Source organism: Oryctolagus cuniculus, chromosome X (assembly GCF_051225735.1).
Source record: "Oryctolagus cuniculus isolate XC-2025 breed Fujian yellow rabbit chromosome X, ASM5122573v1, whole genome shotgun sequence".
In the NCBI taxonomy this organism is placed as follows: Eukaryota; Metazoa; Chordata; class Mammalia; order Lagomorpha; family Leporidae; genus Oryctolagus; species Oryctolagus cuniculus.
Window position 1 is genome coordinate 105094818 of NC_142888.1, and position 72089 is coordinate 105166906.

A 72089-nucleotide genomic window follows, 5' to 3' on the forward strand; every position below is an offset into this window, starting at 1 on the left:
GACAAAAGTGCCCATCCCAACCTTCTGAGTTTCTAGTTTTATCATAAGAATAGAAAGAAGTCACCTATCCCACCCTTCTGATGGCTCTTTTGTTTTATCCTGAGCAAGCCAGAGGGGGCAAACAAGATTACAAACCTGGCCTTTTGATGGGTTTTGTTCCCGCCTTCTAACTGATTGTTAGGTGATTGTTAGTTTTTCACGAAAATTGTGCTTAAAATACCCTACTTCCACCAGCCTCTGGGTTCTGCCTCTCTTGGAGCCCCCTCCAGGCTGCTTCAGCAGGAGGTTTCTGACTTAAATCTTGCTTTTCTCTCTGCTTTGTCTGTGTGGAAATTCTTTCACCTGAGACAAAGAACCAAAGTCATCCATTAAGGTCATCGCAACCCTTCAGGACTAACATGATTATTTCATTACATTTTAAAAAAGAAAGTTTTGAAGTGTAAACTAAAACTCACTCTTTTTAGGTATCCTGTTTTATGGTCTTTGAAAAGAGCATAAAGTTATATTATTGTGGGCTAGGCTGCCTCTTGCTTTTACTTAGAGAAGAATTCTAAGCATAGGATCAAACATGGCAAGCAGCACGGTAAGGTTAATTTAGATAGTGAGAAGAATACACAGGCACATGAGGGCATCATTTAGGGAGAGGGGGCCAGGAAAGGTAAAGGGGGAATTTCATACCCTGCTCTGCTTGTCCTGGGTCCATAAAGTGAGGAGAGAGAAAAGGGACTCCCTCTCCATTCACTAGGCTTTTCATTAGCTTCAAAAAGTGTAGTTGTTACATAGTACTGCCCCCAGGTTCCAGGTAAGGTGAGGTACATCTTAGGGAGCGATCAACTGATTGATGATAGGATTACATGGGGGTGGGGTAGGTGTGGTCTTCAGCTCATGAACTTAGTCTATCTCCATGACTTTTCCCACTTCAATATCACCTCCCCTGGAGTCAATATATAGAATATTTTCACCACCCCAAAGAGTTCTCTCTACTAGTTTGTAGTCAATCCTCCCCTCCTTACTTAGACACCATCCCTAAACCCTGACCAGAACAGCTTTGCCACAAAGTATGCTATTTCTGTGTCCCTGATCTCTTTCAAAAGGTATACATCTTTTTGGAATTCAGATTTCTTTGCCCCACTTCTCTAGTTTTTCCTGTGAAATCAACTCAAATGATTTAAGATTATCTGACAGGTTCTTATCTTTACTGTATTAACAGTGCTTCCACTATATTCATCCAACATGGAAATGCTTTATACATCCTTCATGGAAAGTGAACAATAGTGCCTTTTGGACATGTATTTCCATATTGGATAGATGTATCAGAAATAATTCTAATAGGTAATTTCATCTTGGAAAAGAAACATTAATCAATACAATCCACCTATTTAAGGTTTATTTATTTATTTGAAAGGCATAGATAGAGAAGGAAAGAGAAAGAGCTCTTCTGTCTGCTGGTTCACTCCCCAAATGGCCACAATGGCCAAGGTTAGGCCAGGCCGAAGCCAGAAGCTAGGAGCTTCTTCCATGTCTCTCATGTGGGTCCAGGAGCCATCCTCTGCTCTTTCGCAGGCACATTAGCAGGGAGCTGGATCAGAAGTGGAACAGCCTATACTCTAACTGGTGCCTATATGGGATGCTGGCACTGCAGGCAGAGGCTTAACTTTCTACACCACAGCACAGGCCCCAAGCCATTTATTTTGTATGTCTTATTGTGAGGAGTCAGAGGAGTCAATAGGCAGTTAGGTTGGTCCCCGTGGAAAATGAGGAAAGGGGAGTCCTTCTAAGAGGGTGCAAAATGCTTGCTTCTCCCAAGTGTTATCTTTAGCAAGGTTAAGGTGTCAAATTTCATTGCATGTTTCTCTGCAAAAGCTGTCTTCATCAAGACAAAAGTGCCCATCCCACCCTTCTGAGTCTCTAATTTTATCTTGAGAATGAAAAGAAGTCACCGATGCCAGCCTTTTAATGACTTTTTGTCTTATCATGAGCAAGCTAGATAGGACAAGCAAGATCACCAATCTGGCCTTTTGATGAATTTTGTCCCTGCCTTCTAACTAATTGTTAGCTGATTGCTAGTTTTTCCCCAAGATTGTGCTTAAAAAACCCCACTTCCAGCAGCCTCTGTGGTCTGCTTCTCTTAGAGCCCCCCTCCAGGCCCTTTAGCAAGTGGTTTCTGACTTAAATAAACCTTGCTTTTCTCTCTGTCTTGTCCGTGTGGAAACTCTTTTACAGGAGACAAAGAACTGAGATCTTCTTCCTTTGCTGCCATTTCACCTGTAACACTGTTTCTGTTGTGACTTCCAATTCTTTTTCTCTTTATATATTGTATGTTTGGCATGTTGTTTCAGGTTTAAAAAGCACTGTAGGAAAACACTAAATTTCCTTAAGGACTTTAAGCTTGAAAAGAGGACGTTGGAACTCCTTTAGGGATTAGCATCTGGCTTAGTGCTTAAACTGCCCATAGTCCATGCTGAAGTGCTTCGGTTTGATTCCTAGGTACACTTCCTGATTCCTGATTCAATCTTCCTGGCACTACAGACCCTGAAAGGCAGCAGTGATGACAATTCTCTCTCTCTCTCTCTCTCTTACTCGCTCTCACTCTCACTCTCTCCATCTCCCAAATAAGTAAATACATAAAAATCTGTTGAAAAACTCTTTAAACTTTCCAGTTTGCCTACGGGATTTTCAAAGAGAGAGAGAGAGGAGAGGTAGCAGTAATTGTAGCCACAATGTCTGTTCAAAAGTTGTATTTTAAAGATATTTTTCTAGAATCCATCTTTGCAGGAGTTTAATCTCTGTGGAAATTCATGAACATGTTTCTTTTATGCCCCCTTAATGCTCATTTTAAAATTTGCAGTGGATATGTTCTACTCCTTAGAAGAATATTCGACTTTCCTTTTTTATAGTCAATAGAGCCTGGTTAATTTATCACCATATTTAACTGTAACAAAAGTGCTAAGAAAATTACCACATTAAAATACTGTTCCTCTGTGATGAAATCTATTGTGAGAACTTGTTTGTAAACTCCATTAACTTGAGTTATCAAGAAAAGGAACTTAAAAAGATATTTCCTTCAGCAAATGATAGAATGCTTTGGTCCTCTTTTATATTCATCCCTATGTCATTAATCAAGACTGTGTCAACCCTTTCCAAACATAAATGATCTGGATATTTTCTGAATATTTCATAGATTCTTCACAATCATTATCAGTATTAAGTACTTAAAATACATTTTAACTATATAATCTCTGGCTTGATTCTGTTATCACTTCATTACAAACTAAAGTTAAAAAATAAAATTTGCATAAACCTATTTTAAATCATATTAAATGGAAAGAATAAATATGTACTCTTCTGGAAATATGATATCCTAAAGAGTAAAAATAGATAATAAATTCAGATGCTTTCATAATTTCTTCATTCTCTAGTGGAATTTTAAAAATCATCCCCTATCAGAATACCTTTAATTTCCATAATGTCTACCTTGAAAATTTTTTAATATTTTCATCTTTAAATATATGCAATATCAAAAAATTTATGTTTTGCTGTAAAATATCAAATACTAGCTAGCATATGATGGTGTTATAGGACCATTCTTTCATTTCTACTTATTTAAACATATTCTTACTGTTGCCTAACAAGGTTTACAATGTGGTTTGGCTAAACTCTTATTTAACTCAGGATTTACAAATTAGCATGGTTTTCTGAAGTATAATACATTTCATGGCTGTGACAGTTGCACAGATAACTCCTCATAAGGCCTCACTGCTGTCATCTCTAAAAGGAGAATTCAGGGCTTGAAGACTTCATCTAAAGACTTAAATGTGTGATTTTCTCTACAAAATAAAAAAGAATTCATTGGTTTGCTAATTCTTCTATATTGACATGTAAACATTTTTTATTTTTTTTCATGATGCATGTTAAGAACAACTGTGAGAAGCTTACACACCACTATTTTGCTTTCTAATTTTCAAGAAACTTCGAGTGAAACATGTTGAATTGAGGCTAGTAGCATTCCCTGGGGAAATGGGGAAACTTACATGACACTTTTTTGATTACTTCATGCAAAGAAAATGTTTCTTAGCTCTGTAAGAGGCACACATAGGATTTTTTTTCCCAATATGGATTTTGATTGTGCTCTATCTGATGAAAAGAGAAAAGTAATTTTCTCTTCAGAGATTTGCACATTTAATAGGCCAAGTAATAAAAGAACTACCATGCTCAGAATTTCCACTGCTTGAGATGTTGAAAAATTAAATTAGCACTAAATAATCTTAGAAAGAAGGAATACAAATACTCACCCAGCTGAACCCATCTGGATCTTCTGATGTTACTATACAAACTTCAAACTATGGGACTTGGTGGGACCCAGAGACGACTTCCTGCTTGTAAACCTGTGGAAAAGAGCAGATATTTTCAATGGTGAGGATTTTGTTTCTGGTTGAAAGAATGCTTTGAACACATGGGTACAAAAATGAAAGCAGGAGAGTGCCAGTTGGAGTGGACAAATTGTCCATGGCAAAGTTCTTTTTGAAAATGCCTATATCATTAGATGCCTTCCCTTTTAGATATAAGGCATAGCTAAGTTACTTACTAGTTTAATTCCCCCTCATCTCATTGTAATTTTCTATCTGTACATCAATAAGGATGCAATTTGATGCATTTGATGTGTTAGCATTGTACAGGCTAAAAAAAAAAAATCATTGTAGCAGAAGACAGGGATCCTGCACACCATACCGTGTTTTTATCTAAGCTCAAGCTGGAAAGATCATTTACCATGTAGTCTGTTACTTTTTTTTTGAAGATTTATTTTATTTATTGAAAGGCAGAGTTAAAGAGAGAGAGAGAGAGGGAGAGATAGATATATAGTGAAAGATCTTCCATCTTCTGGTTCACTCCCCAAATGTCCAAAATGGCCTAGGCTGAGCTGATCCAAGGTAGAGGTCAGGAGCTTCCTCCAGGTCTCCCACTTAGGTGCAGAGGCCCATTCACTTGGGCCATCTTCTGCTGCCTTCCAAGGTGCATTAGCAGGGAGCTGTATCAAAAGTGGAGCAGACAGGACTTGAACTGGTACCCATATTGGATGTGGCATTGCAGTCAGTGGTTTTACCTGGTATGTTACAACACCAACCCTAGTCTGTTCAAATTACAAATGGTGACAGATTGCCTTAGTAGTCTTAATAACTGATTGTTTATTTTTGAAGCTCATAGGAAATAATTCTTTTTAAATTTATTTTGACAATAATTGCATGTATTTTTAGTATACATCATCCTGTTTTTAAAAACGCATATATTGTGGAATGTAGAAAGCATGATAACTAAATCCAAGCAGGTTGGCTAAGGTATCTTCCTTAAGAATGGAAGAAATAAGGGGCCTTTGTCGAGGCGTACTACTACCTTCAAGGCCAGCATCCCATGTTTGTGCTAGTTCTAGTTGTTCCACTTCCAATCCAGCTCCCTGCTAATGCACCTGGGAAAGCACTGGAAGATGACCCAAGTGTCTGGGCCCCTGAACTCATGTGGGAGACCAAGATAAAACTTCTGGCTCATGGCTTCAGTCTGACTCAGCCCTGGCAGTTGAAGCTACTTGGGGAGTGAACCAGTGGGTGGAAGATATCTCTCTGTAACTCTGACTTTCAAATGAATACATAAATCTTTTTAAAAAAATAAAGAATGGAACAAATAAGGGCCAGGGTTATGGCATGATGGGTTAGGTTGCCACTTGCAATGGCAGCATCTGGTATCACATTGCCTGAATCCCTGTTACTGTGCTTCTGATCCAGCTTCCTGCTAATGCACAGTGCTTTTAACAGTACCATTGAGAAGTGTAGTCACTAACTGAGCTGTAAAGTTTTTAATCATTAGCAATAGCAATACTGTTTTATGGCATTATTTGGGGGCATATTTTGCAGTCTAATAGATGCTAAGCTTGATTCTCCTGTCTTCCTAGAATTCCTTTGATTTTCAAATATTCGTAAAATACTTTCTCTGCTTAAATAAATCAGAAGCAGTTTCTGTTGACTAAAGCCCAGAACTCTGATGGATACTCTAATCAAGAAATAGTCATCTTCTCTTGCTTCATACTTATATAGTTAATGAGAAAAATTATTATTATACAGTTTCATAAATATAGAAAGCTTAGTTGTGCTTCATAATATAAACATTAATTTTTATCTCTGCATTTAGTAATCCTTTGCAGTCTTTTTTTTAGAAATGATAATTTGGGGCTGGTGCTGTGTCGTAGCAGGTAAAGCTGATGTAGTGTAGCAGGTAAAACCTCTGCCTACACTGCCAGCATCTCATATGGGCATCGGTTCATGTCCCGGCTGCTCCACTTCCAATCCAGTTCTCTGCTATGGCTTGGGAAAACAGTAGAAGATGGCCAAGACCTTGGGCCCCTGCACCCATGTGGGAGACCCGGAAGAAGCTCCTGGCTCCTGGCTTTGGATCAGTGCAGCTCTGGCCATTGTGGCCAATTGGGAAGTGAACCAGCGGATGGAAGACCTCTCTTTCTGCCTCTCCTTCTCGCTGTGTAAATATTACTTTCAAATAAATGAATAAATCTATAAAAAAGAAAGAAATGACAAATTGCCAAATAAATCTTTTTAAAAAAGAAATGATAAATTGCTCTAGCACTAAATATCATAGCCTACAAATATTGAAAGCCATACCATTAGGGAAAGTTTTGTACTTAATGCTGATAATAACATGGGAATATGTTAAGCCTCTTTAGATGTCTGGCAAGGAATATTTATATTCATTTTCATTCTCTCTCTCTCTCTCTCTCTCAACTTCTCTCTCTCTCTCTCCCCACTACCGAACATTTCAGATTTTCTATTTCTCATCATGTAAACACTAAATAATTCTCTAATCTCTCAAAGGAGTTATACTGAATCCTAGTACTTCCAGAGAACACAGTATAAAAAGGATAGATAGAAAGATAGGTATAGATATAGATAGATGATAGAAATATCCGGGTAAATTATTGAATGTCTCTGAAAATGAATAATTTGTAACTACATAATCCCTATAGCAACCTCTCAAGTAGTGGTATAATTATGAAAACAAGTTTTTGTTATTCTTCTGAAAATTACCTTGAAATTTTATTTCCTTGGTTATTTCAGTATTAATGTAAGATATATTCTCTGAAATTTGAGAGTTCAAAATGCTTATGAAAATGTATTATTAAAAAGCCATGTACAAGTTTCAAAATTGTTTACACCAAAATAATTTACCTTTTATTTCCATTTTCCATGAACTTTTTGAAGTTTCCCCTATCTATTTTTATTTTCTTAAGATTTATTTATTTATTTGAAAGGCAGAAATACAGATAGAGAAGGAGACAGAAAGATCGTCCATCTGCTGGTTCACTCCCCAAATGGCTGCAAAATGGGCCTGGGCCAGGCTAAACCCAGGAGCCAGGAGATTTTTCTGGGTCTCCCACATGTGTGCAGGGTCCAAGCAGTTGGACTATCTTCAGCTGCTTTTCCAGGCACATTAGCAGGGAGCTGGATCAGAAGTGGAACAGCTGGGACTCAAACCAGCACCCATATGGGATGCTGGCACTGCAGGCAGAGGCTTAACCTTCTACATCACAGCACTGGCCCCATGTCCTCCTATTTAAATGAATTCTACTATACTGTTAACTGTAGGAACAATTTTGAACAGCAGATCTCTAGAACTTATTAATTTTGTATAATTGAAACTTTTTATCAATTAAATGGAGACTCCTTATTCCCCATTCTCTAGATCCTGGCAACACTCATTCTACTGTGTTCTATGAGATTATCTATTTCAGATATTGCATATAAATGAAACCATGCAGTATTTGTCCTTCTGTGGTTGTATAATTTCACTTACAGTAGTGTTTTCCAGGGTTGTCCATGTTTTCACACATGGCAGAATTTCTTTGTTTTGTAAGGTTGACTAAAATTCCATTTATGTATATACCATAGTTTCCTTAAGCGTCCATAGACATTTAAAATTTTCCCATATCCTGGAGATTGTGAATAATACTTCAACAAACATGAGAATACAGATATCCATTCATTTTAGTTGTCTGTGTTTTTGTGTCATATCCAAGAAAGCATTTACTAGGACAGTATCACATAGTTTTTACTTATGTTTTTTCTAGTTGTTTTAATTTCAGGTTCTGTATTTAAATCTTTAACTCATTCTGCATTGATTACTATGTATGATGTAAGATAGGTGCAAATTCCTTTATTTTTAAGTTTCATTTTATCTTTTGTAGAATGATACATATTATCTGTACATATTTATGAAGTATAACATGATCTTTTGATTCATGTATACATTGGGTAATCAGGATAATTAACATATCCATCATCTTAAACTTATATCTTTTCCTTATGGTGAGTATAATAAAATAGCTCACCCAAACATTACAAAGAACATCAGATCTTATTCCTCCTACTTAAATGGAACATGATATTGATTGACAAACCTCTCCGCTTACCCCCTCCTTTCTACTCTCACCAGTGTGTTAATCACTATTCTGCTCTCAACTTCTGTTAGATCAAATTTTTAAGTTTTCACATATCTGTGAGATCATGCAATGTTTTCATTTCCCTGTCTTATTTCACTTAACATAATGTTCTCCAGTTCCATAAATATTATCGTAAAGGAACTCATGCTTTTTTATGACTGGTGGTTTTCATTCTGTATACATACCATATTTTCCTTATGTATTTGTCTCTTGATGGACATTTAGGTTGATTCCTTACCCTTGTTATTGTGAATGATCCTGCAATAAACACAAGAGTGCATGTTCCTATAGGACAGGTTAACTTTATTGCCTTGGGTACACAGCCAGTAGTAGGAATTGTGGGTCATATAAATAGTTATATTTTTAGTATTTTGAAGGATATTCATACTGTTTTCCACAATTGTTGTACTCATTTAAATTCCTACCAACAGCGTGTAAGGACTCTCCTTTCTCCTTCTTTATTCTCACAAACATTTAAATTTTTTGAACATATCCATTCTAAATGAGGTGAGATGGAATCTCATTGTGATTTTAACTTGCAATTTCCTGATGGTTAGTGATGTTGACAATATTTTCATATATCTGTTGTTCATTTCTGTGTCATCTTCTGAGAAATACCTATTCAAATTTTTAAGTCATTTTAATTGGATTATTTCTTTTTTTTTGTCTTTTTGTTTTGTTTTGTGCTGTTATTGAGTTGAATGCTTCATAAATTCTGGATTTTAACTCATTGTCACACTCTTATAGTTTGCAAATATATTCTCCTAGTCTATAGGTTGTCTCTTTGCTCTGTAGATTGTTCTTCAGAGCTTTTATTCAGTTTTCCAAATACCATTTGTTGAAAAGACTATCTTTCCTCCTTTGTATTCTTGATGCTTTTGTGGACATTTAGTTGACTGTATACATAAGGGCTTATTTCTGGATTATTCAGTCTTCTATTCTGTTAGTTTATAGGTGTGACGCAAAATCTATACTTTTGTAGTTATTATAACTACATAATATTTTGAAATCAGAAAATGTAATGCCTCCATCTTTGATCTTGATAATCTCTTATGTTTCCATTTGAATTTTAGAACTGTTTAAGATTTATGTAAAAACTGTCATTGAGATTTTCAGAGATTGCAGTGAAGTCATAGTTCTTCAGACAGTGTAAACATTTTAATGATATTGAGTCTTTCTTTTGTGAACACAGGATTTCTCCATTTATTCCTGCCCTCTATAATTTGTTCATCAATGTTTTGTGATTTTCAATATACAAGAATTTCATTTCCTTAGTTTATTCCTTGTTTTTTTTATTATTTCATTTGTTATTATAAATTTGATTATGTGGTTAATTTATTTTTCTGTAGAGATCCTCATTATTGTGCAGAAACAAAATTTTTTATGTTGTTTCATTATCCTTCAACTTTACTAAATTCATCCATAGATTCTCAGGTGTTTTTGAAGTGTCTTTATGGTTTTCTTTATGCAAAAATCATGTCATGTACAGAAAGAGATAATTTTACTTCTTTCTTTTTAATTTCTGTGCCTTTCATTTCTTTATCTTGTCTAACTGCTCCATCTGGGTCTTCCAGTACTATGATGCAAGGAAGTGTCAAGAGTGGAAAAATTCATAAATTAGGGGAAATACACAACACATTCTTTAAATGCATAGGTAAAAGGGAAAACCAATCAAATGGGAAATTAAAAACTATTTCAAGACAAATGAAAATAAAGTATTCCAGAATTTGTATAATGCAACAAAGCCAGTAATAATCTGAAGTTTATATCGATAAATGTTGTCATTAAACAAAAGAAGCATCTCAAATAAACATTTAATTTTGTATCACAATGAGTTATAAAAAGAGCAAACTAAGCACAAAGATGCCGACTGGAAGAAAATATTGATGTTTAGAGCAGAAATAAACAAATTAGGGAATAATAACATAATAGAAAAAATCTAGGAATCTAAGCATTTTTAAAAGATAAAATTTACAAAACTGTAGCCTGACTAAACAAAAAAGAGAGAAATCTTAAGAAAATAAAGTCATAAAAGGGAAGACGCGATAACTGATACCACAAAAATACAAAGGATCATGAGACTACTCTGAATTTATGTGACAAGAAATTGGGTGAGGCAGAAAACAATGTACAAATTATGACATACATAACCTACCAAGACCGAGTTGTAATAAATAGAAAACATAAACAGACCAGAAACAAATCACTAGACTGGATTAGTAATCAGAGACCTCCCAAAAGAGCTCAGCACTAGATTACTTCACTGTGGAATTCTATTAACACTTAAAGAAGGATGGGTGCCAATTGTTCTCAAACTCTTACAAAATAGTACAGTGCATGGTAATTTGGAACATTTCGTACTCAACTGTGATTTTAAAAAATGTGATTGATTAATTTTATTTAGAGATGTTGCTATTTAGAAGTATCAATTTTCTTTTTCTAGAATATATTTATTTAATTGAAAGAAAGAGTTAGAGAGAGAGAAAGAGAGATTGATTTTCCATCCTCTGGTTCAGTCCCCAAATGACCACAATGGCTAGGGCTTCGTCAGACTGAAGCCCAGAGCTTGAAATTCCATCTGCATCTCCCACATGAGTGCAGGGGCCCAAGGATTTGGGCCATCTTCTGCTGCTTTCCAGTTGCATTCGAATAGTACTGTATCAGAAATAGAGCACCCAGGACTCCAACTGGAATTCACATGGTATGCTGGTGTTGCCAGTAGCAGCTTAACCCACTGCATCATAACGCTGGCCCCTAAAGTAACAATTATCCAAACACAAGCCAATACAAATCTACATTGTTTGACCCATAAGTATTCGGTCAATTTTAGGCCAAATTTATTGTATTCCTTAAGACTTATACCCTCCTACAAACCACCATCTGCTTGTTTGAATTGTGACATTTATTATCTAATATAGATAATCCTGTTTATTTGTTGTAATTCCCAACAAATTATAGGTATTTGATTATAAGTACTATGTCTGCCTTATTCACCATTACATCTTTTTGCATAAGAAAGTACAGGAGTCAACACATTAATCTTAATGAAGTGATAAAAACAATTAGCATTATACTTTTCTGCTGAGTGAGGATTCTCAAGTTTAGGATTGGACAAAAAGGTTAAAGAATTTTAGGCATAAAGTTGACATTTTTTAATATGACAAGATATAATAAGCTGTCTTTCAGATAATGAGGAACAATGTAACTTTTTAAGAACAAAAACTCTACTAAGTTATGATAGCATTTATGCCATGAATTATTCTGATGGCTGTGATATATATTATGTGTGATCAAGAAAAATGAAGTAGCAATTACATTTATGCTAATAGGTATCTCATGAAACAGAAGATAATTCTGGTAAGTTACTGGCAAAGGCAATGAAGGGGAGTGATTAGTAAGAGGATGAAGGTTTGAGTAGGTTTAGAAAATTCTGAAAATACAAAGTTTAAAGCATAATAAACACAACACAAATAGATTTTAAATGATAGTCCATAAGTTTATATTCAATTTCGTATCAAAAGAAGCATAAAATTAAATTGGGTAACTATAGGTTGGGGAGTAATCTGATGAGCATTTGATAGAGCCTAAAGATATCCAGGATAGACACAATCAAGAGATTATCGAAGGCCCAACTGTTAATATTTACAAAAGTATAGGAAATATTAGTAAATTTTCTATAATGTGGCCATGAAAAAGACCTTTTCTCAGGCATTTAATTAAACTTACTTTGAAAATTACTTTCTGCTTCTCAACAACCAAATTTGGCCACTGTGAATAAACTATCCTTACTCTAGCATCTGTGAAGGAGAGAGTTTCTATGTGACTGGAGAAATGTTCATAGATAAAATAGTTAATGTATGTGTTTATTAAAAATAAAACTCAATGAATGCTGGTTATTTTCACTTAACCGTTTTCCCTGAATCCCCTATTTCTTTCTTTTTCTTTTCTTTTCTTTTCTTTTCTTTTCTTTTCTTTTCTTTTCTTTTCTTTTCTTTTCTTTTCTTTTCTTTTTGACAGGCAGAGTTAGACAGTGAGAGAGAGAGAGACAGACAGAAAGGTCTTCCTTTTACTGTTGGTTCATCCCCCAAGTGGCCACTGCGGCCTGTGCGCTGTGCCGATCCGAAGGCAGGAGCCAGGTGCTTCCTCCTGGTCTCCCATGGGGGTGCAGGACCCAAGGACTTGGGCCATCCTCCACTGCACTCCCGGGCCACAGCAGAGAGCTGGCCTGGAAGAGGGGCAACAGGGACAGAATCTGGCACCCCAACCAGGACTAGAACCCGGGGTTGCCAGCTCCACAGGCGGAGGATTAGCCTAGTGAGCTGCGGCCCCGTCCTAAATCCCCTATTTCTAAAGACTACTATTTCTCTTGACATTTAGAGGCAAGGGAAAAGACAAGGTAACATTTTGGGATTCCTTCTTGTGCCATAATTTAATGCCATATAAATCCAAGTGTGTGTGTGTGCCAACAAACCTAAATATCACTTCTGGAATTCATAAAGTGGTGTAGGAAAACACTCTATGTATTGGAATCTTGCCCCAAATAATTTTGAATGTATTGAGGTCTATTCAGAAATTTTCTGTCAAAATAAATCATAAACATAATTTCTATTATATTACCAGCTAGTCTAGATCAAACTTCATATTTGCAGATTACTTAAAGTTTCTCCTGGTACATTTATTAAATAATTCAGTTGAAATGATCTGTACCAGTTGCTGACATTTAATGATTGAAAATAATTTCACAAATCAAATTCTTTTTTAGGTAATTGATTTCTTTACTTTATTGTATAATATCAAATATCACATATTTAATTTTAAATAATTCAGTATTATTCACTCCTTTCTGGTCAAAGTGTCCAAATCATTTTGAAGACAGAGTAAAAAATAAAAATTCAGACATTTGCATAGAAACAGATTCAAAATAGACATCCCATTTTTGGCAGAAAAGTAAGAAAGCAGCATATGTCATAGCATGAATAAACAAAATCTATAGAGTTGATTCGGATCTCTGCCAAGAAATATCTTAGGTGATAACATCTGTAATATATTTCTTTTTTCTTTTGAGATTTATTTTATTTATTTGAAAGGCAGAGTGATAGAGAGAGGAGAAAGAGAGAGACAGAGATCTCCCATCTGCTGTTCACTCCTCAAAATGGCTACAACAGGCAGATCTTGGCCAGGCTGAAGCCAGAAACCAAGATTGCCGTCTGTGTCTCCCAAGTGGGTGACAGGAGCTCAAGCACTTGCGCCGTCTTTCACTGCTTTCCCAGGCATATTTGCAGAGGGGTGGATCAGAAGCAAAACAGCAGGAACTCAAAATAGCGATTAGATATGGGTTGCCTGCGTCTTGTGTGGACTTACCCTGCTGTGTCACTCATCAGCCCTTGCAATGTATTTCTGGTATGGGACAGAGTTCCAAAGAAGGTTGTCAGCTAATCTAAGTGCTTCCTAGTCTTGTAAATCCAGGTGGAGTAAACATTACCACTAGCAGTAAACTAGGAAACACATTCATACTGAAAAGGTATTGGGGGGGCTGGCAGCAAGTTAAGGCCCTGGCCTGAGGCACTGGCATCCCATATGGGTGCCGGTTCTGGTCCCGACTGCTCCTCTTCCAATCCAGCTCTCTGCTATGACCTGGGAAAGCAGTGGAAGATGGCTCAAGTCCTTGGGCCCCTGTACCCACGTGGGAGATCCAGAAGAAGCTCCTGGCTCCTGGCTTCGGATTGGCACGGTTCCGGCCATTGTGGCCATCTGGGGAGTAAACCAGCGGATGGAAGATTCCCTCTGTCTCTACCTCTCTCTCTAACCCTGTCTTTCAAATAAATAAAATGATTTTTTTTAAAAAAGGGCACTGGGTCCGGCACTGTGGTGCAGCAGGTTAATGCCCTGGCCTGAAGCACCAGCATCCCATGTGGGTGCTGGTTTGAGACCCGGCTGCTATAGCCTGGGAAAGCAGGCGAAGGTGGCCCAAGTCCTTGAGCCCCTGCACCAGCGTGGGAGACCCAGAAGAAGCTCCTGGCTCTTGGCTTCAGATCAGCACAGCTCCTGCTGTTGTGGCCAATTGGGGAGTGAACCATCAGATGGAAGACCTCTCTCTCTCTCTCTCTCTCTCTCTCTCTCTCTCTCTGCCTTTCCTCTCTCTGTGTAATTCTGACTTTCAAATAAATAAATAAATCTTTAAAAAAAGAAAATAAATCTTTAAAAAAAGAAATTCCAGAGGCAGAGAGGTAGAAAGAGGGAGACAGAGAGAGCACTCCCCTCTGCTGACTCACTCCTCAAACATCTACAATGGCCAATGATGAGCCTAGACCAAAGCTGGGAGCTAGGAAACAGAAACTTAGTCAACATGGGTGGCAGGACCCCTACTGTATAATCCATCACTGTTGCCTCCCTGAGTTTGCATTAGCAAGAGGCTAGAGTCAGGAGTGAAAACTGAGTGCTAAACCCAGGTAGCCTAATATAGGATGTGGGCATTTTAACCACTAGGCTAAACTCAGACGCTATCTTTTAACATGATGTCAAAAACTACAATTGGATGCTCTGCTATAAAATTCAAGTCTTACTATCATTAAAAAAAAAAAAGGAGAAAACTTGGCTGGTGAAGTCATTACTGCTGAGAATTCTGGAATACAACAGAAATACTAAAATTTCTAGCTATGCTATCTTTCCAGATATCAAATTTATTCACAAAAAGTACATAGCAATGAGGAGGTGAACAGCCCAAAAAGGATAACAACATGCCTTTAGTAATTTATGCGTGACTGTGACCTCATCAATACAGCATGGGTAGCAGTCTTAATACCAAATAAAACAAAATTCAATGCAAAATACAAAGAAAGAATATGGCTACCGTCTTATTTAGTGATATATGTTGCAGTTTGCATGACATTTGACAAATGGCTTCATATCCAGGAATGAGGTAATAGCAGATATTCAGAGGTACGCTTAGGGATTTGCTGGCTTGACCTGAAGGAATTTAAGTTGAAATGGGAGATGAAGGAAAATGACGCTCAGATAAAATTGCAAGTAATATCATGAAAATATTCAGTCGTAATTTGAACATAATGAATAACATGGGCAGAATATCCATACAACTTCAGATGAGGAATTGAGTTTAAAGAATTAAAAAAAAAATTTAGAAAGAACTAGTATTAAGGAAAATTAGCTTTCCATTTGCCATGAAGTAGATCTAAGTTCCAAAGATATCACTGAAGTTAGTAACACTCAGTATAGGACTGAAATTTTGCTGAGGAAGGGAAATTTTATTTACTAAATACAGACTTGTTAGAGAAGTATTTTTTAATTTCCTTTTTAAAGAGTAATTTGAGGTTTTCATTTATTCATTTAATTTATTTGAAATGCAGTGACAGAGAGGAAAGGACATGCAGAGAGATATATATTTTCCATCAACTGGTTCACTCTTCAAAAGGTCATTTTGACTGGGGCTTGGCCATAATCCTGGAACCAGAAACATCATTTAGGTCTTCCACATGGATGACAGGTGCGCAAGTACTTGAGCCGTCTTCCACTGATTTCCCAGTGCATTAGCAGGGAGCTGGATAGAAGCATAGCAGGGCTGGCTCTGTGGTGCAGCCTGTTAAAGCCCCATCCTGTAGTGCTGCATCCCATATGGGCACCAGTTCGAGTCCTGGCTGCTCCACTTTCGATCCAGCTTTCTGCTGTTGCCTGGGAAAGCAGTAGATTGCCCAAGTCCTTGGGCCCTTTCATGCACATGGGAGGTGCAGAGGAGGCTCCTGGCTCCTGGCTTCAGATCAGCTCAGCTCTGGCCTCTGCAGCCATTTGGGGAGTGAACCAGCAGAATGAAAGACCTCTCTCTCTTTCACTCTGCCTCTCTCTCTAACTCTGTCTTTCAAATAAATAAAATAATTCTTAAAAAAAAAAAGAAGCATAGCAGCCAGCACTTGAGCAGTACTCCTATATGGGATGCCAGCATCCCAGGCAGCAGTTCACTGCCCCACAATGCCAGCAGCATGGCATACAATCCTTGATTACACAGGTAAAAATAGGTGATAGGGTTCTGACACAAAAAAGTGACATGACAGCAAGATAGAGAATTATGGACTATTTCACAATGAGGAAATCTGTCGGATCTTAGTGAGGCAAATCTCTTAGCCTGCCTGATGGAATAGGGTGAGGAGGGAAAACCTGATGATGTGTTTTTCAAGATGACAGTACTCAGTGCTTTTCTTAGTCCTCCACTTTTAGTTCCCTTCAGCCTCGGAGTCTTAAATAAGTCTTTTGTCTTAGGCCCTGTTACAGGCCTCCCCTCATCACTACCAAATTCCTTTATTGAAGTCCTAACTCTCTGTACCTCAGTATGTGACTGAATTTGTAAACACATACTTCAAAGACATAATAAGATAAAATGAGGTCACACTGGGGATCTTCTAATCCAGTCGGACAGATGTCTTTATAAGAAAAGATTTGGCACAGACAGTCACAGAAAGAAGACAGTGAAGACATTGGTGGAAAATGACCAACTACTCAGGCAGCTGGATTACTTTACTAAGGCTGCCTTAACAAAATACCACAGAGACGTGGTTTAAATAACAAGAATTTATTTTCTCACAATTCTGAGGACTTGAATTATAAGATCCAGATGTTTGCAGATTTGACTTCTGAAGTCTCTCTCCCCAGCTTGCAGATGTGCACATGAACTTTTCTCTGTATGTGCACATCTCTTGATTTTGTGTGTCCTAATCTTTTGTTATTAAAATAACCTTAATGGCAGGCACTGTTGTGCAAACTCACATGAGGAGTAATGGCCCACAAAATTCCCAATACTCTCCTATTTCTCAAAGATGCATCCACCCCTCCACACATGGGACAGCATAGATCCCACTCAACAAACAATGTATCTTGCAGTTCCCTGTGGTGGTGTTACCTATAAAGGCATTGACTCATGATTTTTCCTTAAAACAAAGCAAAAAGTGGCAGGCAAGCATTGTGGCACAGCATGTAGTTTTTGCTACTGCACTTCTGACCCAACTACTTGCTAATGTACATCTGGGAGGCAGCATATGATGATTCAAATACAAGGGTTCCCGTCATCCACGTGGGAGACCTGGAAAGAGTTCCAGGCTATTGGCTATGGTCTGGCCCAGCCCAGGCTTTTGCAGGTATTTGGGGAGTAAACTAAAGGATGGAAGATAGAGCTCTCTTCTCCCTGTCACTCTGCCTTTATGTAGATGAAAGCAAATAAACTTTTTTTTTTAAATCAAAACTTCATTGTGGTTTTGATTTGCATTTCCCTGATGGCTAGTGATCCTGAACATTTTTTCATGTGTCTGTTGGCCATTTGGATTTCTCCTTTTGAAAAATGTCTATTGAGGTCCATGGCCCCTCTCTTAAGTGGGTTGTTTATTTTGTTGTTGTGGAGTTTCTTGATCTCTTTGTAGATTCTGGTTATTAATCCTTTATCTGTTGCATAGTTTGCAAATATTTTTTCCCATTCTGTTGGTTGCCTCTTCACTTTCCTGAATGTTTCTTTTGCAGTAGAGAATCTTCTCAATTTGAGGCGATCCCAATTGTTAATTTTGGCTTTGACTGCCTGTGGCTCCGGGGTCTTTTCCAAGAAGTCCTTGCTTGTACCTATATCTTGCAGGTTTTCTCCAATGTTCTCTAATAATTTGATGGTGTCAGGTCGTAGATTCAAATCTTTAATCCACGTTGAGTGGATTTTTGTGTAAGGTGTAAGGTGGGAGTCTTGCTTCATGCTTCTGCACGGGGAAATCCCATTTTCCCAGCACCATTTATTGAATAGACTGTCCTTACTCCAGAAATTGGTTTTAGATCCTTGATCTAATATAAGTTTGCAGTAGATGTTTGGGTTGATTTCTGGAGTTTCTATTCTGTTCCATTGGTCTATCCATCTGTTTCTGTACCAGTACCATGCTGTTTTGATTACAACTGCCCTGTAGTATGTCCTGAAATCTGGTATTGTGATGCCTGCGGCTTTGTTTTTATTGTACAAGATTGCTTTAGCTATTCGAGGTCTCCTGTGTCTCCATATGCATTTCAGCATCATTTTTTCCAGATCTGAGAAGAATGTCTTCAGTATTTTGATTGGTATTGCATTGAATGTATAAATTGCTTTTGGGAGAATGGGCATTTTGATGATATTGATTCTTCCAAACCATGAGCATGGAAGATTTTTTCTATTTTTTGGTATCCTCTTCTATTTCTTTCTTTAAGATTTTGTAATTCAGCTAGCGCCGCGGCTCAAAAGGCTAATCCTCCACCTAGCGGCACCGGCATACCGGGTTCTAGTCCCAGTCGAGGCACCGGAATCTTTCCTGGTTGCCCCTCTTCCAGGCCAGATCTCTGCTGTGGCCTGGGAAGGCAGTGGAGGATGGCTCAAGTGCTTGGGCCCTGCACCACACGGGAGACCAGGAGAAGCACCTGGCTCCTGGCTTCGGATCAGCGCAGTGCGCCGGCCGCAGCGCGCCAGCTGTGGCGGCCATTGGAGGGTGAACCAACAGCAAAAGGAAGACCTTTCTCTCAGTCTCTCTCTCTCTCTATCAACTCTGCCTGTCAAAAAAAAAAAAAAAAAGAATTTGTAATTCACAATGTAGAGATCTTTAACGTCCTTGGTTAAGTTTATTCCTAGGTATTTGATTATTTTTGTAGCTATTGTGAATGGGATTGGTCTTAGAAGTTCTTTCTCAGCCGTGGCATGCCTGTGTATACAAAGGCTGTTGATTTTTGTGCATTGACTTTATATCCCGCTACTTTGCCAAACTCTTATATGAGTTCCAATAGTCTCTTAGTAGAGTTCTTTGGATCCCCTAAATAAAGAATCATATCCTTTGTAAAGAGGGATAGTTTGACTTCTTCCTTCCCAATTTGTATCTCTTTAATTTCTTTTTCTTGCCTAATGGCTCTGGTTAAAGCTTTCAGGACTATATTGAATAGCAGTGGTGAGAGTGGGCATCCCTGTCTGGTACCAGATCTCAGTGGAAATGCTTCCAACTTTTCCCCATTCAATAGGATGTTGGCTGTGGGTTTTTCATAAATTGCTTCAATTGTATTGAGGAATATTCCTTACATACCCAGTTTGCTTAGAGTTTTCATCATGAAAGGGTATTGAATTTTATCGAATGCTTTCTCTGCATCTATTGAGATAATCATATGGTTTTTCTTCTGCAGTCTGTTAATGTGGTACATCACATTGATTGATTTTTGAAAGCTGAACCATCTCTGCATACCAGGGATAAATCCCACTTGGTCTGGGTGGATGATCTTTCTGATGTGTTGTTGCATTTTATTGGCCAGAATTTTTTTATGGATTTTTGCATCTATGTTCATCAGCGATATTGGTCTGTAATTCTCTTTCAATGCTGCATCTTTTGCTGGCTTAGGAATTAAGGTGATGCTGGCTTCATAGGAAGAATTTGGGAAGATTCTTTCTGTTTCAATTGTTCTGAATAGTTTGAGAAGAATTGGAGTTATTTCTTCTTTAAATGTCTGGTAGAATTCAGCAGTGAATTCATCCAGTCCTGGGCTTTTATTTGTTGGGTGTGACTTTATTACTGATTCAATTTCTGTCTCAGTTATGTTTAGGTTTTCCATGTCTTCATGGTTCAATTTAGGTAGGTGGCATGTGTCCAGGAATATATCCATTTCTGATAGGTTTCCTATTTGCAGGCATACAACTCTTTGTAGTAATTTCTGATGATTCTTTTTGTTTTGTGGTATCTGTTGTTACGTTTCCTTTTTCATCTCTGATTTTATTGATTTGGGTCTTTTCTCTTCTTTTTTTTTTAGTTAGTTGGGCCAATGGGGTGTCAATTTTGTTTATTTTTTTCAAAAAACCAGCTCCTTATTTGGCTGATTTTTTGTAATTTTTTTTTGGATTCAATCCTGTTGATTTCTTCTCTGATTTCAATTATTTCTCTTCTACCAGATTTGGGTCTGGTTTGCTGTAGATTTTCTAGATCCTTGAGATGAATTGAAAGCTCATTTATTTGGTGCCTTTCCAATTTCTTGATGTAGGCACCTATTGCTATAAACTTTCCTCTTAACACTGCTTTTGCTGTATCCCATAAGTTTTGGTATGTTGTGTTGTTATCCTCATTTACTTCCAGAAAGTTTTTGATATCTCTTTTCATTTCTTCTATGACCCACTGTTTATTCAGGAGCATGTTGTTCAGTCTCCATGTGTTTACGTATGCCCTAGGGATGGCTGAGTTGCTAATTTCCAGGTTCATTCCACTGTGTTCTGTGAAGATGCATGGTATGATTTCGATTATTTTGAATTTGTTGAGACTTGCTTTATGGCCTAGTATCTGGTCAATCCTACATTAGGTTCCATGTACTGCTGAGAAGAATGTAAATTCTTTAAGTGTAGGATGAAAAGTTCTGTAGATATCTGTTAGATCCATTTGGTCTCTAGTGTCGATTAAATATGCTGTTTCCTTGTTGATCTTCTGTCCAGTTATTATGTCTATTTCTGAGAGTGGAGTATTGAAGAACCCCAATACTATTGTAATGGAGTCTAAGTCTCACTTTAAGTCCCTAACATACCTTTTAAATAAACCGGTGCCCCGTTATTAGGTGCATATACGTATATAATAGTTACATCTTCCTGTTGAATTGATCCTTTAATCATTATATAGTGCCCCTCTTTTTCTCTCTTAATAGTTTTTGGGTTAAAGTTTATTTTGTCCGATATTAAGATGGCTACACCAGCTGTTTTTTGGTTTCTGTTGGCATGGAATATCTTTTTCCAACCTTTCACTTTCAGTCTGCATGCATCTTTGTTGGAAAGATGTGTTTCTTGTAAGCAACAAATAGAGGGTTTTGTTAGTTAACCCAATCAGCCAGTCTGTGTCTTTTAACTGAAGTGTTGAGGCAATTAACATTCATTGTGAGTATTGATAAGTAGTGACTTTGCACTGCCATTTTCCCAAAGATCTTTCTAATATATGCTTTGAATTTCCTGTGAACTTTTACTGGGAGATTTTCTTCCTTTACCTTATTTCATATTGATGATCGTGTTTCTGAGTTTCTGTGTGTAACACATCTTTAAGCATCCTTTGCAGGGCTGGACAAGTGGTGACAAATTCTTTCAATTTCTGTTTGCTGTGAAAGGTCTTTATTTTGCCTTCATTCACAAGTGAGAGCTTTGCAGTGTATAATATTCTGGGCTGGCAGTTTTTCTCTCTTAGTACCTGGGCTATATCTCACCATTCCCTCCAAGCCTGTAGTGTTTCTGATGAGAAGTCTGCTGTGAGTCTTATTGGAGATCCTCTGAGAGTAATCTGACGTTTCTCTCTTGCATATTTTAGAATCTTTTCTTTATGTTTCACTGTGGTGAGTTTGATTACAACGTGTCGTGTTGAGGATCTCTTTTGGTCATGTTTATTAGGGGTTCTATGAGCTTCCTGTACTTGGATGTCTCTGTCCTTCTCCAAACCCGGAAAGTTCTCTGTAAGTATCTCACTAAAAAGGCCTTCTAATCCTTTCTTTCTCTCCATGCCTTCAGGAACTCCTAGAACCCGAATGTTGGGTTTTTTAATAGTATCCTGTAGATTCCCAACAATATTTTTTAGATTTCTAATTTCCTCTTCTTTTCTTTGGTTTGACTGTATACTTTCCTGTTCTCTGTCTTCTAAGTCCGATATTCTCTCTTCTGCCTCACTGATTCTGTTTTTAAAGCTCTCAAATGTGTTTTTCATTTGTTCTATTGAGTTCTTCATTTAATTTTGGTTTCTCTTCAATATCTCAATTTCATGATCTACTAAATTCCTCATTTCATTTTGATTCCTCCTTAAGATTTCATTTTCACGAGAGAGATTTTCTGTCCTGTCCTGTATGTATTTCTGTAGTTCATGAATTTTTTTTGATATCTTCTAAATGTTGTTATCATAAATTTTTTGAAATCTGTATCTTGCATTTCTTCTATCTCATCATCTTCATAATCTTGTATTGGAGTGCCATGTTCTTTTGGGAGTGTCACAACGTCTTCCTTCACCTCCCTTTCCAGCGCTGGTGCATAGACTCAGCAGCTGGGATCCTGAGCCGTGGGTGCCCCTGCCCTTCACATAGGTTCACCATATCCCACTAATATCAGAAGGGTTTCCTCTGCAGTTTTTTCCCTTACACTCCCAGGAGACTACAGTATCTCCACTTTTATTAAACTATCTTTTCCTGGACTATTAGTGAGCTCCCTCCCTATTCCGCCATCTAGGAGCCCTCCCTTCAGCATGTCCTTTTTTCAAAATTTGCTTATCAACAAGTTAGGAGCAAAATGCCCAAGTAGGCCCAAGAAGCAAATTTTGTTTCCCATTTGAAGATTTAAAAACACTCAGTCGCTTTCCCCTCAAGGTCAGTATCACAAATTCTAAATGTTGTCACTAAATCTCATTAAAGTTTTAAACGTTGGAACCTTGGGAAAACCAGATTCCTGAACAGAAGTCTGTAACTTGTTCTTTAAGCAAAGCAGGCACTTTGTTCTTCCATGAAAAATGACAAAACTCATCTATTTCACAATAACGTTTTTGGGAAAACCATTCATCCTGTGGATAGCTATCAGCAAAGATACCTAAAAGACATTTTCCCAAGTTCTTAGCAAAAATCCATCTACAGGGAATTCCTATAGGAAAAGCCATCCAGGAATGCAAAACTTAGTTGAAGTAGATAATGTGTTCTTCATATGCATTAAGCCAACAGTTTCAAAAAGGAAATCAAATATAGCTAAATAATAAATAGGCTGGTTCTGATGAGGTATTATTTTGACATTTTTGTCTCCAAAAATGCTTCCCCAATATCTAATGGCTTCAGTAACCAGAAAGAGTACTAGATTCTCATAGTCTACTGAATTTAATACAGAATGCCTGTACTTTCATAAGCAAGTTCTGCTTATGAACTACATGAATGATTTTGTTATAGATCAAGGACTAGAGAAAGCACACATGAGACACAACAAGCAATTCTGCATATATGAATCCTTAATTTGTTCAAAAGTAGAGATGCCATTTGATATATAAAGGTGAATCCATGCAAAAGACACATCAGCAGTTGTAGTTAGTCAATTGTTAACTTCCAGTGAATGTAAGGACATACCCATCTTGACCAGGACAGAAAAATACTTGGTGATTTGACTTCACTTCATTAATTTCAGTAATGTTTCTAACAGTGACTGGAGTGGTGTTCTCCAATAAATCAGGAAGCTTAGATGGAGTGAGGCCATCATGGTAACCGCAATTGGGGTTTTTATCATTCACTAAGTATACATGTTTGTTGAGGAGCAGACAAGGGGCTTTTGTAGGCTTTTACCATTATTCACTCATCTCCATACCAGTGGTAGGCTTCTCACACCTAGACTTATCCCACTGAACTGTGTGGTGGAACTTTGTCAGATATAGTCAAGTCAGTTAATCCTCACCTATATATAGGGGAGGTGGTGGATGAATAACCGGCTGAAAATGGTTTTCAATAGATGGTTTTGGTCCACTAACTGAAGCTTCTGTGATCTGTTAAGCAACTGAATTTTCAAATGCAGAATTATAAGAATCTGAGTATGGGTCACTGAGAATACTAGGGGAGGTAGTTTTACTCCAGGTCAGCATCTCAGACTGGTATTCACTCAAGGGTAACTTGAAGTCCACTAGTTGCACTAGTTCATGTTTCCAATATCCATTGATGCAATCTGATGAGGGATCTTTCTGAAGAGTTGCCCTGGAGGTTCCAGCATGAACTAGGAATAAAAAAGTTTCTGATGTTGTAATGGGAGGTAAGAAATCATGAGAGTTGTGATGAGTCAGGTTCCTGGCCGCTAGATAGCTGCAGAGTGAGGCTGAGCAGGTACTAAAGCTGACTGGCAAATGGCGACGTGCAACTGGGCATGGTAAATCTCCCAGAGCAGGTGGAGTGTGGTGACACACTAGGCCTTGCTCGGCAAAAGGTCTGCTGGTGGAGCAGTATCACGAGCAATGATCCCAGGTAGAAGTGGTCAGCCTTGTTGAAGTTGTGGTGGAAGGCCTTTGATAGAGCTGTAACCGTTTGATTCCTCCTACATGATGTTCAGCAGGCTGGACAGGTTCTTCAGGTTTAGGCCCATTTTATTTGCATCCCTCCAACCCTACTTATGACCTCCACTGATGACCCAGAGTGGCTTGATTGGCCTCTGCCAGAGCAGTAATCTCTTTTTATGAGGACACCCGTCAGGCTGGATTATAGCCCACAGTAATCATATATTTTAATTTAATCACTTCTTACAATCCCTATTTTCAAATACTATAGCCCTAAACTGGGGTACTGGGGCCTAAAGCTTCAATATATGAATTTTTAGTGGACACAGCCCATAATAGCAGCCTTATTAAATGAATGGAGGCACCCTGAACAATGACATGACCTTTGGATCTATGCTAACCCATCTGAATTTTTATCTGCATGCCGTTCCCTGAGGGAAAACTGGAAGATGGGAACTCCACATTTTCTTTACCTTTTTGCTTCTATTATCACAGTAGGTAAAGACTTGATTGTTACTTTCTTTTTTGACTTGCTACTTTAATCATGAACTCTGACTTCTGACATAAAGTACCCCAGATGATGACTGTGTAGAAGCAATGCTCATATGCTCATCTCCTCTCCCCCCATTAAAAGAGCCTAGAAGAGTTTAAGATGTTCAAAGTCACATTTAACCAGGTAGGGAATCAATGGAGAAACAGAACCAAGCAAACAAGCAGTAAGCCTAAAAGTTGGTGATTTAAACAATGATTAGAATCAGACATTTCACAATAAAATTTTGTAAAGAATGACAGAATAAGAAAAAAAGTTTCATAGAGTGACAAGTAGTTGAATGCCCATAAGCAAAGTTCTCTGATTGAGAGATCACTATCAATCTGGAGGAATTTTCAAGTAATTTTGCTATCAGTGCTTTCAAAATATTTTTATTGGCGATATGTACAAGGACCTTAATGACTTATTGATAAACTTTGTGGAAAGCATGAAAGATCTAATATGTTGCACAGCTGGATAAAAATCAATAGAGATCTAACAGAAGCTACATCTAACAAGATAAAACTTAGCAAAAGTAAATGTAAAGTTGTGTATTTAATTCCAAATCTACACAAATTGAAGAAAATGTGGCCTATTTGGTTTATGGGACTAAAAGAATTGTGCTGATAGAGCATCAAAGAAATGAATTTATAAGGGGATATTATTGATGCTCCCAAATATTTAAATAATTATGTATGAAAGAAAGATTACATTTTTTCTGTATCACTCTATATAATGAAACTAAGACAAATGTAGAATTTAAGAGGAAACAGAAAGTAACTCAATGAATTACAAAACTTTCCAATAACCCAAACTAAGAAAAGCAGTATCGATGTTTTTTTCAAGAACTAGTGAGTTCCTCTTCAATGGTAGTGTTCAAGATGCAGATGAATAACAATGTCAGGTGCTTTTTCAGATAAATTTAATAAACATATATCTTCTTTAGTTCAGGGATGAATGGATTCGATCAAGAATTACATACATGCTATGAGTCAACTAATTCAAGAACCTTATTGACAAATCAATAATGCTTGAATATCACTGGCAAGACTTGGGTTTTGAATAGAGTGATTTCTCAGGCAAGAGTAACTGACAGACCAAGATGTAATAAAGTCCTGTTATGACATTTTAGTTTCCCATGACTCATCTGAGCAGTTAAATAAACTTACAGGCATAAATAATACATAGAAAACAGAGACCATTTCACAGATAATTTCATTAATAATATTAACTTTACTGGAATGAGAAAGCCAGAAACATAATTCTTCATACTTCTTTTAAAACTGTCCTTAAGATAAGTGATAGTAAAAATGACACCAAATGATCCAATGTTTTCAATGACTTTCATATAAAATTGTCTGTTTATCAGTAAAAAGATGATTTTTCTCCTTAAATTCCAGTACAAAAAATTGTTTTCACATAGCAGCACATAATTTTTCTTATAGAGAAATATCTAAATTCATGTTTTCATGTCTGGAATATAGTTGTCACATTTTTATTGTGGCAAAATTTACAAAAATCACCATCATAACTATTGTAAAGTGTTCAACTCAAGTGGCATTGAATATCTTCACAATTTGGTGCAAACATCACCACTGTGTAATTTCAGAGTAGATTTAGTTTTAACCCTGTACTCATTAAGTAGTCACTCCTCATTTATTGCTCCCAACAAGCAGATGACCATTCATTTAATTTCTATTTCTATGAACTTCATGTTTTAGAAATTTCAGGCAAATTGGGTCATATATGATGTCTTTTGTGTCTTGCTTCTTTAATGTAGCATAATGCTTTGAAGTTCTATCCATGTTGTAGCATGTATCAGTATTTTATTCATTTTTGTGGCTGAATAATATTCAATTACTTGTATTATATTTCATTTATCTATTTATCATTTTGTGAACATTTGGGCTTTTTTTTCTACCTTTTGGCTATGTTGAATGGTGCTACTATGACCTTTTTGTGTGAATTTGTGTTTTAACATGTTTTTAATTTTTGAGTATTGTTTGAATTTTCTAGGATGGATATAACAAATCAAGTGCCTCTCCTCTAGTTTCTGATGGTGTTTTCGCAATCTTTTGCATTCTTTGGATTGTAGAAACATAACACTAATCCCTTTCATTTTATTCACATTGCTTTGGCATTCTTCCTGTGTGCATGTCTTTGTCCAAATCTCTCCCTCTTATAAAAACTAATTATATTGGATTAGGGCCCAACATATAACCTCATTTTAACATGGTTATGTCTGTGAAGATCACATTTCCAATAAGGTCTCTTTAGAAATTAGGACTATACTTACAAGTAGAATATGATTCATGTGATAAGACTGTGCTTAACTTTTTGAGGATTTACCAAGTGTGTATGAAGATTCCAGCTTCTTTATGTCCTTGCCAGAATTTACCACCTCCATTTTTCACTTTTAGCAATCTTGTTCTTGTATTTGTCATGATTTGAAACATTATATTCAGATGAAATCAAACTGTGATACAAATGATAGGGCTAATATAATATAACATAGTGGAAATATATTGCTATGGTTTGGATGTGGCTTGTCTCCAAAAGATTTATTTGTTGCAAGCTTGGTCCCCAGTTTGTTAATTTTAAGGTAGCAGAACCTTTACAGTGTGCAGCCAGATGGGAGGTGATTAGGTCACTGGAGGTGCTGCCCTGCCCTGAGAAGAAATTGATATTGGTCTTACAGAGTGAAGTAATTTTTCTCAGGAGAGAGTTGTTATAAAAGAGCCAGAGTAGGCTCTCTTCACTCTTTTTATTGTCTTGCCTCATGTTCTTATGTTCACACTTTCACTATGATTGGATGTAGCCAAGGCAGCCCTCACAACAAGACAAATATGACCACCAGATCTTAGACTTTCAGTCTTTTTTTTTCAAAAAAGATTTATTTATTTGACAGGCAGAGTTACAGACAAAGAGAAGGGGAGACAGAGAGAAAGGTCTTCCATCTGCTGGTTCACTTCCCACCTCAGCCGGAGCTGGGCCCATTCAAAGCCAAGAGTCAGGAGCTTTGTCCAGGTCTCCCACGTGAGTGCAGGGGCCCAAGCGCTTGGGCCATCCTCCACTGCTTTTCCAGGCCATAGCAGAGAGCTGGATCAGAAGTGGAGCAGCCAGGACTTGAACCAGCACCCATATTGGATGCCACCATGACACAAGTGGAGGTTTAGCCTACTATGCCAAAGCTGGCCCGAGACTTTCAGTATTTAGTACTGTGAGCTAAATGGACATCTTTATTTATATAGTACCCAACATGAGATATTTTAATGGCGATGAGAAATGGACTATTACAAAGAACCAAAGATGAATGATCAGTCTTCTTTGATATTAATATTTTCAAATTATTATATGCATTAATTAGTGCATGAAAAAGTAGAACTACAATAATTTATTTTCACCACAATATGATTATATAATTTAATGGCTAGAAATGATAAAGTAATTACTCATTTAAAAGTTATTCCTTAGGGTAGGCATTTGGCTTAGCATTTAAGGAACTTGTTAAAATGCCCACTGCCCATATTGGAGTGCCTTGCTTCAATGCCTACCTCAGGTTCTTCAGTCCAGTTTCCTTTAATGCAGACTCTGAGAAGCAGTGGTGATGGCCCAAGTATTTGGGTCCCTGCCACCCATGTCAAAGTTGGACTGAATTTCAGATTTCTCTCTCTCTCTCTCTCTCTCTCTCTGTGTGTGTGTGTGTGTGTGTGTGTGTCTCCCTTTCAAATAAATAAAAATTTAAATTATTCCACTGGCAGATCTTTGACAAAAACTTGTAATGTGGGTTTTGTAGGTGAACATATGTCATTGATATGAATATTTCTTTGAGAGTGGGTTTTCATCTATTTTGTTTGAGAGAGAGACAGAGAAAACAGAGGGTGAGTGAGAGTGAGGAGGTGAGTTGGGAATGGGAGCAATTGAGAAAGGGAGAGTGTAAATGTGAGAGAGGGAGAGAGGGGGAGAGAGAGGGCGTCTCTTTTTCTGCTGATTCACTCTCCAAATGCTTGCAATGGCCGGGCCTGGGCCAGAGCAAGGAATGCCTTCCAGGTCTCCCACATGGATGGAAGGAACCTGATTTATTTAGCCATCATTGTGACCTCATAGGGTCTTCATTTGAAGGAAACTGTAGTCAGGAACCAGATTCAGGAATACGGAGCAGGTACTCTTGATGTGAGATGTGACTATCTTAACTCCTGGATTAAATGTCCTCTAGATATACTTTTTAGAAAAGTACTGGATAAGCCTAATTAGTTTCTCCCCTAGGTCTCATTTAAGATGTAAAAATTGCCTCTCCTGTATTACACAAAGTTGATAGAAGCAATAAGAAAGGTACAGCTGTTGCTCTTCTATCCTTCTTGTGTGAGGATTGTGGCCTTGAAAAAAAGCAAGTTGTTGTTTGTATTAACATAAATATTATTGTTTTACTTAATAGTGAAGCTTAATAGTGAAGTGTAATGTTAAAATCAGACTGAGGAAGCAGAGAAATTGCAATTTTGCTCATGATTCTCAACAGTGTACTATATTTCACACCCAACTTCACATTTAACAAATAGATAAAGGCAATATTTCAACTTACATGGAGCAAAATCTACTTTGAACTTAAATCCAAATGATAAAGAGGGTGTCATCACAAAATGGGTATATTTATCATGATAAATTTGTCTTCAACTATAATATTTAATTCTGTGAGGGCTGTATTTTCACTTTATGCTGTACAAGTAGTCTCTGTTATCATTGAAGAGATTGTCCAATATATATAAAGCAAAGGATATATTTTCTCAAACACAGGAAACATAGAAGGGCAATCTGTATTTCTGAATGTCTGCTACATAATCTGATTTTTACAAGAAGACATCTCATTATGCATGTAACATATCTTGCATAGATTCTGGACACCTCAATTTTAGAGAGTATTATCAAGTTATTTATTCTTAACCTATCTACAAGGTTGTTGGAAAATATTTTAAATTATACATGAAGTAAAAATTTACACTGAGTGTGGTGGATGAACTGAGACTTCATTAGGAAAATACCTACAAAGAAAAATTAGCCAACATATACACTGTATGGAGAGTTATAAATCACTTAAGTCATGAAAGAAAATCTTCTGGAAGTCTTGAAATTATCAGATTATTTCTAACAGCAAATTTGAGACAGAGTGTTCTGTCCAACACACAAATTGCTTTTTTTCTTAAATGCACATAATACAATATTTAAAAGGCATTCCAGAAGTTCAAGTTTAAGATGCATAAGCACTTCTTTTTTAAAAATTTTATTTATTTATTTATTTGAACAGCAAGGTGGCAGAAAGAGAGGGAGAGGAAGGGGCATTTGGTTCACTCTCCAAATGTCCACCAAAGCTGTGGCTCCACCAGGCCAAAGCCAAGATCCAGGAACCTCCTCTGGGTCTCCCTTGTACTTGGCCCATCATTATGCCTCCCAGGTGCATTATCAGAAAGCTAGATAAGAAGCAGAGTATCCAGTACTCAAACCAGGCACTGCATCTGATATAGCATGCAATTGTCAAAAGTGGTAGCTAAACGCACTGCACCACAATACCCACCCCAGTTTCAATTATTTTTAGCCAGGTAACATAAAAGTTAAACAATAGTATTTCAAGATCTGAATTCTGTGGTTCCACATTACTCCTTTTACACTTCCCTTTTCTCCTCTTTCCTAAAAAGTAAAAAACAAAAGCCAAACCAAAACAAAACAACAAAAAACTTCTTCATCTATTTTGAGCTCCTCAAAGTGAATTCCAGATGTTTACTTCTCTTTGATTAGTAAAATAGTTTGTGATGAAATCCATTGAGCCTGATGAGTCCTTCATACCTTGTTTAGCCAAACTGATAGGGCTACCACTTTAACTACTGAGCAACATATTTTTAGCTGATATTATAAGATTTCAGGAAAAAATGGTTCCCCCAAAATGGCATAATTCTACATTTCTACTGATTCTGATGATATCCAAAGAGACAGTATTATGGAACACACTATTTCTACCTACCAAATTGTTAAGCCATTGAATCCCTTTGTAAGTTTATACTAGTCTTTGATATTACTAGATCATCTGACAAATTTTTAAATACAAAAAAAAAGAAAAAAAGAAAATCTTTAAATATTCTTGTGAATATTTCTATCTTTAATAAATAACATTATCTCAATCATATCATATATTATTTTAGCCATTCCATATGCTAAATTAAGATGGAAAAACTACATATAACAGTATGCGTGAACACATATATAATTGTGAAATAGTGTGCTTATGATAAATGTTCAAAAATTTCTTATCAGTCTCATTGAAGTCTTTCACTGGCCTATTAAAAGTTCTTAAATTGCCATGGTTTTTCACACATTGAGTCTAAGTTATCAAAAATCCTTGTTAAGAGTTACACTACCACATAACACAATAAGATGGCTTGGATCCTCCATCACTCTTCCCCCACCCCGAACAAACATCCATATTTATCATCAATTCCTGAACAAATTCCTTTTGTGAAGAATCTAGAAATTATTTGAGAGAATCCTGGTCCCCAAGTAAGCATGAATCTACCTAATGTAAGCCATTAGGGAAATCAGAAACACCTTCTGACCATAATCTCTATCCCCAGAGCAGTGCCCTATGATTCAGAGGAAAAGGGCTAGCTTCCAGCTTCTCCTGGGAAGGGAGAAAGGTAGACTGTGCATCCAATGCCCCAAATATTCTGGCAGATATACAGAGAACTGACTTGCATTTGGTCTATCTTGGAATAATAATAGGACATGGCATAATCTGGCTGTCTGTGGGCCAATGGTAAGTTAACCTAGCACACAGCTGATCACTACAGTCGTTACCATCAGCACAGAGCAGATTAAATAGGGTGGATGTTTGGCCTATCAGTTAAGTTTCCAGCTGGGACACTCACATTCCATGTCAAATGCCTGTGCTCAAGTCCCAGCTCCACTCCTGATTCCAACTTCCTGATAATGTGCACCCTGGAAGGCAGTGGGTGATGGACCAAGTTGTTGGGTCCCTGCAACTCACATGAGAGAACGGGACTGAGTCCCCAGCTCCTGGTTTCAGCCTGGCCCAGCCCTGACCATTGCTGGCTTTTGGGGTGTGAATTAGCAAATGAGAGCTCTGTTTATGTCTCTCTCTCTCTCTCTACTTCTCACAAAATATAAAAATAAAACAATGAATAGATTTTTAAATTGCATTTTGATTTCCATGAACTTTTGAATGACCCTCTTTAACCCTTTAACTACTTTTTTATCCACTCATCAATCTATGTATTGAATGCCTATGTTTATTGCACCATTATTTATAATAGCCAGGATATAAAGAATAGGAGTTAAAATATCTCTTTAAGATGTGGCAATCATTTCCTTCTTATATATACCAAGAAAAAGAATGCTGGATCATATATTAGTTGTGTTTTTGATTTTTTAACTACTAATTTCTATAATGGCTGTGCCAATTTGCATTCCCACCATCAGAACTATACAAGGATTCCTTGTATGCAGCCTTGTCAACACTTACCTTTTACAAATAGCAGCAATCCTCACAGGTGTGAGATGATGTGTCAATGTGATTTTAATTTGCATTTCCCTTATGATAAGTGGTACTGAATACCTTTTCATATACCTGTTGACAATTTGTAGGTCATCTTTGAAAATTTGTCCATCCTGGTCCTTTGTGTGTCTTTTCATTGGGTTATTTTTTTTTTTTTGTTCTGCTACTGTCTTGTATATCTTCCTATGTATCTTGAATATTAAACCCTTATCTGACTCACAAATACTTTCTCCCAATGTTTAGATTGTCCTTTCATTGTGTCAATTGTTTCTTTTGCTGTACAGAAATTTTTGGTTTGAAGTAGTCTCATTTGTTTATTTTTACTTTTGTTGCCTGTGCTTTTGGTGTCATACCCAAAAAAATTCATTGATAAGACCAATGTCATATAACATTTTACCTGTATTTTCTTCTAGAATTTTTATGGTAAGTGAAATAAGACTAACATAGAAAGAAGAATATGGCATGACACAGCAGACTCATAGAATGACAAACGCCCTAAACAGCATTTTGACCTCAGATTCAGCCCTTAAGGCATCTGGATCTGGTTAAAAGCATATGAAAGCATTTCAGGCATGGAAAGCCAAGACACTGTGGCAAAAAATGACCTACATGAAAGATCTCTGTGAGTGAGATCCCAGTGGAAAGACGAGGCCACTAAAGAAGGATGTACTTTTCTCTGAAGGGAGAACTTCCACTTTGCTTATGGCCCTGTCCAAACACTGATGGAGTTTGTGGACTCAAAAGGCTTCCATAGCCTTAGCAGCTCATGACAAGAGCCTCGGGTGATTACTGAAGTCATAAATAAAAGTGTCAATTGTTAAATCAACAACAGGAGTCACTGTGCATTTACTCCCCATGTAGGACCTCTGTCCTTAATGAGTTGTACTATGAGAATTAATAGTAAAACTTGTCTTCAAACAGTACTTTATACTTTGTGTGTCTGTGTGGGTGCAAACTGTTGAGATCTGTACTTAGTATAGAGTTGGTCTTCTGTATATAAAGATAATTAAAAATGAAACTTAATGAAGAATGGGATGAGAGAGGGAGGAGGTGGGATGGGAGGGGGGGTGGTTATGGGGGGAAGAACTGCTATATTCCTAAAGCTGTACCTATGAAATTTGTATTTATTAAATAAAATCTTTCTAAAAAGAATATGGCATGATCTCATTTACATATAGAATATTCTTAAAAGATTTATTTATATATTTGAAAGGCAGAGTTACAGAGAGAGAGAGGTCTTCCATCCACTGATTCACTCCCCAAATGGCCGCTACAACAGGAGCTGAGCCCATACAAAGACAGGAACCAGGAGCTTCTTCTGAGTCACCCACGTGAATGTAGGGGCCCAAGCACTTGGGCCATCTTCCACTGCTTTCCTAGGCCATTAGCTGGATCAGAAGTGGAGCAGCCAGGACTTGAATTGGCATACATATGGGAATCTGGCACTGCAGGTAGAGACTTAACCAACTATGCCACAGCACCGACCCCTACATGTAAAATCTAAAACAGTTGAATTCATAGAAGCAAAGCATAATGGTGATTACCAGGGTCATAAGATTAGAGGAAATGATGAGATAATGGTCAGAATAAAAGGTGTTGAATTTGTGGGATGAAAAAGTTCTAGTAATCTAATGATGTTTACAGTTAATACTGTATTTTATATTTGGGATTTTCTAGAACAGATCTTAAGCAATTTTGAACACGCAGATATATTACTTAGCTTGAGTACAGCAATCAGTCTACCACGATTGTGTTGAGCAAAACCTCACATTGTATGTCTTATGTAAATACGATTCACTAAAAATTAAATTAACATTGAAAATAAACAAAACTATCCCCTTCCAAAAAGGTAGATATTGTCAAGGATGTGGAGAAATTGGAACCTTTGTACGTTGTTGGTATGAATGCAAAATGGTGGCCGGTGCCGTGGCTCAATAGGCTAATCCTCCACCTTGTGGCACCGGCACACCAGGTTCTAGTCCCAGTCAGGGCACCGGATTCTGTCCCGGTTGCCCCTCTTCCAGTCCAGCTCTCTGCTGTGGTCCAGGAGTGCAGTGGAGGATGGCCCAGGTCCTTGACACCTGCACCCGCATGGGAGACCAGGAGAAGCACCTGGCTCCCAGCTTCAGCTCAGCGTGGTGCGCCAGCTGCAGCGGCCATTAGAGGGTGAACCATCAGTAAAGGAAGACCTTTCTCTCTGTCTCTCTCTCTCTCACTGTCCACTTTGCCTGTCAAAAATTAAAAAATAAAAATAAAAAAATAAAATAAAATAATGCAAAATGGTGAATCTGTTACTGAAAAATAGCATGGAGACTTCTGGAAGATTTCAAAAATAGAACTACCACATGATCTAGCATTCCTGTTTCTGTAGATTTATTCAAAAATTTCAAATCAGAATTTATAAGTAATATTAGCACTTCTGGATTCACTGAAGCACTAATCACAATAACTATGGATTGGAAGCAGCCTAAATGTCTATTGATGAATGAACAAATATGGGGAAAGTGGTATATACCCACAGTGGAATATTATTCAGCTTTATACAAGTCAAAAATCCTGCAATATACAACAACATGGGTGAGGACATTATGTCCAATGAGTCCATTATTCCAAGTAAAATAAGCCAGTCTCAGAAGGACAAATGCTGCATGATTTCAATCATATCAAATATCTAAATATTTAAAATCTTAGAATCAGAAAGTAGTATGGAAGTGTGCAGGGTCTCTAGGGCATGGGAAAATGTGAAAATACTAATATGAGAGGACCCAAAATCTCATTTGCACAAGAATAAGTTTTAGAGATTTGCTGTACCACATTGTTCTCATAGTCAATGATACTATCATCAGTTGATGGACATCTGGGTTGATTCTATATCTTAGCTACTGTGAATTGAGCTGTTATAAACATAGGGGTAGAGATACTGTATAGTACATTTAAAATATAAAAGGGTGGATTTCATGCTAATTGTCTATGCCATAAAAATTTCAATTTAATAAAAACAATAGATATTATAAGAACAAATATTATGGGGGTGCAATTCATTAAATTTCAGTTTGAATGTGTGTATATCAGATTAGTGAAGAACACAGAATTCTTCAGTATCCCAAGGATTTCTGGGGAATGGCGTGAGGATACAAGGGAACTTTGCAGATATTTAGCAGTTTCATAACTCTTGTATGTTATTGGCAAAGTAGGCTAAAATTCTCAAGTATGGGATGTTATCATTTCAACACTTCATCATTTTATACTCTTCATGTGTCTATGCAAGTATATGTGTACCCAAGCCTATATCCTATGGATGATTTTTATTGCATGCCAAAAAATTAGATTCTGTCTAATGTGACCACACTGAAGGTCAAGGTTAATGTCAACATTTTGTTGACATTTTATGCACTACTTCCATTAGGCTTTTGTTAATTTTGCCATCATTTAGAGATGGAGGTAAGACTAGGTGTTAAACATGAGTAATAATAAAAACAGCTAAATTTTCTCTGTTGGTTACCATTTTCATATCTGATAGCATTCGTAAGTAGTTTAGCTTACTGCATTGTCACTTGGAGGTGATGCTATTATTATCCAAATTTTGCATATTAGGGAGCTTAGCTCACAGAGAATGAACAAACTGGGCAGCTTTTATGTGGGAGTTAATATTCAAAATTATTTTTTCTTATTCCAGTACCAAAGCACTTAAGAAAATATGCTATGAAATATGATTTGATCTAAATACAGGACGATTTTCTAGTAGTGAATTGAAACTCAAAAAGAGTCCAAAGGAGGTTACTATCCCTTTTATTTCAAATGTTATAACTGAGTTTTGATGACAACTTGACAGAAATGTAATGGAGATTAGAGCATTGTATAAGTAGTGATCTCTCCAAGTTCTGAGAATTTCTTGGTCTATATACGAAATGAGGTCTCTGCATTGAGGACAGGGTGAAGAGAGAGATAATATGAGTAGAGGCTTTTTCTGTGTGAGCTTATTTATTGGACTGCATTGTTAAGAATTCTCAGAATCATTGTGAAAGTGGAAGAATAAAAATCTTTTCCAGAGCCAAGTAGCATGCGATTGAATAATGTCTATCATTCAGTTTTATCTGAGCATCACTACCTTTCAGTGATACAATCAAAAATGAATTAACATGAACAGTGCTAGGAAGAGTCCAAGAGAAGTAAGATACATTCATGTGAGCTATTAGTCTTTTTATTATACATATATGCTAGGTGTCATAACCTTTAATAAAAATAATATGAAGCACTTACTTAAAAATAATTTTCATTTAAAATTAATAAAATCTGTATTGTTTTACTATTAGGAAAGAACTATATCACATGGGTAATTCAATTCCAATATCCACTCTTGTGGACTACTGCCGCTTTACTTTAAGTCACTTTGTTAAAAGCATTAATAGATCATAATGGATAAGCAAACTAGAAATTAATTGTAATGATTGGTTTCTTGATGATAATAATCTAAATGTACTTTAAATGATTTATGCTTCCAACTATGTTTATTTACAGGAAAATAAACATTGAGTCTTAGCCATTGATTTCTGATAACATAAGAACAAAATCTTACCTTGTAGTCCTATTGCAAAATGTATAGAATATTCTGCTTTCAATTTTATGCACACTCTAAGTGAATGACTCTTTTATATATATATATATATATTTATATGTAATATAAATAATAATATAAATCTCTATGTTTCAAAATAGGTATATACATCTACAGATACATTAGACTGCTTAACATGTACCATTCATTACAATGCAATAATTTATCATACATTTTATTAGGACTAATGGTATTGTGTTTGAAGCTTCACATTTGAAAGCAATGATCTTATTAATTTCATTTTTAATTAACTAATTTATTTGAAAGTCAGAGTCACAGGGGAGAGATAGAGAGCGAGAGAGAGAGACAAAGGGGGGGGAGAGATCTTCCATCCACTGGTTCATTCCCCAGATGGCCACAAGAGCAAGGGCTCAGTCAAGCCAAAGCCAGGAGCCAGAAGCTCCATCCAGTCTCCCACATGGGTAGAGGGGCCCAAACAATTGGTCCATCTTCTGCTGCTTTTCCCAGGTCATTTTCAGGGAACTGGATGGGAAGTGGAGCAGCTGGGATATGAACCAGTACCCATATGGGATGCTGGTGTCACAAGTAGTGGTCCAACCCACCATAGCAAAATGCACCCCCCCCCATTTTAAATTTATTTTTACTTTTTTTTTTCAAAAAGATTTATTTATTTGAAAGTCTGAATCACAGAGAGAGAGGAAGAGTCAGAGAGTAATTTCATTTCAAAGACATATTTTTAAGAATTATTTATTGACTTGATTGGCAGAGAGAGAAAGAGAGAGCATGAGAGAGAGAGAGAGAGAGAGAGAGAGATGACCAAGTTTTGGTTAGGTTGAAGTCAAGACCCAGGAGCTAGAGACACCATCCTAGTCTCTAGTCTCCCACATAGGTGCCAGGGGCCCAAGCACTTGGGCCATCCTCCCCTGTTTTCCCAGGTGCATTAGCAGGGAGCTGGATCAGAAGCAGAACACAAAGGACTGTGATATGAGAAGCTGCTATTTAAAGTGGCCCCTTAACCTGCTGCACCACAAATTTGGTACCCTCAAAAGAATATTAATATAAAACAGTCATCCATTGTGAGAGGAAAAACAAATCCTCCTTAAAGATGTCACTGTACGTATCAAAATAACGGTACTTTGGGCTCTGTAGGGTAGACAAAGATCATTGACTCAAAATCTTTTTGGCAAACACATTATATTGTACAAACACAAAGATGTGAAAATCCTACTTTTCCTGTATGAATGTTACAAGCAGTTAAGAAATGTGTAATTTGGGGCCAGAATTGTGACATAAGAATTGGATGCCCACATTTCATATTGGATTCCCTGATTTGAGTAACTGCTGCTTCACTTCCAATCGAGTTTCCTACTCATTCTCCTGGGAAGGCAGCATATGATGTCCCAAGTACTTGGGTCCCTGTCACCAAAGTGAGAGACTTAGATGGAATTTCAGGCTGCTGGTTGAGACCTGGCTCAACCTCAGCCATGGTGGTCATTTATGGAGTGATGGAAGACCTCCCACCCCTCCCCCCCAGTCTGTCTCTCCCTTTTTCTGACACACTGCCTTCCAAATAATTAAATAAACAAATATTATAAAAATAAATGTAGACTTTATTTTTAAAAGGAGGAATAAAAATTCCACTCAAGAACTCCTTAAATGGTAACATTCTTAATTTTTCACTTGCATAGATTATAGTATTACTATTATTTGAAATTAAGAATTTAAAAAGTGACATTAAATGCAAATAACAAGCTGCTATCATAGATAAAATTAGTTGAAAATTCTAAAAAAAGCATAATTATTTGTGAAATAATTTTTTGTTAACAGACTCTTGATGCTTTTTACAGATCATAATTTATGAGCACATAATATTTTAGATAAGTTATTAGGCATTCTTTTCCATAATATTTATCCCTCCAACATTATTGCTATAAAAGTTAAGTATATATCTTGTATTAATTTTTACATTTAGGTGCTAAAACTTGTAAAAAAAAGTTGGTATTCAATGGTATAAGTTTTAAGTTATGCAAAATGAATAGGTTCCACAAATCTGTTGTAAAACATTTACATTGAGTTTACTATAATGTAAAATTCCATCATAAATAAATGTTAAACATTTGAGGAGAGAGATATATTTACCCTCATAAGACATTATAAGATGTTTGCATGTATTAAAACAACACACGGTACCATTCAAATGTGTACAATATTATGTCTGTTAAAATAATTTTTTAAATTTGTTGTGATAGTAGAACTCATGTTAGGTACTTTTACCATAATAAAATCATATTATAGTTATAGAATGTGGATATGGGCATGTAATATTTTTGTAGTGATTATATTTTGTTAAACACACAAATGCCTTAATTTGTAGCAAAAATTCAAGGTGATTGCATGCATATATTGTAGATAAATTTTAGAGGAAACTTGAATAATCTTGAGTATTCTAGTTTAAACGGACAGCCTTAATTGTTCCTAATGTATCTATTAACATTTTCATAACACATGAATTATTTCACAAAAATTTTGTCTTTCTTTGTCCATATAAACTACTCATGTTAACTACATTTTTGCTTCTTTTTACTATTTTCCCCAACTTTACTGAGGCATGATTAGGATACAAAAAACTGCATATAATTAATATATAAAGCTGGTGAGTTTGGACATAAATCTATGTAAATACTCATGTCACTGTCATTACAATGCAGGTAATAAACATATCCATCATCTCTCAAAGTTTCCTTCTGTCTCTTCATTTTTTGCTTATTTTTTAGGAATTTATTGATGCATTAGACTCTCAAGGTCACAGCAAATACATAATTACTACAACACAATTCTCTTCAGTTTTCATGTTAATGTGATCTTAATACAAAGAGAATGCATTCAATGTAGTTCATAGTCACAATTCTAATAATATAACAATATCTTCTTTCCTCTGTCTCTCTTTTTTATTTTGAGATATTATTAATTTACATTATAGTAAAAAAATGCCATGCTCCATTAGATAAAGAGTTCAATAAGAAAAAAGTTCAGCAGAAATATAGGCAAGGGATACAAATAATAGTCAAGTTAAAAGATGGCCATTTCATTCATATATAGTAAATTTTAATTTAATCATAGGTCATTAAAACTATGGTAGTATATCATTATTAACCATTGGTTTGACAAAGATGTAGAACAGTTTGACAAAACTATGTTTGCAGCAATACTGATACACACAGACATTTTATTTATTTATTATTTGAAAATCAGAATTAGAGAAAAGGAGAGAGAAAGAGTGAAAGAGAGGGAGAGTGAGAGAAAGAGAGAGAGAGAGAATCTTCATCTACTGGTTCACTCTGCAGATGGCTGCAATGGCCAGGGCAGGGCTAGCCAAAGCCAGGAGTCAGGAGCTTCTTCCAGGATTCACATGAGGATGGCAGGGGAACAAACATTTGGGTCATCTCTTTCTTTTCCTGGGCACATCAGCGAGGAGCTGGGCCAGAAATGGAGCAGCTGGGACTTGAATTGATGTACATATAGGTTGCCAGCACAGCAGGACGTGGTTTACATGTTATGCCACTGTGCCAACCCCACTTTTTGTTTTTGTTTCTGTTTTGGTTTTGTTTTGTTTAATTTTAGCTCCCACACATAAGGAAGAGCATGTAATATTTGTCTTCCTGTGACTGACTTATTTCACTCAACATGATGTCCTCAAGTTGAATCCATTTTGATGAAAATGATAGAATTTCATTATTTTATAGCTCACATTCCAATGTGTATATGTGTTTGTTTATATATATGTAAATTCACTTTTTTATCAATTCATCTGATAAGCAACACTTTGGTTCATTCCAAAATTCTAGCTATTGTGAATGGTGCTGCTATAAGCATGGTAGTGGAGTAATCTCTTTGATGTCTTCATGTCTTTCAGGTACATACCTAGTAGTTGGATTGCTGGATCACATGAAAAGTCTATTTCTAGTTTTTTTTTAAGTCATATTTTCATTTTATTCTTTTATTTATTTATTTATTTATTTGACAGGTAGAGTGGACAGTGAGAGAGACAGAGAGAATGGTCTTCCTTTGCCGTTGGTTCACCCTCCAATGGCCGCCGCGGCCGGCGCACCACGCTGATCTGATGGAAGATGGCCCAAGTGCTTGGACCCCTGCATACAAGTGGGAGACCAGGTTGAAGCTCCTGGCTCCTGAATGGCCCAGCTCTGGCCATTGCAGCCATTTGATGAATGAACCAGTGGATAGCTCTTTCGTTCTGTCTCTTCTCTCTCTCTGTAACTCTTTCAAATAAATAAATAGATCTTTAAAAATAACAATAAAGAAATAAGTAAAAGTGTTCCCTTTGTCCATGTCCTCACTAGCATTTTTTTCACTCTCTGTCTTTTGGATAACAGCCCTTCTGTTGGAGGGTGAGGTGATATCTCATTGTGGTTTTGATTTGCATTCCCCAGATGGCTAGTGATGTTGAGCTTTATTACATATATTTGTTAGCCATTTGTATTTCTTCTTTTAAGAACCATCTATTGGGGCCAGCGCTGTGGTATAGCAGGTAAAGCCACTTCCTGCAGTGCCAGCGTCCCACATGGCTGCCAGTTCAGGATCCGGCTGCTCCACTTCTGATCCAGCTCTCTGCTATGGTCTGGCAAAGCAGTAGAAGATGGCCCAAGTCCTTGGGCCCCTGCACCTGCATGGGAGACCTGGAAGAAGCTCCTGTCTCCTGGCTTTGGATTGGCACAGCTCTGGCCATTGTGGCCAACTGGGGAGTGAACCAGGGGATGGAAGATGTCTCTCTCTTTCTCTCTCTCTCTTTCTCTTTCTCTCTGCCTCTCCTTCTCTCTGTGTGTAACTCTGACTTTCAAATAAATAAATAAATATTTTTTAAAAAGTACTGTCTATTGAGATCCTTTTCCCATTTATTTTTTAAAGATTTATTTAATTATTTGAAAGTCAGAATTACAGAGAGTCAAAGGCAGAGAGAGAGGTCTTCTATCCCCTGGTTCACTCCCCAAATAGTTGCAAATGCCTGAGCTGTGCTGATCCGAAGCCAGGAGCCGGGAGCTTCCTCCAGGTCTCCCACATGGGTGTAGGGGCCCAAGGACTTGGGAGATCTTGTATTTCTTTCCCAGGCCATAGCAGAGAGCTGGATAAAAAGTGGAGCAGCTAGGTCTCGAACTGGCGCACATATGGGATGCTGGCATTCCAGGCAGCGACTATAACCACTACGCCACAGCACTGGCCCCCAAACAGTAGCTTTTTAAATACACTAATGATGAACTCACTGACAGAAAAATAAAAAATTTCCATTAATAAAAGTCACACAAAAATCAAATATTTAGAAATACATTTAATTAAAGAAGTGAAAGATATTTACAATGAAAATTATAAAACATTGACACAAAAAATATTAAGTAAACAAAAAATGGAAAGATAGTCATTGCTCATGGATTGCTCATGCTCAATCAATCCAAATCAACATCATTAAAATATCTATACTTTCTCATGCAATCTACAGATTCAATGCAATCTCTATCAAAATACTAATGTTTACAGAATCAAAAAAAAATTCCTAAAATTCATATGGAACCACAAAAGGCTAAGAATAGTCAAAGCCATCATGACAAAAGAAATCAAGCTAGAGCCCTCACAATACCTGACTTCAAAGCATACTATAATGCTATGGTAATTAAAATAGCATGGTTCTGGCATAAAAATTGACACATACATCAGTGGAACAGAATAAAAAGCCAACTAAATTTTTTTAAGAATTATTTTATTTATTTGAAAGGCAGAGTTACAGATAGGGAGAGGGAGACACAAAGAGAGAGCTTCCATCTGCTTGTTCACACCCCAAATCGCTGCAATGGATATGGTTGGACCAGGCCAAAGCCAAGAGCCAGGAGCTTCATCTGGGTCTTCTACGTGGGTGCAGGGGCACAAGCACTTGGGCCATCTTCTGCTACTTTCCCAGATGCATTAGCAGGGAGCAGGATCAGAAGTGAAGCAGCCAGAACTGGAACAGGCACCCATATGGCAGGCTGGCATCACAGGCAGTGGCTTGCCCCTACACCACAATGCTGGCCCCATTCATTCAAATAATTTTTGTCAAAAGTGCCCAGACCATACATTGAAGAAAGGATAATCTGGATCTATAGGGACCAGCATTGTGGTGTAGCATGTAAAGCCACCGCCTGCAATGCTGGCATCCCATATGGGTGCCTATTCAAGTCCTGACCACTCCACTTCCTATCCAGCTCCCTGATAATGTGCCTTGGAAGGCAGTGAAGGATGCTCCAAGTCCTTGGGTTTCTGCACTCACTTGGAAGACCCGATGAAGTTCCTGGTTCCTGGCTTTGGCCTGGTTCAGCCCTGGCTGTTGCAGCCATTTGGGGGGGTGAACCAGAGAATGGAAGACCAATCTCTCTCTCTCCCTTCTCCCCCCCCCCATCTCTGTTACTCCCTGTCTCTCTAACTCTGCTTTTCAAATAAATTAAAAAATATTTTAAAAATGCATATATGTGGTAGGATGTAATTAGATCTGTGCCTTTCACCATATATAAAAATCAAAGATGGATCCGTTTAAGCTCTGAGAGTCCAAAACTTTGTCTTTGTAGTAAAAACATTTAAAATGTAACCTACACTTCTAATAAACTTTTAATTACATAATACCTGTTGTTAACTATAGGAACCATGAATCTGTGGCATAGATCTCTGGAACTTATTCATCTTTTAGACCTGTAACTCCATGCATATTGAAAAGACAACTCCTTATATCATCCTCCCCCATGCCCTGGTAACCACCATTCCACTTTCTACTTTTTTTTAAAAAATATTTTATTATTTATTTGAAAGGCAGGAAGAAAGGGGCTGGGTTTCATATGCAGGTTCACTCCCCAAATGGCTGCAAGGATTGGGGCTGGGCTGGGCTAGGCCGAAGCTTGGAGCCAGAAGCTTCTCCAGGGTCACCCAAGTGGGTGAAGGGCCAAGGACTTAGGCTATTTTCTGCTGTTTCCCAGGTGCATTAGCAGGGAGCTGGATCTGAAGTGGAGCAGCAGGGACTCCAACAGGCACCCATATGGAATGCTGGCGCCATAATTGGTGGCTTTACCTTCTGCAATGCTGGCCTCCATTTTCCGCTTCTATACTTTTGACTCTTAGTGTTTTTGACTATATAGTGTTTTTCCTTTTATGACTGATATTTCACTTAACATAATGTCTTCCAGATTCATTCATGTTGTTGCTTGGTATGATCTCCCTCCTTTTAAGACTAAACATTATTCCACTGCATGTATACATCACATTTTCTTAACCCTTCATTTTTTTCTAGGGATATTTGGATTGTTTCCATATTTTGTTTATTGAAAGTAATGTTACAGTGAACATGGGAGATTAGATATATTTTACCCATCCTGAATTCAATTCTTTTAGATAGATGTACAGAAATGGGATTCCTAGCTTATGCAGTTCTATTTTTAGTTTTTTGAGGAAATTCTATACTGTTTTCTGTAATTGTTGTATCAATTTACATTCCCACTAAGGTTTTGATTTCTCCACAATCTTACCAACTCTTGTCATCTTTGCTTTTTATAACAGCCTTCCTAATTACATCTCATTGCAGTTATATTTCCTGGATGATAAGCAATATTGAAAATATTTTAATATACTTGTTGAGCTGCAGATTAAAAACAATATTATTGAAATCTCAGAGGAAGTTTTATGAAAATAGAAAAAAAACCCTCTGAACTTCATATGGAAATACATTTAAAAAGCCAAAGCAATTTTAAGGAAGAAGAATCAAGCTGGAGGTTTCACACTTTCTGATTTCAAGATGTACTGCAAAGATACAGTAAACAAAACTGTGTGTTACATGTGTAAAAATAGACATAAGGACCAATAGAACAGAATAAAGATTACAGAAATAACCCTTCACAGGTATAGTTCACTTATCTTCAACCAGGATGCCAAGAATACACAATGTGAAAAGGAGAGTATTTTCAATCAGTAATGTTTAGAAAACTGGATATTCAATTGGCAAAATATGGAGCTGGCTTATTCAGTGATGTAGGTTTAGTAAATTAATTGATGAGGACAAATATATATATATATATCAAATCAGATCAAAACAGATATGTGAACAAAGACCTAGAAAATTTATTACTTCTTTGAATTAAACAATTCCCTTTCATGTTTAGAAAAATGACAGATCGTGATGCATTTTATTGTATATTTGCATATTTATCAAAAGACACTTAGATTATGTCAATCTATCAGATTATACCTGCAACTAATATAGTATAATATTATGCTATATTATTGTATTATACCTGCAACTAATATAGTATAGCATTAATAAATAAATTATCTTATTAATTTATTTAAAAGGCAGAGACACACAGAGAGTCAGGTAGAAAGAGAAAACTCCCATCCCAGGTTCACTATTCAAATACCTGTAAAACTGAGACTGGATTGGTGAGAAACTAGGAGACGGGAATTCAATCTAAATGTCATACATGGGTGGCAGGACCTCAAGTACTTTGGTCATCCCTGCTGTCTTCAATGTTTGCCTTAGCAGGAAAGTGGATTAGGGAGCCCCATCTGGGACTCAAACCCAGAAATTCTGACATGTAATGTGGAATTTTAGCCTGCATCTTAAACACAAAAGTATAGACATTTTTGTTAAGTAAAACTATCTCACTGAGCCTTTTATTTTATTTTATTTTATTTTATTTTATTTTTTATTGTTTGTTGGTTCCTGTATGAGAGCCATTCTAACTGGGGTGAGGTGAAGCCTCATTTTGGTTTTGGTTTGCATTTTCCTGATTTTTTTGAGCCACTCTCAATAAGCTAGAAGGCCAAGCTTCAGTACAATGTGACTAATATATAGGATTTGGTTTGCATTTTCCTGATGGCTAATGATCCTGATCATTTTTTCAAGTGTCTGATTGTCATTTGAATTTCCTCTCCTTTTTTTTTCATTTCCAAAAGATTTGAATTTTTATTAATTTTTTTAACTTTTATTTAATGAATATAAATATACACTTTTAAAAATGGCAATATGTCAGTATTTTGTAAGACAAAAAGCTGACACTAAAACAAAATGTAGAATATCTATGAATGAAATATGCATAACATGTCCAGGAAAGTAACATAATATTAGCTTATGGTATTTTGAGTACCCTCTGCCACTTTTCACCTATTGTACAGAACAAAACATATGTTTTATAAAGGCTTTTGTCACAGTGTTCCTGTACAAACAGCAGCTGTTTCTGTAATTATAAAACAGCTAATCTTTACTAATTTTGGACAAAGTTTCATAGATAGGCAACAGCTGCAGTTTGCCAGCTGCATCTTAATGTTTCACATACACCTCTGCTTAAGAAAACAGATGCAGAGACTGTCTCTTTTTATTGCCTGAAGTCTCCTCCGTTTTCAAAGAAATATCCTGAAGGTCATTATCCGCCAAGTCTTATCATGGATTTTTTGTTGTTCAGGAAAAGGCAACTGATACACACCAGGTCTCTAGAAGTCAGCAAAGGGATTTTACAAAGAAAATAGTGAGTTAAAAGAATTAAAGAAGAGGCAGAAATGACTTCCTACCTGATATAAATTGCTACTTCTTTTCACAGCCTGGAATCCTAGTTGTTGACTTTTCAACTTAATTTCTGTGATAACTTTTTTTTTTCTAATAGAAAGTGGAAAAAATAAGGAAAAATGATCTATTGGTTGCTGCCTTCATAGAAAAAAGTTTACTGCATACTCTTTCCCTATTCTGTCTTTTCCTTTTTCCCCATGCATTTTGTTTCCCTCTCAGAAGAGCAGTTTAGATGGAAAGTAATGGAGTGTTTATTCTATTTTGGAGGATGCACGTTTGTATAGCTGCTTACTCCCTATCATATAGCCAGCATGATGTGATGTACACACTAACGCAGATTCCATTAGGCAAGTCCTAGCCGAGCCCTTTTTCAGTCTCCACTTTTTCTATTACTTCTATGGACTTGCTCTGTGGGAAACAGGAGTGCTGCAATGACACAGAACAACAACACAGTCACTGTGTTATGGAGAGAGGGTTCTGAAGAAGTTTCTATATTTAATGAAATCAGTCCTTTCCTTTGCCATCCAGCTGTCAGTGTCACAGCAATGCAAGTACTCTCTGATTTTGAATGTTTCTCAAACATGGTAATAATTTTTTCATGTAAAAGATCACTGATTTTTGCTTGCTATTTCTATCTGCTAAATAAAAAAAAAACTTTCAGTTTTTAACATTCAAACCTCATGCAAAGTGTAACCCAGGAAGTATTGATAAGCTTCATACATAGACAATACTTAAGATACTAAAGGGGAAAATATCCTTTATTGTCTTCTTTGGACAAATATTGATGAAGAATCAATACGGACAAAACCACCAATGCTGGCATGTAAGTAGAAAAGCCTCGGCCGGCGCCACGGCTTACTAGGCTAATCCTCTGCCTTGCGGCGCCGGCACACCGGGTTCTATTCCCGGTCGGGGCGCTGGATTTTGTCCCAGTTGCCCCTCTTCCAGGACAGCTCTCTGCTGTGGCCAGGGAGTGCAGTGGAGGATAGCCCAAGTGCTTGGGCCCTGCACCCCATGGGAGACCAGGAGAAGCACCTGGCTCCTGCCTTCGGATCAGCGCGGTGTGCCGGCTGCAGCGGCGGCCATTGGAGGGTGAACCAACGGCAAAGGAAGACCTTTCTCTCTGTCTCTCTCTCTCACTGTCCACTCTGCCTGTCAAAAAAAAAAAAAAAAAAAAAAGCCTCCTCTAACATTTATGTACAAGTATTAAAAATAACAATTAAACAATTCTAATTAATGAAACATCTTAGTTTTCTGACATACTTATTTGTCAAATGCATAGAAATAAAATAATTAATATTACTATTTAAAATGCAATTTATATACTCTGATATATTTTATAAGTGATGTAATATGCTTAATATATCAACTTCCAAACAAAGTTATCAAAATAGCAATGAAAATAATTCATCCCTGTAGGTTATACATACAGATGATGCACAGAATTATTTGATATATACTTCAGTTACAATTTCACATTACACATTACTTGATTCAATGAATTTTTTTTTTGACAGGCAGAGTGGACAGTGAGAGAGAGAGACAGAGAGAAAGGTCTTCCTTTTGCCGTTGGTTCACCTTCCAATGGCCGTGTGCACCGCACTGATCTGAAGGCAGGAGCCAGGTGCTTCTCCTGGTCTCCCATGGGGTGCAGGGCCCAAGCACTTGGGCCATCCTCCACTGCACTCCCTGGCCACAGCAGAGAGCTGTCCTGGAAGAGGGGCAACCGGGACAGAATCTGGTGTCCTGACCGGGACTAGAACCCGGTGTGCAGGCGCCGCAAGGCGGAGGATTAGCCTAGTGAGCTACGGCGCCGGCCTTGATTCAATGAATTTTTAAACTTCATTTGTTTTATTATTATTCAAAGATTTTTGATTAAAATTCCATTCCACATGTGATTGTGAATCTAAAACAGTTTTTTGATATCTCTGTTGGGAATGGTGATATCTTCAGAGATCAATTAAATTAATTAGTAAAGCAACTCAGAAAACACATAATTGCACCAGAATTCTTTTTTGGTTTTTGTGTTGTCTATGCCATTACTAAACACATTCTTTTTTAAAAAAATATTTATTTATTTGAAAGTCAGAGTTACATAGAGAGAGGAGAGGCAGAGAGAGAGAGAGAGAAGTCTTCCATCCATTGGTTCACTGCCCATTTGGCTGCAATGGCTGGAGCTGCACAGACCCGAAGCCAGGAGCCAGGAGCTTCCTCCAGGTCTCTCATGTGGGCGCAGAGGCCCAAGGACTTGGGACATCTTCTACTGCTTTCCCAGGCCATAGCAGAGAGTTGGATTGGAAGTGGAGCAGCCGGGTCCTGAACTGGCACCAATATGGGATGCTGTTGCCTTGGGCCAGGGCATTAACCTGCTGCACCACAGCACTGGCCTACTAAACACATTCTAATTTAGACTTCACTAATCATCAACTATGCAACTATGCTATTTAATTACATTAACTGGAAGATATTAGTTCCCAGGTCCCCTTATCCATCCATCTTCCCCCAGACCAATACAAAGGGAGACATATGGCATATACAAATAATGACATTATATGTTCAGTCCCATGGATTTTTAAGGATATTTATAGAATTTTAATGTGTTCTCACACTTTTATAACAGGCTCACTTATCAGCTCTGACATACCTACTTACATTTCAGACCAACTTAAATTACCAACATCTAGTCTAGTTAGTCTCTACATACCAATATTAAAATCTAAATATTTCCAGAGAGTCGGCATCACAACCTCTCCAAAGTTAATCTCTAAATATTGAGCTCTAAAAATTCCTCATAAGATAAACTGCTCCCATTGCAGTGGAGGAACAATCTTGTAATAATGATGCTAATCTGATAAAAAAAATCCAAATTTTATACTTACATAGATAGAATCTAAAAATAAACACCTTCCCTCATTATTCTTTCTCAAAAAGCACCTGTAATAAGTTGATGAGTGACACATATAACTATAAGAAACAAAGTTCTAGACAGGAAGAGAAGGGAGTAAAGAGGGATGAGGAAAGGTTGCCTAACTGGTAGATACTAAATTATGGCTAGAGAGCCGAAAGAAGTTCTGGTGTTCTATTAAACAGTAGGGTAGTTATAGATAATGCTAATTATTGCATATTTCCTCTATTAAAAACTATAAGGTAGGGTTTTGAATTTTTTCACCATGTGGAAATGACAAATGTCTGATTGGACATTGCACAAAGTCTCCATGCCTAAACATACATAGGACCCCATAAATATGTAAAATTTTTACAGTTTTAAACTGTGTGTTAATTCTTCTCTGAAGAAAATTACGATCATCTTTTGGTGACGACAGGCTTCATCTAGTGTTTTTTGTTTTTGTTTCTAATATCAGGATTGCTTCCTTCATGCTCAAGAATACTTTGTAGTAAATAATCAGAAGGCAGCATAAATGACTCCTGAGTTTTGACTTTTTTCACCTTTAGCATCGTCTTTTAGACTGAAGTCCAGAAAACAGCCCTAGCTAACTGGTTTTATATTTCTCTTCGCAATAATTCTGTAAGAGACAGCCAGTGGAATCAATATTTGCACAAGCTGACTTATAAGAAGGTAAAAAGTCTTCTTAATGATGCTATAAACACCACTTTACCTAAAGATATGTCTCCTTTAGAAATTTGCAAGACAGGGAAGTATTTAAATCTGGGTTATTTCTGGGAGATTTTAAAAGCCACTTAATGTGGAAAAAACCCACTTGAGTTAGAAAAAGCTTTAAAAATCTTTTATGCCAAACCATCATCAATAGTTAGTAAAAAGGCTAACAATATATGTAAAAAATAGTCTGTTAAAGATATTCATACAACTGTTATTCTTCCAATTCTATGACAGATGCACATTTTGAGTCAAATGAAGTAATATTTGGCTGCCAAAAAATCTTACAGGAAATTGAGCCAAAAGACATTTTATATTAATATTAAGAGCATCTGATGTTTTCACTGTGCAAACATTCTCCTTGAGTTTTAACTCATAGCCATGATTGAATTTGACTTCTTAAAACTTTGACAGAATGCAAAATTAAATTTTTACAGGCCTACTAATAAAACTCCTGGAATTCCTACAACAGACTTGAGGGGAACATCCATTATTACTAACAATTACAGAAACTTAAAAACAAAATTGAAGCAACTATTGTTATTTTCATAAGGGGGAATTTGCCCACCACAGCAAAAAGAGAAAAAAATTGCATGAAATTTCACAAACATGCTTTTTTTTTTTGTTACTTTTTTTGGAGCATAAAATAATCTAAAATTAGATTTATTTTTTCCCAAAGAAACCATTTATTTAATGAGTACAAATTTCCTAAGTACACTTTAGGAATATTGTGATTCTTCCCATCATACCTGCCTTCCCACCCCCACTCCCACCCCACCTCCTCCTCCCTCTCCCATTCCCAGTCCCATTTTGCAATAAGAAAAAAAAAAAAAAAAAAAAAAAAAAAAAACCTGTTCCTTGACAGGCAAAGCAAGGGCCGTTCAAGTCATTGCTTCTCAATTTGTCAATTTCACCGCTACAGGTTTCCTTTCTGATGCTCTATTAGTTAACACAGATCAAGGAAAACATGTGATATTTGTTTTTTGGGACTGGATTATTTTACTAAGTATGGTGTTTTCCAGATTCACCTATTTTGATGAAAATGACTGAATTTCATTTTTTTTTATCACTGTGTGGTATTCCATAGACTGCATATCTCACAATTTGTTTATACAATCTTCAGTTGATGGGCATTTAGGTACATTCCATGTCTTAGTTGTTATAAATTGGACTGCAATATACATGGGGGTGCAGATAACTCTTTCATTTGCTGATTTCAGTTCCCTTAGGTAAATACCCAAGAGTGGGATGACTGGGTCATATGGTAGGTCATATGGTATGTTTTTGAGGTATCTCCAAACTGATTTCCATAGTGGTTTTACCAGTTTACATTCCCACAGTGGATTAGGGTACCTTTTTCCCCATATCCTTGCCAACATTAGTTGCTTGTTGATTTCTGTATGAAAGCCATTCTAACTGGGGTGAGGTGAAACCTCATTGTGGTTTTAATTTGCATTTCCCTGATGGCTAGTGATCCTAAGCATTTTTTCATGTGTCTGTTGGCCATTTGGATTTCCTCTTTTGAAAAATGTCTATTGAGGTCCTTGGCCCATCTCTTAAGTGGGTTGTTTGTTTTGATGTTGTGGAGTTTCTTGATATCTTTATATATTCTGGTTATTAATCCTTTATCAGGGACCGGCGCTGTGGTGCAGCGGGTTAAAGCCCTGGCCTGAAGCGCCAGCATCCCATAAGGGCACCAGTTCTAGTCCCGGCTGCTCCTCTTCTGATACAGCTCTCTGCTATGGCCTGGGAAAGCAGTAGAAGATGGCCCAAGTCCGTGGGCCCCTGCACCCAAGTGGGAGACCCGGAAGAAGCTCCTGGCTCCTGGCTTAGGATCAGTGCAGCTCTGGCCATTGCCACCATCTAGGCAATGGATGGAAGACCTCTTTCTCTGTCTCTACCTCTTGTTGAGGATTTTGTGTCTATGTTCATCGGGGAAATTGGTCTTCAGTTTTCTTTCTCTGTTGTATCTTTTTCAGGTTTAAGAATTAAGGTGACACTGGTCTCATAAAAAGAATTTTGGAGGATTCCCTCCCTTTCAATTGCTTTGAATAATTCGAGAAGAAGTGGAGTCAGTTTTTAAATGTCTGATAAAATTCAACAGTGAAGCAATCTAATCCTGGGATTTTCTTTATTGGGAGGGTCTTTTTACTGATTCAATTTCCATCTTGGTAGTGGGTCTGTTTAAGTTTTTCATGTCTTCCTGACTCATTTTGGGTAGGTTGTATATGCCCAGAAATCTATCCTTTTCTTCTCAGTTTCCCAGTTTGTTGACATACAGCTCTTTGTAGTAGTTTCTGATGTTTTTTTTTTCTTTCTGTAGTGTCTGTACTTACATTTCTTTTTCATCTCTAATTTTATTGATTTGTGTCTACTCTTTTTTTTTTTTTGGTTAGTTTGGCCAATGGTGTGTCAATTGTATTTTTTCAAAGAAACAGCTCTTTTGCTAACATTTTTTTTCATTTTAATTTTGTTGATTTCTTTTTTAATTCTAATTATTTCTTCTCTCCTACTAGGTTTATCTTTGGATACTGTTGTTTTTCTAGATCCTTGAGATGCTTTGATAGTTCATTTATTTGGTGCCTTTCCAATTTCTTGATGTAGGCACCAATAAACTTTCCTCTTAACATTGCATTTGCTGTATCCCACAAGTTTTGATATATTGTGTTGTTATCCTCATTTCATTCCAGAAAGTTTTTTATTTCTCTTTTGATTTCTTCTATGACACACTGTTGAATCAGGAGCCTGTTTTTCAGTCTCCATGTGTTTGCATATGGTCTAGAGTTTCCTGATTTCTAGCTTCATTCCACTATGGTCAGAGAAGATGAATGGTATGATTTTGATTTTTTAAATTTGCTGAGACTTATTTTATTGCCTAGCATGTGGTAAATCCTAGAGACGGTTCCATGCACAGGTGAAAAATATTTGTATTCTGCAACTGTATGATGAAAAGTTCTGTAAATATGTTAGGTCAATTTGGTCTATAGTATAAATTAATTATGTTTTACCTTGCTGATAGTCTGACTGCTTGATCTAGCCACTATTGAAAATGGGGTACTCAAATTCCCCATTAATATTGCATTTGAGTCTATGTCTCCTCTAAAATCCTTTAACATTTCTTTTAAATGGCCAGGTGCCCTGTAATTAGGTGCATATATATTTATAACAGTCACCTCTTCTTGTTGAATTGATCTCGTAATCATTACATAGTGTCCACCTTTGTCCCTGTTTTTTTAACTTTTATTTAATAAATATAAATTTCCAAAGTACAGCTTATGGATTACAATGGCTTTTCCACCATATAAACTCCCTCCCATCTGCAAGCCTCCCACCTCCTGCTCCCTCTTCCATTCCATATTCATCAAGATTCATTTTCAATTATCTTTATATACAGAAGATCAATTTAATATATATTAAGTAAAGATTTCAACAGTTTGCACCCACACAGAAACACAAAGCGTAAAGTACTGTTTGAGTACTAGTTATAGAATTAATTCACATTGTACAACACATTAAGGACAGAGATCCAAAAGGGGGAGTAAGTGCAGAGTGACTCCTGTTGATGCTTTAATAATTGACACTCTTGTTTATGGCATCAGTAATCACCCTAGGCTCTTGTCATGAGTTGCCCAGGTTATGGAGGCCTTTTGAGTTCACGGACATCGATCTTATTTAGACAAGGTCATAGTCAAAGTGGAAGTTCTCTCCTACCTTCAGAGAAAGGTACCTCATTCTTTGATGGCTCATTCTTTCCACTGGGATCTCACTCACAGAGATCTTTCATTTAGGTCACTTTTTTTTTTGCCAGAGTGTCTTGGCTTTCCATGCTTAAAATACTCTCATGGGCTTTTCAGACAGATCCAAATGCTTTATGTGCTGATTCTGAGGTGAAACCTCGTTGTGGTTTTGATTTGCATTTCCCTGATTCCAAGTGATCCTGAACATTTTTTCATGTGTGTGTTGACCATTTGGATTTCCTCTTTTGAAAAATGTCTATTGAGGTCCTTGGCCCATCTCTTAAGTGGGTTGTTTGTTTTGTTGTTCTGGAGTTCCTTGATCTTTTTGTAGATTCTCGTTATTAATCCTTTATCTGTTGCATAGTATGCAAATATTTTTTCCCATTCTATTGGTTGCCTCTTCACTTTCCTGACTGTTTCTTTTACAGTACAGAAACTTGTCAATTGGATGTAATCCCAATTGTTCATTTTGGCTTTGACTGCCTGTGCCTCCAGGGTCTTTTTCAAGAAGCCGTTGCTTGTGCCGATACCTTTCAGGGTTTCTCCAATGTTCTCTTATAATTTGATGGTGTCAGATCGTAGATTCAGATCTTTAATCCATGTTGAGTGGATTTTTGTGTAAGGTGTATGTTAGGGGTCTTGATTCATGCTTCTGCACATGGAAATACAGTTTCCCCAGCACCATTTATTGAATAGCCTGTCCCTGCTCCAGGAATTGGTTTTAAATCCTTGATCAAATATAAGCTTGCAGTAGATGTTTGGATTGATGAGAAGTCTGCTGTGAGTCTGATTGGAGATCCTCTGAGAGTAATCTGACGTTTCTCTCTTGCACATTTTAGAATCTTTTCTTTATGTTTCACTGTGGTGAGTTTGATTTCAACGTGTCGTGGTGAGGATCTCTTTTGGTCATGTTTACTAGGGGTTCTTTGAGCTTCCTGTACTAGGATGTCTCTGTCCTTCTCCAAACCCGGGAAGTTCTCTGTAAGTATCTCACTAAAAAGGCCTTCTAATCCTTTCTTTCTCTCCATGCCTTCAGGAACTCCTAGAACCCGAATGTTGGGTTTTTTAATAGTATCCTGTAGATTCCCAACAATATTTTTTAGATTTCTAATTTCCTCTTCTTTTCTTTGGTTTGACTGTATACTTCCCTGTTCTCTGTCTTCTTAGTCTGATATTCTCTCTTCTGCCTCACTGATTCTGTTTTTAAGGCTCTCAAATGCGTTTGTCATTTGATCTATTAAATTCTTCATTTCATTTTGATTTCTCTTCAATATCACAATTTCATGTTCTACTAGTTTCTTCATTTCATTTTGATTTCTCCTTATGATTTCATTTTCATGAGAGAGATTTTCTCTCCTATCCAGTAAGGATTTCTGTAGTTCATGAATTTGTTTTTAATATCTTCTAAATGTTCTTATCATAAATTTTTTGAAATCGGTATCTTGCATTTCTTCTATCTCTTCATCTTCATAATCTTGGAGTATCATGTTTATTTGGGGGCGTCATAATATCTTCATTTTTCTTGTTTCCTCGGTTTCTGCATTTGTTGCTTGGATTGTGGAGACATTCTTTGGTTTCTTCTTTTTTTTCCTCGCTGTGGTGGGTTTTCTCATTATACGATGATTCTAGATTAAGTGGACTGTCTGCTTTTGTTGAATCTCTAGAGGCTTGTGGGGGGTCTGACCAGAGAGCTCTGTCAGTTCTTCATGGCTAAGGGTGTGCCAAAATTGACACCTACAGGTTAGGCATGGTAAATCTTCTCTCTCTCTCTCTCTGTCTTTTTTTTTTTTTATTCAGAAGGAAAGTAACTCCGCACAGCTGAGCTCTTCTCCTTGAAGTCAATCAGAGTCTGAGCACTGGCCCCTCCCCTTGCTGCCCTGGTGCATAGACTTGGCAGCTGGGTTCCTGAGCCATGGGCGCCCGTGCCCTCCATGTAGGTCCACTCTGTCCCACTAGTTCTGACAGTTTCCTCTGCAGTTTTTCCCTAACTCTTCCTTGAAACTGCAGTATCTCCACTTTTATTAAAATATTTTTTCCCGGACTATCAGTGCACTCCTTCCCTATTCCGCCATCATGGAGCCCCTTCTTTGTCTCTTTTAACAGTTTTTGTATTAAAGTCTATTTTCTCTGATATTAGGATGGCTACACCAGCTCTTTTTTGGTTTCTCTTAGCATGGAATAATTTTTTCCATCCAGTCACTTTCAGTCTGTGTGCATCATTGTTGGTTATTTGTGTTTCTTGTAGGCACCAAATAGATGAGTTTTGTTTTTTAATATATTAATCTAGTCTGTGTCTCTTAACTGGAGAGTTGAGGCCATTTACCTTAAGGTGAGTATTGATTAGTAACAATTTTGCTTTGCCATTTTTCCATAAATATTTCTATTTTTTACTTTAGATTTGCTTTGCATACTTACTGTGAAATTTCCTTCCTTTACCTTCTTTCATAGTGATGACTATGTTTCTGTGTTTCTGTGTGGAGCACATCCTTAAGCATCTTCTGCAGGGCACAAAACAGGTGACAAATTCTTTCTGTTTCTGTTTGTCATGGAAGGTCTTTATTTCACCTTATTTCATAAATGGGAGCTTTGCAGGGTATTTTATTCTGGGTTGACAGTTTTTTTTCTCTTAAGACTTGGACTATATCTTGCCATTCTCTCCTAGCCTATAGTATTTCTGATGATGAGTCTACTATGAATCTAATTGTAGATCTTCTGAACGTAATTTGGCATCTTTTTTTTTTTTTTTAATGTTGTACTGTGGAGCGTTTGACTACAATGTGTTGTGGTGAAGATCTTTTCTGGTCATGTTTATTAGGAGTTTTATATGCATCCTGTACTTGGATGTCCCTTTCTCTCTCCAAATTGGAGAAATTTTCTTTATTATTTTACTAAAAAGGCCTTCTAATACTTTCTCTCTTTCCACACCTTCAGGATCTCCTAGCACCCACATGTTGGGTCATTTGATAGTATCTTTTATATTCTCAACAGTGTTTTTTAGTTTTCTAATTTCTTCTTGTGTCTGGTGTGACTGTTTAATTTCCTATGCATTGTCTTCTAAGTCAGATATTCATTCTTCTGCTTTATAGATTCTGTTCTTAAGGCTCTCCAACTGTATTTTTATTTGTTCTTTTGAATTATTGATTTCCAAGATTTCATTTTGATTTCTCTTTAAGATCTAAATTTCGTGGGAGAAATTTTCTTTCATGTCATGTATGGATTTCATTAATTCATGCATAAGCTCTGATTACTTCTAAGTATTCCTATGATCATTTTTTTGAGTTACATTTCTGGCATTTCTTCAGTCTTATCACCTTCACAATGTAGTATTGAGGTGTTGTGTTCCTTTGGGGGTGTCATGTTGTCTTACTTGTTCTTGTTTGTTGGAGCATTGTGTTGGTTATTTAGCATTTTTGGGGATACTTTTGGTTTATTCTTTGATTTTTCTCTGTGGTGGGTTTTATCTTTGGATCACATCTGATTGGATTAGCACAGTGTCTGCTTTCAGGTAATAACTGGAGGTGTGTGGTGCAAGTGGCCATGGAGCTCTGTTCAGTGCTCCAGGGTTAGAGGCGTGTCTGAGGTGACACACCCAGGTTTGGTGTGGTAAGTCTTTTTTTTAATCTAGGGGAGGTTTCTATTTGTCTGTTTTCATAGTACACTCAGCTGAGCTCTCCTCCTTTAAGGAGACCAGTGCCTGGGCACTATCCCCAGTCAGTATATTATTTGTCTGCTCTGCCACAAGAGCCATACAAAGGATCTGTGCAGTTCTCAATGTAAGGTCAGATTCCCCAAAAATGTCTCTTGCCAGGTAACCAGGGGCCCCTGATAGTGTAGAGCCTCTCACAGCGACTGCCTAATGTCTGAGCCACACACTGAATCCTCCCACACAGCCTCAGTGCTCAGTCCCAGCACACAAGCCTCTGACAGTCACAGGCACCCAAATCCCTGTCTGTTCACCCCACTAGACTCAGGAGTCTCTGCTTGGCTCCTTGCTGGGCATGGGTACAAGCAGGCACAGTTGTTATGTATGTCCAAAATGGTGCCTGCTCTCTGTTAGCTTGTTACAGGGCACCTTTGCAGGATGATCAGGCAGAGAGAAAACATTGCCCCCTTTTTGCTTTTTTCTCCTCTAGTTTGGTGGGTACACTATCCCCCATGGGGCTCCAAGCCAGATTGCTTCTAGGCTCTTCTTGTAGATTTTTCATCAGTGGCTTGGGCTACTGTAGTCTGGTGTCACCTTGCTCTCCACGCTGATGCAGAGGCTCTCGGCTGGTCTGGTCCTAAGTTGGGCACATCTTGCCCTCCACATAGGTTCACGGTGTTCCTCCAATTTACACAGACTTTCCTCTGTTGTTTTTTCCCTAACTTTTCTCTGAGACTGCACTTTTTCCACTTCTTTAAGCTATTGTTTCCTAGACTAGAGCAGCAAGCTCACTCCCTACTCTGTCATCTTAATCCCACAAACTTTCAAGATCAAGCCATCATTTACTTTGATAATAATAAATGAAAATGTATTCAAGCTTTGTCTTTACTTAATTAGGTTTGATACTCCACTGATTTCTCAAAGACTTCATATTTTATCATAATGCACAATTGAATCAGCAAAGATTAAAAATCTAACTGGTACCCAGTGATTAAAAAAAGGGGGGCATCTAAGGAAGAAGAAAAAACTAAGAAAATGTGTGTGTTAGTTTTGTTTTGTTAAAGTAAATAGAATAGAGAAAATGTTTTCTTGTAACTCTACTGAAGAAGGAATTTATCTTGTGGATTATTGTGTAAGGGATATTCTTTGAGATTGTGAACAATAAAAATCATAAACTAGACATTTACTAAAATGCAAAAATGACAAATGTGAAAGTATTTCATCTAGAGTAGCAATAGTACATTATAAAATCTTTCGCAATTTTATATATAGCATTTAAACTCTGCCTCATTTATCAAGAAAGACTTGGAAACCCTTCATTCTCCAAGTGTTCAGGGATCTTGATTTAATGTACTCACCATCAATCAGCAGCTTTGTTTTAGCTTAGGGTTTCTCAACCTCAGCAGTGTTGACATTTCATGCCAGAGTACTTGCTGAAGGGGAATGCTCTGTGCATTGCAGCATCCCTGGCAGCTATCCACTAGACATCAAGAAACTACATCCAGTTGTGTTTACCAAAAATATATGCAAACATTGTCAATTTTCCCTTCTAGATAAAAATTGTCCCCAATCAAAAATCAATAGTCTATGGATTTAAATATATAATGCCCTGTGGGCAGTGTTGTGGTGCAGAGGGTTAAACCACTGCTTGTGGCTCCAGCACCCAATATCACAGTGTGAGTTCAAGTTCCAGCAGCTCTACTTCCTATCCAACTTCCTGGGAAGGCAGCAGAGGAGGTCCAAGTATTTGGGGGCCCTGGCACCTAGATGGGAAACCAGAACGGAGTTCTTGGCTGTTAGTTTTAGCTTGGCCCAGACCTGACTATTGAAGCCATTTGGGGAATGAATTAGTGTGTGGAAGATTTCTTCCTTTCACTGTCTCTCTGTAGCTGTGCCTTTCAAATAAATAATAAATCCATATATGTATAAATACATGGCCCATAGGTGCGAATTAAAAAGCAAATACCTAAAAAATTGTTCTGTATTTCATTATTGTCTGACTCATACTGGGCAATACATAGCAAACTACAAAAGTATCCTTGAATTGTGCATCTGTATAAGATATACTAACTCTAACAATTGTTATTACTGTCATCTTTCCTAGTTCAGTGATTTGTAAAACCACATAATTGCCTACATAATATATTTATTAGTTTCATTTTTGCCATATGCACTTAATTTTATATTGGAAATAAATGTTTATTTAAAGTATCTTTTGTTTTAATAATTTTATGTGTATCAAATGGAGAATCCCTGAAAATTCAAATGAGTAAAGATACAGATTAAGAATGGATAGGGCTTACTCTGGATAGAGTCATGATTCCTTCCTTAGTTTATTATTCCAATAAAATAAAAAACGTACTATTATAATAGATCTTGTATTAAAAATACATTTCCACACAAAAAAGAAAAACCCTAAACTTTCTATCACCTACTAAATACAAAATCTCATTTTCTGCTACTTTTCATAGAAAAACTCCTTATCAATAATCCTTGCCCAGACTTCTTAATACATAGATTGACCTAAACACGTCTAAAAGACTTCTCACTCATACCACTCTACTAAGAATACAGTTTTCAAAGTTCACAAGTCACCATGGTAAAAGTCTAGCTGTTTCTTCTCTTTCTATCTTATCAAATATATCTGCACCTTTTCAAAAAATTGAGAAATGTTTAAACACACACACACACACACACACACATCCATATTCGTGCCTTCTCCTTGGCAACATCTGCTGTTGATTTTATCAGGTCCCAGTTATTCTTCCTTAGATTGCAATTCCTCTGTTTAGCTTAACTGATTAAGTTAAGCAAGTGACACAATAGCAAACATAGAACACGTCTCTATGCATGCCTCAATTCTGAGAACTTCTCTTAAGAACTCCCGGGCAGAACCCCAGCTTGCCGGCCCTGAAACTCACTGATCACCCCTATAGCTGATACCTTGTTAAATTGTGATTTTTTTCAAATTTCAAGCCCCACACAAGGAAAATCATAACCAAACTACCCTTTGACCAAGACAGACTAGAGCCCACCTTTTGTAATTCCAAAGGAAACATAATGGCCCTTATCATTGACCAGTCAAAGTAAGGCCATGCCAGAGGCCCACACATAAGCTGATCACACACTGCTCATAGCCATCTTTGGACTATATTGCTCAGTGACTTTACTCTCCAGCAAGTCTGGAAATTGAACAATAGCTGCCTGACTCCTGGCTCTGTGCATTGCAATAAGTACCTACTTTTTCACACCAGCCCAGTGTCAGTGATTGGCTTACTAAACACTAGGCAAGCAGACTCAGTTTTCAGTTTCTATAGAAACTCTTCTAACTATTTTTTGGTTGTTCTACGGCATACTTTTGACCCAACAATTCCACTCTAAGATATTTACTCAAGAGAAGGAATAGAATATGTGTACACAATATTGAGGTGTATTGAGCTGAGGTGGATTCATTCTGAGATGAGAAGCGTGGTGGGGGCAAGAGGCACGGAGTCACCACACAGACCCCAGGAGTTGGGTGAAAGTGGGCCAGAGGCAAGCAGCCTGCAGACTCGTTTGTCAGTTGGTACAGCAGTATATATAGCCAAGGCAGCCAATCTGGTCAAGGGGCCGTCTATACCCTAACCAATCACATCCTGTTGCCAGGCAGTTTCTGAAGCCATCCAATCACAGCCTGTTGCCAGGCAGGCTCTGTTGCCATGTAGTTTCCAAAGCCATCCAATCACAGCCTGTTGCCAGGCAGGCTCCATTGTCAGTGGCCATCTTGGCATAGCCTTCTAATTCCACCACAGACTTGTATATGAATATATCTTTTTGCTTTATTCATAGTCATCTCAAAGTGGGAACTGCTAAAATGTCCACTAACAAATGAATGGATAAGAAATTTTAGTGTATATGTTCAGTTCAATACTTTTAAGTAACAAAAATTATGAACTATTTGTATGTGTAGCAATACATCTCAAATTGAGTATGATGAATAAAATGACCAAATCTAGAAAATAATGCATGTTTCTGTGTATATAACATTCTAGAAAATGAAAACCAATCCATAGTAACAAAGTAGAATTGTGGTTTCCTGAGGGTATCTTTCCCTTAACTTGCAATCCTTCAGTAAAGAATAACTCATTAAATTAAGGAAAAGATACAAGGATAAAGCGAGAGCCAAGACCTTGAATCATAAACACACAGATTGCCACTATAACTAACAAAACTAATATTAGCCTCTATTGTGAGAGATTCTCAGGAGCTCAAAGACCCAATTGTATACTTGGATACAAACCAGAGCACACCTTTGCCATTTCAGAAGAAAACAGTGCTCCCTCTCACTGACTAATCACAGGAAGATTATGTTCATTGTGAACCAACCATAGGCCCACATACCTGCTGACCATGCAATGCTCAACATCTACTTTAAGCTGTAAGATTCACAGCCTTTCATACTGTGCGTAGAGGTATCGAGTGCTAACTGCCTGATTCCTTGCTCTTCCAAGTATTGCAAACAAACTTCTATTTTCTTGCCTACCCTCAGCCTTTGAAAAAAAAAGCAGGCATTAAAAAAGAGCATGAGGAAAGTTTGGAAAATAATACATATATTTACCATATTGATTTTGGTAATAATTGGATATATCCATATGTCAAATCTCATCAAGTCATACAATTTCAAATATACGCAGCTCATTGTGCAGCATTTAAGCCTCAATAAATGCATAAAAATATTTTTAAATTGCTCAAAGTCTTGTGGATATAGTAGCTGTTTTAAATGATCCTAAATTATAATAAATTCAGAAAATATATTCTCAGTCCATACAACAGAATGATGTTCTAATACTCTGCTTTACAAACTGTCTTTTCTGAAACAGCTAACAACAACAACAACAAAAACAGAGTTTGGTAATGCAAAATGCTGAATACAGTCACATTTATTTGTAGTCTATACGTATTTTCATATGCAAAATTTTAGCACTGATCAAGAAAACAAGCTATGCAGGGGCCAGTGATGTGGTGCAGCAGGTTAACACCCTGACCTGAGGTGCCGGCATCCTATATGGGCGCTGGCTTGAGACCCGGCTGCTCCACTTCCGATCCAGCTCTCTGCTATGGCCTGGGAAAGCAGTAGAAGATGGGGCAAGTCCTTGGGCCCCTGCACCTGCGTGGGAGACCTGGAGGAGGCTCCTGGCTCCTGGCTTCAGATCAGCACAGCTCTGGCCATTGCAGCTAATTGGGGAGTGAGCCATCGGCTGGAAGACCTCTCTCTCTCTCTCTCTCTCTGCCTCTCCTCTCTGTGTAACTCTACCTTTCAAATAAAAATAAATAAATCTTTAAAAAAAGAAAGAAAGAAAACAAGCTATGCCAAACAGGATTGGATATTTATGATGATTTAGGGGATCAGATTATCCCAGAACTTAACTCTACACTGAACCTCAATTTCCTGTTAAAACTGACTTTTCTTACTTGCCTAATGATGCTGTCTCTATCTTACTTGAAGGCCGAAGCTCCTTAGTCTAAAACGTTTACCTTGAAAGTAGCAGACAGCAATCTACATCGCCTGGCGATGTCTGCAGACCTATAAAGAGAGGCAGATCACAGCACACTGAGCAGGAAGGCAATCATTAAATAATTAAATAATTATTATTTCAGTAAATGTGCCAGTAAATTTGAGGGTTTACTTGCAAGTGAATACTAGGTCAATGTTGAACATTCACTTTGATAGCTGAACATGGTTTAAGAGTAGTTCACATTAAATAAATAAAACCAGCATGTCAGAAACTATTTTTTCTTATAAAGAGAAAAGATTTCATGCATTCTGTTGATAATGTTCTAGGAAGACAACCACACTCCCCTCCCTCCACCTCCTCTCCGCCAATTCCTCTCCCTCCTTCCCCTCTCCATTCATCAGTTTTTGCAAAGACCTGCTTCCTGTCCACTCTATAATCATATGCTTAATTCATCACCAACTATAATATTCAACAAGCCAAAAAGTAGGGACAGTTTAACATAATATAAAGGAATAAATGTAATAATATTGGGGTATGGAAAATTTGCAGTGGATTTATCTCATATCATTTACTCATCTATACTTTATTGTCTCCTTAGAGAAGTCAGAAGACCCTCAATTCACCAAAACATTGAGAAATATTTTGGTAAGAGACATTCCAGAATCTCTGAGAAGTGTTGCATGCATTTTCATTATTAATCACAATGTACAGTATTTTAAGAAATAATATGCTTGAGGATATGTTTCAAATCTTCTTAAATATTATCTTATTTAATGTCATATGCCACATGAAGTAGTGAAACTATTTCTATATTTTACAGATGAATAAGATTGAAGTACAAAGAATTTAATTCGCCCAAGTTCACAAAATTAAAAGTAGCAGGACTAGGATTTTAATACATTTTCTAATTCTTGATTAAATGCTTTAACTACTAATAACTTTGCAGTAGTAAGAACATAATCCCAACTGTATCACTCATTCCCTTCCAAAACAGCAAATCTTAAGTGATAACAAGTCATTATGGAAATTATGAATTAGAATAACCAATGTAAGAAAATTGAAATGTATTTAACAGGGATCTGTGTCATATATGCATTTAGTTGTCAAATCACAAAATGCTTAGAATCACTAGCCATCAGGGAAATGCAAATCAAAACCACCTTATCCCAGTTAGAATGGTTCTTATACAGAAATGAAGAAACAATAAATGCTGGCAAGGATGTGGTGAAAAAGATACACTAATCCACTGTTGGTTGGAATGTTAATTGGTCCACCCACTGTGGAAGACTGAATGGAGATATATCAGAAATCTAAAAATAGATATACTATATGACCCAGCCATCCCACTCCTGGGAATTTATCCAAGGGAAATGAAATCAGCATATGAAAGAGTTATCTGCACACCCATGTTCAGTGCAGCTTAATTCACAATAGCTAAGATATGGAATAAACCCAGATGCCCATCAACTGATGACTGAATAAAAAAATTGACATACATATTATATTATATATTATGTAATATTACTCATCTATAAAATTACGACAAAATGGATGCAACTGGAAACCGTTATATTTCGTGAAATTAGCCAGTCCCAAAAAAGACAAATACCATATGTTTCCTCTGATCTGTGGTAACTAATAGAGTACCATAAATGTGATGTATAGGAAATTGACATTTTGAGATTCAATAATGGTTTAGAGCCCTTTTCTCTATTGTTGAGGAATAGTGCTGTTTTCTTCTTACTATTTTTGGACTCTTTACTTAGTTTAGAGTTAATCTTATGAGTCTAAAACAAACTGAAAGTAGATCATTGTAAAAATCAAAAAAATTAAGAGAAAGAATAAAAGAGGAAGAAGGAAGAAGGGTGGGATCATGGGTGGGAGTGAGGGTAGTGTAGGAAGTATCACTGTGCTCCTAAATCTGTATATATGAATTACATGAAATTTATTTGCTTTAAAAATTAAAAAAAAAATTAGTTAATTTAAAAAATGAAGGAATGCAAATAAATAAATTGAAAATAAAGAACAGATTTTTGAGGGAGTTTGCTTTTGAGATGATGGGGGAAAAGGACTGTAAATGGGATGGGAATAACTTATTTGTTATTGAGAAATTAAGTGCATGTCTATACTCATATACTGATTGAAATAATCCAGTAAAGATAAAATATTGATAATATAGGAGTATTAGTTTTGTATTGTTGCTTTATAGCATACTATCACAAGTTACTAGCCTAAATTAAACAAATGTATTATGTCACAGTAAAAATAATTTACTAGGAAAAAATCCAATCCACAAATCAAGAGAAAGAACACTTGTCTTGCTATTGGGCCTTTATAGAAACTGAACAATTAACCATCAAGTTGCTGTGAGACATCTGCTTTCTATTACTGTGGACTAATTGTTCAGTAAGCCACAACATTGGGCAATATTCCATCATCAAATGGAAGTGGAATATATGAGATCTAGCCCCAGCAAGATGTGAATGCATAAATAAGTTACATGAAGTAGTAGCTCAAATGCCCATGTTCCCCTTTCTAACAATAGCACCTGTCATCTCTCAGCCTAACTCTATGGCTTCATGGCAATTCCCCATGATCAACTGAGAGAGGAAGAAAAGACTCAATCCTGCTTACGGAAGGTTCTACATGAGAGGGAGGTGGCAATCAAAAGTGGACATCTGCAGTACTGAGATTCCCCTTTGCAGACATGCATCAAAGAATGGTAAAGGAAAAATACTGCCAGTGAGCACAACTTCCTTCAATGGACCTGGTTTTTCATTTGCTTGGAATGAGAATGTTTCTGATTTTAGAATAATTCGTAGACTGTTGTCAACAGTTTGGCTATATGGTGAAGGACTTAGAAGGAACATGCTTGGAATGTTTGGGACAAGAAAATTTGGGGAAAAGTTATATGGATAGATCTAAAAATGGGAAAAACAGAATACAGTCATAGTATAACAAGAAAAAACACCACAGCAAGGGAAGAAGAATCCAAAGAATATCTCCACAATGCTAAGCAACAAACACAGAAACCAAGGAAACAAGAACAAGGAAGACATTATGACATCCCCAGATGAACAAGACACCCCAATTCAAGATTATGAAGATGATGAGGTAGAAGAAACGCAAGGAGCAGATCTTAAAAAATTGATAAGAACATTGAGAAGTTCTCAAAAATAAATTCATGAACTACAGAAATCCTTAATGGACAAGATAGAAAATCTCTATTGTGAAAATGAAATATTAAGGAGGAATCAAAATGAAATGAAACAACTAGTAGAACAGGAAACTGTGATAGGGACAAGAAATCATAATGAAATGAAGAATTCAATTGATCAAATGACAAACACTTTAGAGAGCCTTAAAAACAGAATCAGTGAGGCAGAAGAGAGAATATCAGACTAAGAAGACAGAGAACAGGGAAGTATACAGTCAAACCAAAGAAAAGAAGAGGAAATTAGAAATCTAAAAAATATTGTTGGGAATCTACAGGATACTATTAAAAAACCCAACATTCGGGTTCTAGGAGTTCCTGAAAGCATGGAGAGGGAGAAAGGATTAGAAGGCCTTTTTAATGAGATACTAGCAGAAAATTTCCCAGGTTTAGAGAAGAACAGAGACATCCAAGTACAGGAAGCTCATAGAACCCCTAATAAACATGACCAAAACAGATCCTCACCACGACACATTGTAATCAAACTCACCACAGTGAAACATAAAGAAAAGATTCTAAAATGTGCAAGAGAGAAACGTCAGATTACTCTCAGAGGATCTCCAATCAGACTCACAGCAGACTTCTCATCAGAAACCCTACAAGCTAGGAGGGAATGGCAAGATATAGCCCAGGTACTAAGAGAGAAAAAACTACCAGCCAAGAATATTATACACTGCAAAGCTCTCATTCGTGAATGAAGGTGAAATAAAGACCTTTCACAGCAAACAGAAATTGAAAGAATTTGTTGCTACTCGTCCAGCCCTGCAAAAGATGCTTAAAGATGTGTTACACACAGAAACACAGAACCACGGTCATCAATATGAAAGAAGGTAAATGAAGGAAACCTCACAGCAAAAGATCACAGGAAGTTCAAAACATATATTAGAAAATATCTTTGGCAAATGGCAGGGCAAAGTTACTACTTATCAATAGCCACATTGAATATTAATGGCCTGAACTGTCCAGTTAAAAGACACCGATTGGCTGACTGGGTTAAGGAACAAAACCCATCTATTTGCTGCTTACAAGAAACACATCTTTCCAGCAAAGATGCATACAGACCGCAAGTGAAAGGCTGGAAAAAGATATACCATGCCAACAGAAATGCAAAAAGAGCGGGTGTAGCCATCTTAATATCGGACAACATAAAATTTACCACAAAAACTGTTAGGAGAGACAAAGAGGGGCACTATATAATGATCAAGGAATCAATTCAACAGGAAGATATAAAGATTATTAATGTATATGCACCTAATTACAGGGCACCGGTTAATTTAAAAGATCTGTTAAGGGACTTAAAGGGAGACTTAGGCTCCAATACAATAGTACTGGGGGACTTCAATACTCCATTCTCAGAAATAGGCAGATCAACAGGACAGAAGATCAACAAGGAGACAGTAGATTTAAATGACACTATAGCCCAAATGGATCTAATAGATATCTACAGAACTTTTCATCCTACACTTAAAGCATTTACATTCTTCTCAACAGTACATGGAACCTTCTCTAGGATTGACCACATACTAGGCCATAAAGCAAGTCTCAGCAAATTCAAAAGAATTAGAATCATACGATGCAGCTTCTCAGACGATAAAGGAATGAAGTTGGAAATTAGCAACTCACTAAACCCTAGAAAGTATGCAAACACATGGAGACTGAAGAACATGCTCCTGAATGAACACTGGGTCATTCAAGAAATCAAAAGAGAAATCAAAAATTTTCTTGCCGGCGCCCCGGCTCACTAGGCTAATCCTCCGCCTTGCGGCGCCAGCACACCGGGTTCTAGTCCTGGTCGGGGCACCAGATTCTGTCCTGGTTGCCCCTCTTCCAGGCCAGCTCTCTGCTGTGGCCAGGGAGTGCAGTGGAGGATGGTCCAAGTACTTGGGCCCTGCACCCCATGGGAGACCAGGATAAGTACCTGGCTCCTGCCATCGGATCAGCGTGGTGCGCTGGCTGCAGCGCGCCAACCGCGGTGGCCATTGGAGGGTGAACCAATGGCAAAAGAAGACCTTTCTCTCTGTCTCTCTCTCTCACTGTCCACTCTGCCTGCCAAAAAAAAATTTTCTGGAAGTAAATGAGGATAACAGCACAACATACCAAAACTTATGGGATACAGCAAAAGCAGTGTTAAGAGGAAAGTTTATATCAATAGGTGCCTACATCAAGAAATTGGAAAGGCACCAAATAAATGAGCTTTCAATGCATCTCAAGGATCTAGAAAACCTGCAGCCAACCAGACCCAAATCTAGTAGGAGAAGAGAAATAATTAAAATCAGAGAAGAAATCAACAGAATTGAAGCAAAAAAAAAAATTACAAAAAATCAGCCAAATGAGCAGCTGGTTTTTTGATAAAATAAACAGAATTGACACGCCATTGGCCCAACTAACTAAAAAAAAAGAGAAAAGACCCAAATCAATAAAATCAGAGATGAAAAAGTAAACGTAACAACATACACCACAGATATAAAAAGAATCATCAGAAATTACTATAAGGACTTGTATGCCAGCAAACAGGGAAAACTATCAGAAATGGATAGATTCCTGGACTCATGCAACCTACCTAAATTGAACAAGGAAGACATAGAAAACCTAAACAGACCCATAACTAAGACAGAAATCGGAACAGTAATAAAAGCCCTCCCAAAAAAGAAAAGCACAGGACCAGTCGGATTCACTGCTGAATTCTACCAGACATTTAAAGAAGAACTAACTCCAATTCTTCTCAAACTATTCAGAACAATTGAAAAAGAGGGTATCCTCCCAAATTCTTTCTATGAAGCCAGCATCACCTTAATTCCTAAGCTGGAAAAAGATGCAGCATTGAAAGAGAATTACAGACCAATATCCCTGATGAATATAGATGCAAAAATCCTCAATAAAATTCTCGCCAATAGAATGCAACAACACATCAGAAAGATCATCCACCCAGACCAAGTGGGATTTATCCCTGGTATGCAGAGATGGTTCAATGTGCACAAAACAATCAATGTGATACACCACATTAACAGACTGCAGAAGAAAAACCATAGGATTTTATCTATAGACGCCAAGAAGGCATTTGATAAAATACAACACCTGTTCATGATGAAAAATCTAAGCAAACTGGGTATGGAAGAAACATTCCTCAATATAATCAAAGCAATCTATGAAAAACCCACAGCCAACATCCTATTGAATGGGGAAAAGTTGGAAGCATTTCCACTGAGATCTGGTACCAGACAGGGATGCCCACTCTCACCACTGCTATTCAATATAGTTCTGGAAGTTTTAACCAGAGCTATTAGGCAAGAAAAAGAAATTAAAGGGATACAAATTGGGAAGGAAGAACTCAAACTATCCCTCTTTGCAGATGACATGATTCTTTATTTAGGGGACCCAAAGAACTCTACTAAGAGACTATTGGGACTCATAGAACAGTTTGGCAAAGTAGCAGGATATAAAATCAATGCACAAAAATCAACAGCCTTTGTATACACAGGCAATGCCATGGCTGAGGAAGAACTGCTAAGATCAATCCCATTCACAATAGCTACAAAACAATCAAATACCTTGGAATAAACTTAAGCAAGGACGTTAAGGATCTCAATGATGAGAATTACAAAACCTTAAAGAAAGAAATAGAAGAGGATACCAAAAAATGGAAAAATCTTCCATGCTCATGGATTGGAAGAATCAACATCATCAAAATGTCCATTCTCTCAAAAGCAATTTATAGATTCAATGCAATACCAATCAAGATACTGAGGACCTTCTTCTCAGATCTGGAAAAAATGATGCTGAAATTCATATGGAGACACAGGAGACCTCGAATAGCTAAAGCAATCTTGTACAACAAAAACAAAGCCGGAGGCATCACAATACCAGATTTCAGAACATACTACAGGGCAGTTGTTATCAAAACAGCATGGTACTAGTACAGAAACAGATGGATAGACCAAGGGAACAGAATAGAATCACCAGAAATCAATCCAATCATCTACAGCCAACTTATATTTGATCACGGATCCAAAACCAATCCCTGGAGTAAGGACAGTCTATTCAATAAATGGTGCCGGGAAAATTGGATTTCCACGTGCAGAAGCATGAAGCAAGACCACTACCTTTCACCTTACAAAAAATTCACTCAACATGGATTAAAGACTTAAAACGACGAGCTGACACCATCAAATTACTAGAGAGCATTGGAGAAACCCTGCATAATATAGGTACAAGCAAGGACTTCTTGGAAAAGACCCCGGAGCCACAGGCAGTCAAAGCCAAAATTAACATTTGGGATTGCGTCAAATCGAGACGTTTCTATACTGCAAAAGAAACAGTCAGGAGAGTGAAGAGGCAACCAACAGAATGGGAAAAAAATTTTGCAAACTATGCAACAGATAAACGGTTGATAACCAGAATCTACAAAGAAATCAAGAAACTCCACAACATCAAAACAAACAACCCACTTAAGAGATGGGCCAAGGACCTCAATAGACAGTTTTCAAAAGAGGAAATCCAAAGGGCCAACAGACACATGAAAAAATGTTCAAGGTCACTAGCAATCAGGGAAATGCAAAATCAAAACCACAATGAGGTTTCATTTCACCCCGGTTAGAATGGCTCACATTCAGAAATCTACCAATAATAGATGCTGGAGAGGATGTGGGGAAAAAGGGACACTAACCCATTGTTGGTGGGAATGAAAACTGGTTAAGCCACTATGGAAGTCAGTCTGGAGATTCCTCAGAAACCTGAATATAACCCTACCATTCAACCTAGCCATCCCACTCCTTGGAATTTACACAAAGGAAATGAAATTGGCAAACAAACAAGCTGTCTGCACATTAATGTTTATTGCAGTTCAATTCACAGTAGCTAAGACCTGGAAACAACCCAAATGCGCAACAACAGTAGACTGGATAAAGAAATTATGAGGCATGTACTCTATAGAATACTATACAGCAGTCAAAAAAATGAAACCCGGTAATTTGCAACAAGATGGAAGAATCTGGAAAACATCATGCTGAGTGAACTAAGCCAGTCCCAAAGGGACAAATATCATATGGTCTCCCTAATCAGCGACCACTAACTGAGCTCCAAAGGGGAAACCTGTTGAAGTGAAATGGACACTATGAGAAACAGTGACTTGATCGGCTCTTGTCTTGACTGTTGTGTACAATGTAATACTTTATCCATGTTAGTTTTTTTTTTTTGTTCTAGTACTATTGGTTGAACTCTGTAATTAACACACAATTATTCTTAGGTGTTTAAATTTTAACTGAAAAGTGATCCCTGTTAAATATAAGAGTGGGAATAAGACAGGGAAGAGATGTACAATTTGGGACATGCTCAATCGGACTTGCCCCAAATGGTGGAGTTAGAAATGTGCCAGGGGATTCCAATACAATCCCATCAAGGTGGCATGTACCAATGCCATCTCACTAGTCCAAGTGATCAATTTCAGTTCACAACTGATCACGCTGATAGGTCTAAGAGTCAAAGGGATCACACAAACAAGACTAGTGTCTGCTAATACTAACTGATAGAATCAAAAAGGGAGAGAACAATCCAACATGGGAAGCGGGATACACATCAGACTCCTAGAATGGCAGATGTCCTAAACAGCACTCTGGCCTCAGAATCAGCCCTTAATGCATTCGGATA

General features: G+C 37.2%; 1 pseudogene; it reads right to left on the reverse strand.

Annotated features, from left to right (window-relative positions):
* Positions 1 to 23248: 23248 nt before the first annotated feature.
* On the reverse strand, positions 23249 to 24581 carry LOC100358559 (CCR4-NOT transcription complex subunit 11 pseudogene; annotated as a pseudogene).
* Positions 24582 to 72089: the final 47508 nt, after the last annotated feature.